The 72,089-nt window shown below is 36.8% G+C and overlaps 1 protein-coding gene across 1 annotated transcript; it reads left to right on the plus strand.

The window, feature by feature from the left end:
- Nucleotides 1–12,778: 12,778 nt before the first annotated feature.
- ZPLD1 (zona pellucida like domain containing 1) lies at nt 12,779–51,966 on the plus strand. The gene is made up of 10 exons (XM_030861083.3): nt 12,779–12,908; nt 28,622–28,842; nt 32,206–32,387; nt 33,798–33,870; nt 38,267–38,364; nt 41,034–41,114; nt 44,559–44,730; nt 45,789–45,897; nt 51,275–51,304; nt 51,717–51,966. Exons 1-10 carry the CDS (start codon nt 12,803–12,805, stop codon nt 51,890–51,892), a joined length of 1,248 nt encoding a protein of 415 aa, XP_030716943.2. The 5' UTR covers nt 12,779–12,802; the 3' UTR covers nt 51,893–51,966.
- Nucleotides 51,967–72,089: the final 20,123 nt, after the last annotated feature.

The following is a 72,089-nucleotide window of genomic DNA, read 5'->3' on the forward strand; positions in this document are numbered from 1 at the left end:
CCTGGGGTTAATAGTTGCTGATAGATGGAAAGCACTTATCTTCTAAGCTAACTGCAATTGCTTATTAGCCAGAGGTTTTGACTGGGACAATGGGTAGATTCTTATTAGTAATCATCATGCAACATAACCTTATTTACAGCCTATACAAGGACTTGATAAATTAGAGAAGAATTGTTATAGCCCACATGACTTTTCCAGACCATATAATCCACATTTCTAATGTTCTTTAGATTCATGTTACATGTTAACTCAGTTTTTTTCTCTGTAATCGCAGTCATGCAGCTCTTAATATTTGATTAAATTTTGTATTTATGGACTCAAGATATTTGAATGAATTTCATCTAGCTTTAAATATTTCTGATCTTGACAGAATCTTGCATTTTCTCACATTCTTTTGGTCTGGTGGGACCATAGAATTCTTACCAACGTAAAGTGCTCAGATTTTCTGTATTACAAGAGACTAAAGGGCTGTCACACCTTAAATGCAAAGAATAAACCTTTGCATTTATTTGTATTAACTTTTTGGTCCCTTTTTTTGGATCCCAGATTCAGGAATAAAAACAGGTATAAAATATACTTTTGGTGAATTGGGGAAAATTGAATATTGAATTGATATTGGATGCTATTATGAGTTAATTGTAATTTTCTTAAGTTTGGTAATGGTATTGTGGTTATGTAGAGATGATCCATTTTTTCTTATGAGATGTGTGCTGAAATATTAAGGGCCAAAATGTCTGAAACTTAATACCAAATGATTGAACAATCACCATCACGACAACAACAGATAGATGGATGGATGGAGAAAGAAAGTAAAACAAAACTATGAGAAAATAATATCTACATGGACCCTTCACATCTCAAGACTGTGTTTGAGTCCTTGGTGGCCTCAGCATCTGAGAATGTAACCTTGATAATATAGGTCTCATCTCCAAAGATACTAATCTATTCAATTGTGAGAAGAAAACCTGGCTGTGAACAGCTCATGGATAATGTATATCTCTGTACAAGGTTTTGTATTTAAAATTAGTTTGCACCTTGGATACATTCAAATGAAGATTTGTTCTTTCTCTTTAAGTGAACTCAAATTATGCAAGAGACTGATTTTTGTCCATGGCAGGGAACACTTAATCTTGCCATTTCAAGATAACTCTGGTTTAAAATTTAGTTGCTTTGGTGTTAACTATTCAGTCATAGTCAATATTCTCTTCATCCCCCTTCTCCTAACTCCTCATGTTCCATGTATGGAAAGGGATGGTAGGGAGATAGTATACTGCAGGTTTAAGAGCACAGATTCTGTAGCCAGATAATCTGGGTTCAGATGCCGTCTCTACCATCTCCTAGGTGAGTGGCCTAAAGTAAGCTATCTAACTATCCTGTGCTTCAATTTCTTCACCTGTAAAATGGGGACAATTATAATACTTATAAGTTTGCAGTGAGAATTTAAAGGTAATATTGGTAAATAATGTTTAATAACTATTAAATAATAGTTACCAATAGTAATTATATAAACAAATAAATGATAAAAAATGATAAAGAATCTGATGAACAAATTCTTGCCTAGGTGGCGCCTTAAAGTTATGGGAGAAGCTACAGAGTGAAAAATCAGCAGGTGTAGGATCCAGCATTACTAACTACTCATAGGATTTTAGGCAATCTAAGATCTCTTTGGGTTTTAGTAAATGCAGATGTTGGAGAAATGATCTCTAAGGAATTTTCCAGTTCTAATGCTTTGTGACGTTACAGGAGAGATGTAAGTTCTAAATAAATGGATACATATCAAAGTCCTTTGAATAGTATAAAATATTCGATAAATGAATGTTACAAAAATCATCCCATGAAGTACACTCACAATATGCTTTCAGGAACAGGATCCTGGGAGGAGAATGACCAGAAGCATTGCTGCTTGCTGGCATCATTTACCCTTTGGCCTCTGGCATTCAACCTGCTAGCCATGCACATTGATTATTTTACCCATTTCCGCCTTCCACACATGGGGGATCTCAATGCTAAGATCTCCTGTGGCCTTAGAGCTCTATCTCCATAGAGATAGAAGAGGAGCTTTTTGACAAATCACCTGCAGCCATGGAGATTGTAGAGCCATAGTCAGATTGATTTGCTTTTTCAAGACAAAATTAGAAATTCAAATATTATGTTACAGGCACTGTGTCTCCTGTGCCACAGTACACCTCACCTCTTTCCTTGCTATCTGCCTCTGTCTTGCTGGTTATTTCCGTCATAATGGAGCAAGGCTGACAATGTGGGCATGGTACCAGCTCCTATTGTCGTCTGATGCTCCAATGGGCTTTGGATATATGCACATGTTGAGGGAACATTTAAATAATGTTTGTGTGCTGCACAGTCATAGAAACAGCATTTCCACATCAGCTCCTTTGATCTCCTAAAAACCAGCTATCATAATACAAGCAGATGTTTGAATGGGTAGAAATAAATCCAGGTGGCTCCAGCCTACCCCATGGGGCCTCATACGACTCCATTGGCTCATTCAGGTTTGCCATTCTCCTGATCTTAGTGGGCACAGTTATCACATTTCAAGTAGGCCTGAGTTCCAACCACAAAATTAATACAAACAAACAAAAAAACCCTTTCTACTAGAATGGTAAGGGGTCAGTGTTAGAGTTGGGGAAAAAAAAAAGCAAGGAGAATCAGTTTCTTCAACTGAAAAAATCAAGAAGAGCAGTCTATGTCATGGATTATTAGCAGCTCTGGAGCAAAAGATGTGCTTGACTTTAGTTTAAACCTGGTGCCAGTGTCAAAATACAGATGGCAGCAAATTGTAAATACTTAGCAGGTTACCAAATCTGTTTGAAGCAACTTGGAAGTGGAAATAATTCAGGAGGGAGCCAGAATCAGAAAAGTCTCCACAAAGGAGACATATTCCTGGAGAAAAAGAGCATTTGAGCAGAGGAGAATGCATATGAGAAAAAGAAAACAGACAAAAGCATGACATGTTCTGGAAGTTGTGATAAGAGCATATGCTAGACCACATATTGTGTGAGGTGGGGGTGGATAAGGAAGGGGTAAAGTAAACCAATAGGGAATGTTTGGAGTCAGATTGAGGAATTGATGAGGAACTTAAATAAAGATGCCAGTAAAGTTGCAAATAACAGGAGTGAAGCCTTTGGTATCTATGTGAAGGGTAGGATCAGTAGAGTTGCAAGTAACTATTAAAACTCTAGTTACTGAGTGAAACATAGGACTAAAAATACAGGAGAAAAATGTGATTGGGTGAAAAGTTAAGGTTTGTGTGTACTGCATCAGTTACGCACATAGGACTTCTATATGGAATACTTAAGATGGAAATACAGGTCTGAATGTGAGGAGAGAGAGAAGAGCTGAAAATCTGATGACAAGAGAAGTATAGGGACTGGAACTTTAAATTTGTATGAACTTGGGAAGTTTCAAGGAGGAGCGTGATCAGTGTGGTAGGAAATGAGCAATCATAAATGAAGGAGATAGGGTTGTTTGTTTTTTTGATAGTGAGCTGCATGAGCTGCCTGTATATTTTGGAGATTAATCCTTTGTCAGTTGCTTCATTTACAAATATGTTCTCCCATTCTGAGGGTTGTCTTTTCGTCTTCAGTACAAAAATGGGCAGAAGACCTAAATAGACGTTTCTCCAAAGAAGATATACAGATTGCCAACAAACACATGACAGAATGCTCAGCATCACTAATCATTAGAGAAATGCAAATCAAAACTACAATGAGGTATCACCTCACACCAGTCAGAATGGCCATCATCAAAAAATCTACAAACAATAAATGCTGGAGAGGGTGTGTAGAAAAGGGAACCTTCTTGCACTGTTGGTGGGAATGTAAGTTGATACAGCCACTATAGAGAACAGTAGGGAGATTTCTTAATAAAACTAAAAATTGAACTACCATACGACCCAGCAATCCCATTACTGGGCATATATCCTGAGAAAACCATAATTCAAAAAGAGTCATGTACCACAATGTTCATTGCAGTTCTGTTTACAGTAGCCAGGACATGGAAGCAACCTAAGTGTCCATCGACAGATGAATGGATAAAGAAGATGTGGCACATATATACAATGGAATATTACTCAGCCATAAAAAGAAACGAAATTGAGTTATTTGTAGTGAGGTGGATGGACCTAGAGTCTGTCATACAGAGTGAAGTAAGTCAGAAAGAGAAAACCAGATACCGTATGCTAACACATATATATAGAATCTAAAAAAAAAAAAAAAAATGTTTCTGAAGAGCCTAGGGTTGGGACAGGAATAAAGACACAGACATAGAGAATGGACTTGAGGACACGGGGAGGGGGAATGGTAAGCTGGGACGAAGTGAGAGAGTGGTATGGACTTATATACACTACCTATATGCCTGTAGGCCACAGGGGCGAATCAGTCTATTAAGATGTTGGAGTAACTAAAGAAAAAAAAAGGAAAAATTATTAAAAAGTAGTAATTATTCTATACATTAACTACTTAAAAAAATACTTATTGCCCTGGCATTGGTGAGGGTATTTTGTCCATTTATCATCACGTGGTCCTAATTGGCCTTAGTAGGGAATTCTCATCTGTTTGGTCTTTAGGTAGCATCACTGCCCTTGCTGTGTCCACCATGGCTGTCATATCTCACACCTTCTCTGTGGACTTTAGTACAAACTCTAGGCTTCCAAACTCTTCAGTCTTCCAACTCTGGCTCTTAAAGTCCAGATGTTTGAGAACCAAAATCTTCTTGGTCTCTATAGTCAAAAACCATGGATCTTTATGCAATTTTCTCTACTTTGAGTTAAAATAAGGCTGTTTGGAAGTCAGAATTAGGCAATATTTTTCTTTTAATATAGATTCTATTCTCATCTTCCTAAAAGGATCAAGAGCTGTGGGACAACAGAAGTGATCAGGAGGAAACTCATTCAAAATATTGTTATATTACTCAGGAATCCCACATAGAGATGGGCAATTTAGGGAATTTTCAGGGTAATTTTGACTATATAAGCTAGCTATAGATCCTAACTGCACAATAGAATGCTATCCCTCTGAATGTGTTAGAAACATCCTCCTGTCAATACGTATTATAGTTTCCTGAGGCACTCTTTATTTTCTTTCATAGCACTTACCAAATATATAGTTAAGTATATTTTAATGTATGCCATTATTAATGACCTTTCTTCTCTCTAGTTTTTAAACTCTGTGAGGGTAAGGACTATGCTTGTTTTGCTCATCACTGGATTGATTCCGAGTGCCCTGAGTCTAATACTTAGAAATTGCTCATAAAAATTTGTGGAATGAATAAATAAATGAATGGATTAACCAAGGAATATCAAATAGTGGAGTACTAATAGAAAGGGGCTCTTGTGTTCTTAGGTAAGAGTTTACCAAAGTATGAAGTTATCTTTATTGTTATTGGTACCCATGCAAAAACCTTTGATTTTTTGGAGGTGGGTTGATATCCAGCCAGAATATATCAGCATGGTGTCTCTTTTGATTGGCTGATTCCTGTGCTATGCCAGCTCATATGTATTTTGTACGTCATCTCTATTGAGAAATATTTTCATTCTGAAATGATCACACTAATAGTCAATTGTTTAATTAATTAGAGGGAAATGGGCATTTAAGATAAATAAATTATCACTTTATTATTAATTTGTTATCACTGTACTTCATGAAAGGATGAAGGAAGTCAATATATCTTCAAAGATACTTCAGAAGTATAAAATGTACACATATCTTGAAAATGAACGTGGTAAATTATTTTAAAAAGCTTTTAGAGTGACTTAGTTCAATCTGTCAGTACCCCAAAAACTAAGGTGCTAGAATAAATATTCTAAACTAAACACTGTAGATCATTTAAATGCTGTAGATTACTTGAGAAAACCCTCAACAGAAAGACAGGTGAGAAATGTGGGGAAAGGGAAATAAATGAGCACTCACTTTGTGTCAGAAAAAATTGGAGTAGGTTTTACTCTTAGAAACAACCTATAGCATTCATATTTCCTCATAGTATACATCAATATCTTTAGAGTCATAAAATTTCTGAATGTTTTCTTGATGACTAAACCTGTTTCCTTCTCTGTCTGAGGCATTATTCTGAAAGTACACGGTGTGTTTTATTCTTTGTTTAGCAAGACAAGGACATTCTATGTTAAAGAATGTGTATGTACATAATAATGGATATTTCTGATGAAAGTTTTATATTTTCATTTTCGTTTTAGTGTATATTTGCCTCTAATGTCCCAGTGCAAACACAGAAATAAAGAACATAGAGCTTCAGTCCAGACACCCGATCAAAAAACAGATTTCTTCATTAAATAGTCATTGTCTCCAGCATGGTAAAACTGGTCATTTTGGAGGGTGAGCTAATACGTCCTTTTTCTAGAGGCAAGACCATGTAACACCGTGACACTTGACTGAGCAAGACAGCTGCCTACCTGTACGACTTCAGTGCCTTTTTGCCCCAGATCTTACCTGGGTCCTATTAGTTCCTTTGAAGGCTGAAGTAGGGCTTTATTCTTTTAACTTAAATTCTGATCACTATTAAAATACGTACATTTCTTCTCCTCCCCTTCCCTGGGAACTCTTCAAACTATTTGCAGTCATTTAAAGCTTAATGAACTGTTTCTGAACTCTTCTGAGAAGCAGGCTTGGGTGGGTCATACAGAAGCACCAGGAAAGAGGTTAAGCCCCCTGTAGGGGACAGCAAGTCTGTGCAGAGTAGCAGGTCAGTAAATGCACAGGAGGGCTGAGAATGAGAGGATTAGGGTGATCACTGATGCCGAAGAGCCCGTTCCATATTTTTGCGAATCTGTATGATTAAACAATTTGCTTTAGTTTACTAAAAAAATGCATGTCTTAGATTGACAATTAAATATTTGAAGAAATGATTTTTGGTTTGAATTTTCTATTTTTCTTCCCAACTAGAAGAGTATCATAGACAGTAGCCCATATGAAGGTAATAAAATTAAAGAAATATGAAATTTTGATGAATTGTTTCTGCAAAAGTTATTTCTCGAAAGTAGGTAAAAGCACTTTTGAACAGATTCACTTTTTCTCATGTCACAGGGGTGCTGTTTAATAAATTACTTTTCTTGGGTACTAAGAGCCAACTTTATTCATCTGAAAGGTTAATGTGTCTGTTCAAAGTGTCCAAGTTATTCCCAGAGAATAATTTATGCACTGAAAATCTGTTTTATTTGGGAAATGCCTAAAGAGAAAAAAAAAAAGTGCAGTACAAATTAAACACAGGTAGATGTGGTAGTTCATAAATGAAGTTGTTTTTCTTCCCCCGATCTTTATTTATATGGACTGATTTATATCCCTGACCATTTAAAATTTCAAAACTCCCTCTCCTCCGCCCCAGAATTTCCTATCATTCCTTTTACTTTTTCTCCATAGCACTAATTGTAAATATACTCTGTATTCCACTTATAGATTTCATTTTCTTCTGACTTCCTTCACTAGAATGTAAGTTCTATGCAAATAATTCTTTCTGATTGCATTACCTCAGCTCCCCTGGACACTACCAGGCACGTGTCAGCATTCAATAATATTTGATAAATGAATGTAGGAATAAATCAATATTGATTAAATTTACCAAGTAATCACCAAATTTCCATTTGAGGTACTGTTGTAAGGGTCATTTTCTGGAAGGCAATGCCATATAATAGTTGAGGGTAGTTTCTGGAGTCATTGTGCGTTGAATCTTTTTTTAAAATTTTTATTGGAGTATAGTTGCTTTACAATGTTGTGTTAGTTTCTGCTGTACTGCAAAGTGAATCAGCTATATGTATACTTATATCCCCTCTTTTTTGGATTTCCTTCCCATTTAGGTCACCACAAAGCATTGAGTAGAGTTCCCTGTGCTATACAGTAGGTTCTCATTAGTTATTTATTTTATACATAGTATTGTATATATGTCAATTCCACTCTCCCAATTCACCCGCCTTTCCCCCCTTGGTGTCCATACACTTGTTCTCTATGGCTGTGTCTCTACTTCTGCTTTGCAAATAGGTTCATCTGTAGCATTTTTCTAGATTCCACATATATGTATTAATGTACAGTATTTGTTTTTCTCTTTCTGACTTAATGCTGTATGACAGTCTCTAGATCCATCCATGTCTCTGCAAATGGCACAATTTTGTTCCTTCTGATGGCTGAGTAATATTCCATTGTATGTATGTACCACATCTTCTTTATCCATTCCTCTGTTGATGGACATTTAGGTTGCTTCCATGACCTGGCTATTGTACATGGTGCTGCAATGAACACTGGGGTGCATGTATCTCTTTGAATTATGGTTTTCTCTGGGTATATGCCCAGGAGTGGGATTTCTGGATCATATGATGTGTACATTGAATCTTGATTCTCATACTGGTCATCTGTTTAACCTTGGGCAAATTCCCTAACATTTCTGTGCCTCAGTTTTTTCATCTCAGAATAAGGAGAATAATTTACCTGTATCATGGTTAGAAAATATACTTAGAAAATATGGTTAGAAAGGTGCTTAAAAAAACATTCTGGTGCATAATCAGCCCTTAACAGTCACTGGCAGTATCATTAAATCAATTTGTGAAAATAATAATATTTTTATGCACTCTGAATAAGTGAAATAAAGTCATGACAAGTATGTAGATATTAAAAATATTTTGCCTCAGTCATCTGAAGCACTTAGCTCAAAGCATATTTTAAGAATTCATTATTAATATAATTTACTTTCTGAAAATTAACAAGACATTAATTTGGTTTATTTGACAAACTCCAATTAAGTCGAACAGAGTATTACAATAATTCCAAAGATCAAGCTTAGTTTTGAATTCTTCTCTGTCATTTACTAGGTCTGTGACCCTGGGCAAGTCAATTAAAAACCTTGACTTCAGTTTCCACATTAGTAACATGGGTGAAAATTAAATCTATGTTAGTAGTTGAATATTAAATGTAGCACAGAATCTGGCACTTAACAGATCTTAATAAAAGGAGGGTCAAAAAAAGATTATTAAATGTATAAAACCTAGAGAACAGTGTGACAGAACTATCTCAATTTATATAAAACTGAGTGAGAATTAAAAGTGAAATTATGTTTTTCTGACTCCAAGTTCAATCTTAAGCAAATAAATTAGAAATTCATATTTTAGAAGAAGTTATTTTAAAATGAGAACTTAGTATGAGAAATATTGACATTTGATAGCAAGTCACTCAGCATATGACTTCCTTTGTATCACTAAGTATAAAACACAGAGCCTCAATACCAGTTTAAGAGATGCAAGTGTCTCTTTAAAATCAACACTTCTGAATTCCTTAAAATTCAATGTTATACGTACAATCCTCTCCCTCCCCTATCGCAATCAATTTAAATTTATGGAGGTACTGAGTTAAGAAATATGTACAAAAGCCTTGTGATACATGTCTTCAAGGTCATTGTTATCTAAGAATGTGTTACTAATGTTTTGTAATATTGACCACGTCAGACAGTTTTGTACAACACTGTTAAGCACCGAAGTAGGGTCATTGGATGCTGCACTTAGTGATGGTGGAGAAGATGGGAAATGCTTCTGCTCAGGTTCTCTAATCAGAGTTTGCTGGAGCCACAATGGGACAGCAAGCATTTCAGGTCCCAGGGTAAACCAGACACTGGGTTCTACCTTGTGACATGAAGCTCAACTAAGATTTTTAAGCCAGATCAAGACTGGAGTACACATGTCTAGAATCGCACATGCCCAGGAGCTGGGGAGTCTGAGCAAACAAGACATTATGCTTTAATGAGTGTAAAGAATCTCAACACAGTCTCCAAACCCCAAGCACTCCCATTTCAGAAAAAAATTCTAGAAACTGTGGCAAGTAACATCTCCAAGCTTGCTACTACTGTGAGTTGATAGTCAAGTTTTCTATGTACAGAGCAAATGATGGAGATAGGATTGAGGATGGGGAGTGTACAAGAAAATAGTTCATTAACTCCCAAAGTCTTGAAAATGCCATGAGCACTGCCAATGTTATAGGGATCAGAATGTGGATACTGCCTATACAAAAGTTGTGGTGTCCTTCAAAATTCCCCTGCTTAATGTACCATAATATTAAAACACAGACCAATACAAATAATATTATAAATATAATAATGTGATGCAACTAATCAGGGCTGTTACTGGCCCATGGGACACCTTTGTATTGTGCAGTCTAGCTCCAGAGCATGTGGCTTAGTCAAAGGAGCACAGACCCTGTCACCATCCCTCTCCATGGGATTGAGAGTGCCTTATGTCCAGACTGTGCTATGTTCTTTACGTGTTTGTAGTTTATAAAGTCTTATGATCATCATCTTGGTTTTCAAATGCTAAATCTAGAGAACGCCTGAGGGGGAATTTGAATCTGTATCTGCTGATATCAAAATCAGTGGATTTTCTGTTAAAGCAAGCTGCCTTCTACCTCTACCTTCTTCTTGTCAAAAAATATTTATTAAGAGTTTTAATCTCTATGACAGAGCTCTAAGTCTTATTCAAAGTGTAGAGATATGTCTTTTGGACAACCTCAGATCTGATCTAATGTTGTAAAGCAAAGACTTTACTACTGCTATTAGTGGTCCATTTCAAGTAGCACGTGTTTCTTAACCATTTTTGCTAAACATAGATGTGTCCAGTTTAGTCTGTAGTAATAATTCTCACTGTTTCCACAATCAGGACCTCCTTTCCCTTTTTAAAAAATAATTTTCTTCCTCACAATGCCCATATTATTCAATACATCTATTAAACAAATTGCATTCACTATGTAAGAATTTGTTTATTTTTATATGAAAAGATCTAATAAAGGGTACACGATTTTAAAAGCTAAAGAAAACAACTGATGATAAATGGCAACCAAAATAATATGAAATTTATTTAATAACAGATGATATTTAGGTAGCTTGTGCAGCAAGCTCTTATCAGAAAGTTCTGGAGTTGAATTCTAGTCCCTCCACTTATTTTCCATGTCACTTTAGCATCCTGAGACTTATTTTTCCTTTTCTATACATGGAGTGGTGATTCCAGCATCATCCAGTGTTTATAAGGATTTGAATGAGAGACTATAGGTAAATGATCTGGCAACACACTGCCTTCTTTGTATACAGCATCCACTCAATAAGCATTATTTTTCTCCTGTGAGACAATATAAAAGCTAGAAAGCCTTTTTGAATAATAAAAATAACTCACTCTTGAAAATTCCTGACTCTGAATCCGTAGGGACGGGAGACTTCTTTAGATTGAGAGACAACAGTGTGAGTCTAGAGTCTCCAGTGCCTTCTAGGAGTTAATGGGACCCATCATGAGAAGGAAGCGGCGGGGCATTGCATTGCTGTGTGTGTGATGGGATGTACCATTCAGACACAAGCTGCTGTCTTTCCTAAAAGTCTTCCAAAGACTCCAAAAGAGCAAGGCTGTCTTCGTCTATTTGGAGTGTCCTGAGGAGCTAGACATTGAAGTCATAGGCATGGCCAAGAGACCCCAGGGTCTGGGTCAGCCATTTGTGTGAGTCTTCTGTTTCTGGAGTGTCCTAGCGGATCAGAGCTAACCAGACATGTGGCTGTTCTTCCTAAAGTGACTAGGTTTGTGCCTCAGTGGTATGTTATAGTGCGTAAGGAAGGAAGCTCCTGTTTAATTAATAGTTTTTGTGTCTATTTTGGGGAGTAAACTCATGCTTTCCTTTCCCACATCCTCACCAAAGTGACTTTGTTCACCATAAACATGTTCTACTAAAATGACAATTCAAAAGCAAGATGTATTTCCTTCCTTTTGCTAAAGACTTGATTGATCATCTAAGGGCAGATCTTTAAGGACAGCTAAAACATCTTTTTTTCCCCCAAGCCCAAAGCTTTAAAAATGCAATAAATTATTTGAATAAGCCATATGCAGTTTTATTTTCTTTTTGTTTTTTATACATAGACCAAAACCACCAACCCAAAAGATTTTTTTCCAGTGCACAAACTATGCTCTGAGAATAAGTTGGGCACTTCTGGAAGATATTTTAACTTTATCAGGACAATAAAAGGCCATAAAGGAAAAAAAATTAAATACCAGACTGACTGGAGTTTAAGTATTAAAGTCAATTTATATTTATTTGTTCAATACACACTGACAATTTCCATTACACTCTCCTAAGAATTCAAGGTTTTCATACTTCTGTATCAATTATCAACCACCAGTGAGCAGCCATTGGAGAAACCAGGATGTCATTCTACACGTAGTATTTTTCTGTTCTCCCTTTTGCTTTATTCCTGTGTTTCCTAGGAAAATGATATACAAACCATTGATTTTGAGAAGTAGTAGTATCCTGGAATTCCTTTGTTGAGAGGAAATTTTTCTTGACATTATTTGGTCATTGAGAGAATTGAGAATTCTCTGAAAATCAACTCTTGAATGTTAAATCCCTCTGACTATGGATATTGGTACTTTAAAGGGTAGCATTGCCTCCAAATCAGTCAGTCTGCCTAGCTATGCTGTTCTAATCTGCTAAATACTTGGTTTGAGTTCTTCCTATTTATAATAAAAATCTTTCTTTTGCAAATGTTATGATTTATATCTTAGTTCTTCTACTACAAAAGCCTAGCTTTGTCACGCTTGCAAACTGGAGTCAAAGAATAAAAATAATTTTGAAATATTGTAGCCAAAATCTCTGCCTCATTGTTGATAATTATTTCTGATAATCCTTAGGTCTTTAATGAGCTTTGCCTGCATGGATGTAGACAGCCTGCCTATCCAACAGTGAGTTGAGATCAGCCTCAGTCTTCCCAGCAAGTGAGAGTGAAGGCTGGTGATGTCCACGTGAAAAGTAACTCTTTTCTAGGTTTTGCAATGGAACGGATATGGTTGCTCTTGCTTCTAACAATTAGAGTGCTTCCAGGGTCTGCTCAGTTCAATGGCTACAATTGTGACACCAACCTCCACAGTAGATTTCCTGGTAAGTCTGAACCCAATCTTTTCTCTAATTGTATCTGGAAAGAGCGATTATGTTTGAATAGTAAATCATTTAAATACATATGGAAAATGAGGGGGATATCTGTCTATATTAAGTGGATGTTAACAAATGGCAAATGACAAAAGACATTTTTCTGAAGTTGTAACATAACCACATTAACATACAAAGTGTTCATTGTAGTTTATATTATTATAATCACTGCTCACAGATGTGAAAATATTGGCTAATGGTTGTTAAAATTGGGAGAGGCTAATGTCATTCAAAATTTGTCTAATTGAGGGATGTTTTTCTCATAAATTACTTCAGACTTTAAAAATTGCCCTTATATGCTGATAAATTTATTTAGGAAGAATACTCAGAAAATGACTGTGAAATATTATGCAATACTCAAAAAAATACTATTTCAATGAAATGTTGGTCACCACCAAAGTACGCACGCCAGCTTCAGAATGCATTTCATAGCAACCCATCAATATTATGACAGACATGAGATTTTGACCATATCGATGGACGTGTCCCACAGGTTCCTAAAATCTGCACTTTTTAGAGGTAATTTAAGGTTTCACTTAAGTAGTCATCTTTTTACATCAGCTAAAGTTATAGAACCACAGTTCAATAGTTACAAAATAAGAACTAGATGATCTGAAACTACTTTTCTACTTATGTATTGCAAACTGAAATACCTTCTGCAATGTTTTACATGCTCCTGTGTTTGGAGCATGCCAGAGTAACAACGCACCTGCATAGAGCAATCAGTAGGTAGTTAGGTAGTTGATGTGAAGTTTCTAATTTATTTGAGGAGAGGTAATCTGGCTTGCTCCTGAATAAAGACAAGAGTATGTAGGAATGGCTTCATGAGCCCAGACCTAGTATGAAAGTACTTGACAGGTTTAGTAAAATAAGGAGGTCAGGATGGGGAATGTCCAAAGACAAGTTTACGAAGATAAGTTAAGGCATGGTTCTTAATGATTTTGAATACCACAAATGATAGGATTTTTCTTTTTTTACTATGGAAAATTGCAAACATATGCAAAAGTAGAGATTAGTAAAAAAGCACTCATAGTAATCATACAGCTTCATCAGTTGTCAACATTTATAAATTTTGTTTATCTCTCCATCTCACTACCTCCATCTCTGAAATATTTAAAAATAAATTCATTATTCATGTTTCATTATATATATAAGTGAAAAGAACTTTAAAAAGTCATTACACTTGTATATCTAATAAACTTAACAATAATTACTCAATATCATCTTATACTCAGCCAATTTGCCTCTAAATCCACATGGTGCATTTGTTGACGTGTTTCTTAAGTCTGTCTTAATTTATAGAAGTCCCTTGCTTTTCTAAAATGCCATTTATCTCTTTAAATAATTTGGTGATTTGTTTCTTGGAATTCCAACACTCTGGATCTGGTTGACTGTAACTCTTATGTGTCATTTAACATGCTTCTCTTTTCCTGTATAACCTGTCAACTAATGAGAGCTAGAGGTTTGAATAAATTCAGGTTCAGTTGTTTTGGCAAGGATACTTTTTGTATTATTTGTGTAATAAAAGTGTTTTGTCTTCATTTTGTAAGCAATGAAGAGCCATTGCATCTTTTTAAACATACCTTTTTAAGAATTTGATGTGGTCACATTTTGTTTCAGAAAGCAGACGTTGGGGAAAGTATGAAGGACAGAATCAAGTTAGAAGAGACTAGAGGCAGAGAGAAATGTCACAAAGGCAGTGACAATGGAAGCAGTAGAAGGAGACAGTTATTAAGAGATGCAGTATTTTGTGGTGGACTCCCCAGAACTTGAGAACTGATTTGACTTGGGAAGTGAGAGAAAGAGAAGGCTAGAGGCTGTTTTGAACTTAGATAACTGGATGTCGATACTGTTAACTGAAGCCAAAAGTATAGGGCATTTGCATGTTTTAGAAAGGAAGTTTGGGTTCGAAAATAATGACTTTGAAGTGCTCTTAGAGAGTAGAGTGGCAGCGTCTACTCAGAAGTAGGAAATATGGACCTGGGTCCGAGGAGAGAGGTTGAAACCAAGAATAGCTGTGTGAGAGTTGAATCCCTGTGCAGTGAGTGAGCAATGAATGAGGGGTAGGAAAAGGAAAGTTGTGGAAATAGACTACTATTTAAATAACCTGGTGGTGAAAGAAAGGGAGGAGTAAACTGAGCCAGCAGTTTAAATGAGAAAGGAGATTTTTGGATTAGAGGACTAGAGACACCTGAGTCTACATGAGCAAAGGGAAAGTATTCAGAGACTAGGAATACTAACAAAGAAATAATTGATGTAATGAGGAAAGAAAATATGGAAGAGATCAAAGGTACAGGTGGAGGAGTTACCTTGGAAAAGTGGCAGCTGTTTGTTTGATTTAGGAGAGAAGAGAAATAAAAGAGGCAGAGAAGTTGAGAGATGCTAATTATGTTCATCTTCGTGGTTGAAGTGGAAGGCAGAGGCCCTCAGAGAGTGAGGGGCAGAGGCCTGGCTGGGACCTGGGAAGGGTAGTCAAGTCTTACCCTGTTATGGATAAAAGAGAAGGCCAGAATGTGAGAAGATTGCTCGGCAGAGAGGAACTAGCTGATGATGTATTATACTTGTAAAGGTAAATAAAACCTGTAAATAAGCCAAGGAGTGACTAGGACAGCAAAAGGAAGTATTTTTCATATGGTAAAATTTAAAAATTATGTTAAAACTTCCATTTACAGTGGTGCCCACTGACCATCAGCGTCAAAATCACCTGAGATAGTCGTTCAGTGTGGACTTCACTGCTTTCCCCCAGATATGTAGTATCAGAATCTCTGAATATGGTGCTGGGAATTTGTATTTTAAATCCTGCAGATGACTCTCATATGCATTATGACTGAGAACAGCTGACGGTATTCTATTACTTTCTTGAATCCATTATTCCAGTTAAAAGCACAGTCATGTTTGGGGAAATATAACTAAAAACAAAATCTTCTCCCAACCCAAAAATTCTTTCCACAAAGATAGTAGAAATGAGAACACATTTATCATTGAATAAGCATTAAACCAGAATGTGATGCTCAACACAGGCAATTCATTAAAAGTTTGCAAAGACAGAAAGGAATCTCACTCTTTTACATAGTCAAGCAGAGGCAACCCATTGCATACATGTTTTCAAAATAAATAATAATTAGTTCTCAAGTAAGAGGACTTGACAGCACCATTTGTCATGTATAGTTCGTCCTGAATTTATCTGGTAATTGAGGTGACCATCTGTGTTAGTGTAGTAGCTTTCTCCAGAGGGAAGATAAAATTCTCATATCTTTATGAAAGGAGGTACTTTTGTGATTTGGAGCAAGGCTCCCACGGAAGTGAGGCTCCCACCGTCCCCAGACTGTGAGATAAGGATACTATTTTCCTTGATGTTTACATTTCTAAGAGATGGTTCCCAAGTCCTTGAGAAAGACGTCCCTGCATCATAAAGCTGACAAAAGTCCTATCTAATTTTCAAAAGGATTTATATACATTTCAAGGAGAAGAGAAAGTACTTACAAGTTTTCTGATATAAATGGTCTCTTCCTTTATTTTCAACAGGGAGAATTAAACCTCTTATTTTTAATTTGTATTTGTCCTTACGCATGTTAGCACTTTTAGTACTTTTGGGCTTAGACAAAAAATATCCAAACTTTCCAAATTTATACACACACACACACATTGTTGCAATTTAAAATTTATATTAAAAAAACCCCTAAAATTCAGATAAATCAAAAGTTCCATGAGAGGCTTTAAGTTTATATGGGTAGTCTTTTCAAGTAAGCCCATTTTTGCAGGTTGTGTGCAAAAGACCAGAGTGAGCAAATAAAGCCTGAAGGTTAATTGCTCACTCCCCTCTTGACCTGTGGCTTCTCTTCCACATCAGGATCACCCTTGATGTCATTAGGAGCTCCACAAGCTGCTCAGATACTAAGCAATGGGCTAGAATGAGAATGAGTCTGGCAAAGGAGAGGAGCTATCTAAATGCAAAGTAATGTTAATAATGATGAGAGTAATCATCTCACCCTATCTGACCTTTGCTGTTTCATGACATTAGAACTATTTTCTTTAATTTCCATGCCATTTTTCCTTAAGCCAAGGGAACCACCATGGCCTAATTCATTTTAAATTTAAAGGGATACCATTTAATTTTAAAGGTAGTTAACTCTTGCCTATCTAAGCTAGTAGCAGGGAATAGACTCATGCCCAACTGACATTATAATTATGCTGTTCCAAGAATAAAATGCAATCCATAGTTGACTTTTAGAGTACCAAAGAATTATTTGGTCAAAGTGAAACATACAGATAAATGCATTTGGCCTCTGCAACTAATGGATACCTTCTGGAACCAGCCCCTCTTTTAGAAGACGGTATATGTAAGGGTCGGCCTAAACTTTCAAGCCTCTAAAGAAGTCTTTAATGATAAAGGCACAATCAAGGAGAGATTAGGTTAATGACACCAGAAACTTTGTGGCCTGACATTGTTTTATGGTGAACTAACCAGTCATGGGAAACTGAACGTAAGTCTATGTTTTATGACTTGTCATTTTGTATTCTGTTTGAAATAGTGCTAAGAAGGAATAAATTCCATGTATAGAATGCTAGGCACATTATGTAATTCTCTCTTTTATTTCTTACAATAAACCTACAAAACTTTTTAATTTTTACTTTATGATATGGAGAGTGAGGATTAGAATTTTTCTAATACTGCAAAGCTAGCAATTGTCAGAGATATAACACTAGAGCTCTTTCCATCAAACCATGATGCCTTAAAGTGAATCTTGAATACTAAGTTTAAAAAATGATTTATACCAAAAACCAAAAATCCAATTACAAGTGGGCAAATGAATAGACATTTTTCCAAAGAAGACATACAGATGGACAGTAGGCATATGAAAATGTGCTCACTAATCCTCAAGGAAATACAAATTAAAACCACAATGAGATATCACCTTACACCTGTCAGAATAGCTATCATCAAAAAGACAACAGATAAATACTGGTGAGAATGTGGGAAAAGGGAACCCTTGTGCACTGCTGGTAGAAATGTAAATTGGTGCAGCAATTATGGAAAACAGTTTAAAGATTCCTCAAAAAATAAAAATGAACTACCGTATGATCCAGCAATTCCATTTCTGGGTATATATCTAAAGGAAACAAAATCATTATGTCAAGGAGACATCTGTACCCTATGTTCACTGCAGCATTATTTACAGTAGCTGAGACATGGAAACAACCAAAGTGTTTATCAACAGATGAATGGATAAAGTTGTGAGATACACACACACACACACACACACACACACACACACACAAACACACACACACAATGGAATACTATTCAACTATAAAAAAGAAGGAAATCCTGCCATTTGTGACAACGTGGATGGACTGCAAATGTTATTATGCTAAGTGAAATGTCATACAGAGAAAGACAAATACTATACGATCTCATTTATATGTGGAATCTAAAAAACAAAAGCAAAACTCATAGAAAATGAGAAGAGATTTGTGCTTACCAGATGGCAGGGGTGGGGGCATGGGAGAATGGATCAAAGTGGTCAAAAGGTACAAACTTCACACTATAAGATAAATAAATACTGGGGATGTAATGTACAACATGATGATTATAGTTAACACTGATGTATGCTATATTTAAAATATATTAAAAGTTGCTAAGAGAGTAAATCCTCAAAGTTCTCATGACAAGGAAAAAAGCATTTTTTTCCTTTTTTTTGTATCTATATGAATGATGGATATTAATTAAACTTATTTGGTAATCATTTCACACTAAGTGTAAGTCAAGTCATTATGCTGTCACCTTAAACTTATATAATGCCGTATGTCAATTGTATCTCAATAAAACTAAAATTTTAAAATTATGTGTAAATGGAGAATCACAATGGAAACTGCTACATTAAAGAATTTGAAAAATCATATGGTAGGAAAATTTGTTTAGCTTTTTCAGGACCAGCTTGACTAAGGAAATTTTTTCTCTGATAATATTTATTAATATTTCAATGAGTACCAGTGTTCCCCAGGAAATAAAATAGAGAATCACCTATTTCAGTGATAGACTTCATGGGCAGGTCAAGTAAAATGAGCTGCCTGATTTTGTGTTAGGCTTTGCTTAACCATTGCACTGTTCTGTGCCCAAAGACAAAGTAAGAGTGGATTATGGAATAATTATCCCAGGGAATACGTTCTGTCTCTGTAGGTAAGAAAGGCCAATTCTGCTGCCTTCCTACATAGTAGCAGTGTTTTGGTCTCCAAGCTGTGAAGAGGATACCTGCTTTCGCTTTGCAGCTGTGACTGCAATTACTACACCAGATGAGGCAGAAGAACTGATCGAGACAGCGATTGCAGATCACATCCTGATTATCACATTCAGTGATAAAGTGCAGTGGAGAGAAGAGGAATTAGTCAGCAAGTTCAGTGACTGAACAATTCAGAGTTCTGAATTGTTCTTCTTTATTTTAATAACAAAGTTCCTTATTGCATGGATTCTTCATTTCCTCTACTTGTATAAGTAAAACCTATATGCTTTTTTCTGCTTGAAAAAGATGACCAAACTCTTCTAGTTCTAGCAGGTGTGAATAGAAGCCTGCAAAGTTTATCGAGGACTGCGTATGCATTTCTTTCAGCCCTGCAGACAACAGCTTGCATTTGCTAATGAGAAACAGAAGGGGAAAACTGAGGTGGTGAGGAACCTGTTCAATACAGAGGGGAAACCTGAATTCCTAATCCACTTTAAATTCTTCATCAGCTGCTGGTATTTTGGGTAGATGAAATATCAATACCCCTTTTAAACTTCTTGCTCAGTATTGTATAAAAACTTGAGGAGAATTAACTTGAAAAATTGTGTTAAAACAACAAATATAACATGTTTTCTAAGCAATTTTAAGTTTATGTAGTGCCAAATATTGCTACTCTCATTTTACAGAGATAGAAGTAAAAATGATATATAAATTACTTGTATAATCTGCTAAGATTATATAGTCTTGGAATATCTCTTGGAGTCCAGGAAATAAATTAGAGTTGACCTTCCATATCCATGGGTTCCACATCTGTGGATTCAACCAACCTCAATGAAAATATTCAGAAAAAAAATTCCAGAAAGTTCCAAAAAGCACAACTTGAATTTGCTGCATGCCAGCAAACATTTATATAGCATTTACATTGTATTTACAGCTATTTACATAACATTTACATCATATTAGGTATTATAAGTAATCTAAAGATGATTTAAAATATATAGGAAGATGTGCATAGGTTATATGCAAATACTGCATATGCCATTTTATGTAAGGGATTTCAGCATCCATGGATTTCTTTTAAATTTTGGTATCCAAGGGTGGTCCTGGAATCAATCCCCCGTGGATACTGAGGGATGAGTGTCCTTTATTTCCAGGTGAGATTTCTGTGGTACTACAAAGCAGCGCAGTCTTCAGCATACAGGAAAGACTCCTCCTATTATACTGAATAGGTTTTGGTTCATACAATCAGTTTTAAACCAATGCTACCTTTAAGTATGTATAAACCAGCCCATGGATCCAGGTGCAATCATATTCATGGGAATACCTGCATCTGAGCTGCACAGAGCCGTCAGTTGCTCACAATAGACTCACGCAGCCTCACTCTTCTCTTTCAATTGTTTCGAGGAGTGCCCAGGGCCTAGTTGCCATTTGAGGTAACTGTCCTGCTCCTCTGGTTATTAAACTGCTATGGTTTGTAGCATGGGGTAGAGGTGGGGAAGGAGAAGACTGACCCTCTTCCCAATTTTATTTCACACATTGCCACCTGAGCACTAAAGTAGAGTCATTTGGGTTCAGTCTCACAAAGCCTTTCACAACCCTCTTTCATTGTAATTCAAACCAGTTAGTTCCTCAAAAAGGAAGGGACTCAGACACACACCCATGCCCTTTACAATTTGTTTCTCTCTCTTCCCTGTCCCTTTTTCATCCAAACCTCTCCCTCTTGTAAGCCTATAAATCATACAGTTTGGTGGGAGTGCTTAATCCCACCTGATAGAACCCACCTAAGGATTACTTCCTGCCCAATCAAAATGTATAGTTATGACTAAGTAACTCAGTTGGTTAAGAGACTTGTGTAGGGGAGGAAAGATAATTTTCCCTCTACCCTTCTAGGTTCTTAGCTGAAGCCCCCTATAATAAAAGACAGATTAATAGAAAAAAACAAATAGAAGTTTAATAACATGTAAACCTCCTATATTCATGGGTGATACCCAGGAAAACGGAGTAACTCCCTGAAATGGCCCAAGCCACTACCTTAAATACCATCTCAAGCTAAAGACAAAAGAGATGGTGGTGGTGGGGAAGCCAGTTATGGGAGGTCATCAGGTAAATCACAGTAAACAGGAGTATGGTTGTTATGCAGATTTAGGTCTGTAGCCTCCTTTGTAAGAGTTTCTGGAGGTTTAGTTCCCCTCTTCCTTCCTGGTACAGAGAAGGAGATGCACTTACAAATGGAGATTTCCCTTATAAATGTAAATGTCTCTTTCAGAAGAGTAACTTCCATTTGTTTTCAGGGATTCTTCTATGTCTGCCATTTCTGTTTTCTTTTTTTAAAAAAATATTTATTTATTTATTTTGTTGCACTGGGTCTTAGTTGTGGCATGTGGGCTGCTTAATTGTGACATGCAAACTCTTAGTTGCAGAATGCATGTGGGATCTATTTCCCTGACTAGGGATTGAACCTGGGCCCCCTGCATTGGGAGTGCAGCCTTAACCTCTGCGCCACCAGGGAAATCTCTGCTGTTTCTTAAAAATAATCAATTTAAGGTAACCCTTATGCCAAAGAGGCATATTTTGGGGTGGCATATTCTGCTCCCCTTCACTTGCAACATTGGCATCACCTGGGAGCTTGTGAGAAATGTAAAGACACGCCCCATCCCAGATCTACTGAATCAGAATCTGCATTTTAATAAGATTCTGTATAATGCATATTCATATGAAGTGCTGATTGGAGTGTGGTACTCATGATGTCTTGCCAGCTTTATGTTGTTACATACCAGAGTGTTTATGCCAACCCCAACTGGCTGTCACGCACTTGCTTGCTGTTAATGACAGTAGGGATTAGCAAATCCATTGCTGTTAAGGGGAAATGATTTAAAAAATTTATTATTAATAATAAAGCAAGATAATTAATTGCCAGACTAATGCACTTAAAAAAGCTAAATACCTAAACAAATAGCAAAAATCTATTAATTTCATATTATTTAGTGTGTTGAATTAGAAAATATCTGACATAGAGAATTTTGATGTTCCTCTAAAAGTCTGAAAACAGGAATCATCTCAGGCAGTTGGCAGAGTACAGATAGGAAATATGAGTTCTGGATGAACAGTCAAGATGAACCTATATCATTGAGCACATATTTTCTTTGTGAATCTTGAAAGTTGATATTAAAAAGTTAGGGGCTTACTAACTTTTTAGGAAGTGGTTGCCGCGGTGGTTGGGAGTCCGCCTGCTGATGCAGGGGACGCGGGTTCGTGCCCCGGTCCGGGAGGATCCCACGTGCCCGCGCGTGAGCCGTGGCCGCTGGGCCTGTGTGTCCGGAGCCTGTGCTCTGCAATGGGAAAGGCCACGGCAGTGAGAGGCCCGCGTACCGAAAAAAAAAAAAAAAAAAAGTTAGAAATCATACATGCTGTTTGTGAAAGAGTTTAATTAAACATTTTAATAAACACTTGCTGAATGTTTGTTAGGCACTCTGGGAAAACCCAGAGCTTTCAATGAGTTCATAATCTAGTGGGAAAGCAAATATCCACTCCCAGGTATAATGTAGGTGATATTGTAGACTCATAGTTAACGTGATGTGGGGTAGAGCGGAAGAGAATGACTATATATCATTGGAAAAATGAAGTCTTACAAAAGGAAGCCTTAGAAATTGTTTTGCTTTTCTCAGCCCATTTCTATTACCTGAGTGCTCTCAATGGGTATTTCATCTATTATTATTGTTTATAATTGATGTACTGAGTATTGGTGATTATCAAATTTATACTTCTTACTCTTTTCTATCCTCTAAATATTAGACTCTTATTTCCAACTACCTGCTGTATATTTCTGCTTGAATGTCCCATATGTACCTCAGCCTCTCAAAAACTGAGCTCATCATCTTTTTCCTTCCTGTATTCCTTATCCCAGGGAATAATCCACCCAGTCACTAATGCTAGAAACTTGACCATAAGTTTGACATCCCCTTCTCTTCATGCCATCATCTAATCAATTTCTTATAAAATTTAGCCAGTTGGAACTGTTTCATTTCTTCTCAACAGTCCCTTCCAAACAGCTGTGCCCTACCAAGACATGGTTGTATATAACGTGGTATTCAAACCTCTATCATGTCATTATCAACTGCATTGCAATTGTCTGGTTTTTTCTCTGTGTCCTTTACCCAACCATGAGTTCCTTGAAGTGAAGGAGTCCTGTTAATGTCTTTATCCTCAGAGTTTAGCACAGAGACTAACGTACTGTATATAAACAAATGCTTTTTTTGGATACTTTGTTAACATGAAGTGGCATGTAGTTTAGATCTTGAAAATAAATAGGACCAAATAGCCTCTAGCTTGTGTAAAACTGATGGCACTGATTTTGTGTGTTCAACTCCTGTGCACCCCACCCTTTTTTTACAATCTACACTGACACCCAGAATTGCTTTTCATACAGATTTTTACATTTTCAGGTCAATAGTGAAGGAACATTTTGAGCCACTGCACTGCAGTGCTGAGTTCAGTTCAATTCTGGAGTGTTTGTGTTGCAGAATATATGTGTGCAAATTATTTGAATACTTGCATTGATCTGTGCCCTTATTAATCCAGGTAACAATTAGAACACGTTAAATATTCTGACACTACTGAAAGAAAATGTAGGTCTCAAACTTAATAGTATTGATATGAGATAAAAATCATTCCATGTATCAAAAATTAGGAATCATTAGCCTCATCTGGATGCAATTGGATGTAAGCTAGTTGAGTATGGAATTGTTGAGAAAAAGAAAATAGATATATTTGTTAAATATGTGAATCATATGCTGAGAATATATTGTCATTAATTATGTCTAAAGAGAAAAGTATATTAGGTGTTCTAGGAATGGAACTTTCTTGGAGATAAATAGGTAGAGTGATGTTTTTATTCACATATACAGAATTGGATCCATTTCCTTTTTACTCCATTTATATGGTAACCATATTCTATGAACCCCATATCAGGCTATGTTTTTGTACATGGTGAGATAGATGGTGACAGGATATTTAGTGTGACAGGATATTTAAATTTGCATAATTTTAGAAAATCTGAGACAAACTCATTGCCTGATTGGTAGGTAAGAGGAGTGCAGAACATCTCTTTATTTTTATCTGAATTCAATTGAATACTGCATTTTTAAATTTTCTATGAATAACTTAGCTTGGTTAAATATCAGGGGAAAAATCACCCTTTTGGCAGCATACCGGCACATAAACTCTGTATGCAAGCCTACCATTTTAGACATACTTAGTATCTTTAGACAGAAAACACTAGAAACCAAACATCTAAAGATGTTTATTCCTTGATTATTTTTTGTCATTAGCTTGTATTCATTGGATTGTTTAATACTGCAGTGTTGTTCAAAGGGATATTACAATTCAGGCCAGGGATTGAACAATAAAAAGCCTAAAAAAAATTAGTTGTTGAGAGCAACTGTTATTCAGTAACTGAAAAAAATTTCTCTACTTTTCGCAGAAATTGCTCTTTGGCAACTTGAAGTAGCATTTTTGTTTCCCTCAAAGCCTCACAAATGGAAAAGTTGTGCTGAATAGATGTCTTTAGTATCTACAACCAGGGAAAAATGTGTTCCTTGGAAGGGACAGTGAAAAGTCTTTAGAAAGCTAGTTTAGGATGGATTTGAACAGATCCTTTCTTACACTGTAAAGTCTTTAGTTTGTTATCATTTCTCCAAGTGGGATCAGCTTGTAGCAAATTCAGTTCCACTGCAGGGGTTACAAGTCTCCAGTTATAAAGCAGAAAACGGAAGAGAGCACTATGTCTGGACAAAGCAATCACTGCCATTGTTAAGCTAGCATAGGCATCAATTAATTCTCAAACAAAGGTGAGGAAGCTAAAATCTTCAGTTGGTTTAAGTTAAGGGAGTGATACCTCTTTTGTAACATATTTAATGATATGTATTAACTTCCATACATTTAGGGTATGCCAAGTAATGCAATGATACTCATTCTCTATTTCCCCAAGCATAAAGAGTTCTTAGTGCACGGTCTAGTAGTTGAGAATTTGATTTCACATTTAAGTAGATATTTTGCTACCTTACAGAGACCATTTTGTATGTGAAGGTTTCCTGTGATCTTGCCTATGTGCTTGCTACTTGGCCTCATTGCCTACCATTTCCTCCTTGCTTTTTAAATTCAAATGAACTGTCCAGCTCCTAACCAGCCTAAGCATATTTATTTCACACTTCTGTCATCATTCATGCTGTCCCCTTTGTGCTGTAAGTTTCCCACTCCTTTTTGTAGCTAACTCCTACCGATACTTCAAAACTCAGTTCAATGCCATCTTCTCCAGGAAGCTGTTCCTAATCAACTGGTCTGGGTAAGGTTCTCTTTCAATGCCACCCCATGGTTCTCTGTCCAATCTTTCTTAAATGTGGGCCACATCTACCTCCTCTTATGGACTGTGATCTACCTAAGAAAAAGGACCACTACTTTGTACATCCTTAGTGCAGTCTATTGCCCCATACTTTATGTGATTAATTAATTAATTACTCACTGGAGTACATCAATGAATATCATAGCTTCCTGCTTTCTGGGACTTTCAATTTGTTGAGAAGACAATTATACAAATACATATATGATTCCAAGTCAATACGACAACATAAGACAGAGTAGCATAATTTAGATTTGGGATCAGGAAAGTCTTTGGGAAAAAGACAATGAAATTCAAGACCTGAGGGATGAGTAGGAGTTCCTCAGACAAAGATTGGGAATAGGAGAAGCATCCTACGGAGGGGAAAAAACTGATTGAAGGTCATGTGTAACCTATATTAGGCTTTTTAAAATACAGTATTTTATTGAGGAATAACATAAAATAAAATGCAGCAATTTTAAGGGTGTGGCTTGAAATTTTAACATATGTATACACTCATGTTATCACCACTCAGATTGATAGAGAACAATTTTATCACCCTCCAAATTTTCCTTGTTTCCCCTATTCTAGACAGTTTTCCTTCAGAGGTAACCACTATTCTGGCCTCTATGATTCAGTGTGATACATTTAAAGAACTGAACAGAGTTCAGTGAAACAGATGTAGGGAGTAAGGAGGATAGTAGAGAGGAGATGAGAATGCAGAGGTAGGCAGGTGGTGGATCACAGAGAGTCTTGAGGACCTGGTTCAAGATTTGGACTTTTGGCCTGAGTGAAATGAATAGCTGTTGAAGATCTTTGCAAAGAGGTAACATGATTGGATTCACGTTTTAACAGCTGTACTAATCAGAGGGCATTAAGAGTTGAAATAAACGAACCAGTTAGGAGGTGAATGTAATATTCTAGGGAAAATATAATTATGGCATAGACCAAGGAATAGCATAAAGATGGAGAAAAATCACCAGATTTAAGATGTAATTTGAAGTTTGAATGTTTGAAACATTCAAACGTTTGTTAAAATGAACTCATTATTTTAATAAGAGCATCATTTAAAAATTATAGTTGCATTTGAACAGCTAATGTTGTTGAAAGCTAATAGAGATATTCTCCCAATTTTAAGTCATATTTATTATTTTCTGTGTTGGCAAAGTATGCTTCATCTGTGGGTTATCATTTTATTTTCCACCTACAAGGGGAATATTGCTTGGGGTTTTCTGTACCAAGCAGCCTAATATTTGCCTTTTGGCCATGAAAAAGATTTTCCATCTTTCTATCTTTTGCTATGAAAAAAATTTTTCTTTTTTGTATTGAGTTTAAAATCATAATCAAATATAGGAATTTCCACTTTGATTGATTCATATCCTCAAAATATGACTCACTTTACCAACAAAAAGCCAGTATGCAGAATAAACACTCCAAAGAAATATGCTGTTGAACACTTTTACCCATAGATTAGAACTGATATATTTAAGCAAATTAACTTTATGCCAAAAAGTCATGAATGACATTTACATATTACTTAGATCATTTACCAAAAAAATATTTTATTATGCTTGTTTTTCCTTTTTTGAACAATCAAGGTGATTTCTCCAAACAGCCTAATCCATTTTTATTTGTTTGTTTTCACACTTTGAAAACCAGATGTATGTTTCAGATTCTTTATCTCAGTGGTAAAAAATAAGAGTGGTTAAAAAGTAGTAAGCTTACTGTATTAATTTCCTAAGTCTGCTGTAACAATGTGGCATAAACAGAGTGACTTCAAACAACAGAAATTTATTTTCTCGCAATTCCGGAGGCTGGAAGTTAAAAATCAAGGTATCAGTAGGACTAAACTCCATCTGAGACTCTGGACAGAATCCTTCTTGGCCTCTTCCCAGCTTCTGGTGGTTTGCTGGCAGTCTTTGCTATTCCTTGGCTTGTAGGTGTGTCACCCCAATTCTCTGTCTTCACATGGCATTCTTCCTGTGTCTCTGTCTCTTCACATGATACTTCTTTTAGAAGAACACCAGTAATATTGGAGTAGAGACCCACCCTACTCCAGTATGACCTCATCTAAACTAATTACCACATTCTGAGGTACTGGGGGTTAAGATTCAATGTATCTTTTTTTTTTTTCTGGAGGGAGGGAAACAATTCAATCTGTAACAGTTACCAAAACCAATAAAACTGAAAGCTTCTGACACTGGGGAATTGCCTAGCAACAGCCAAATTCTCCATTTTCTACATATATTTTCCTCATTACATGCAGAAAAATAACTAAATAGAGACATGAAAATCTTGTGTGTGGAGTGTGTGTGTGTGTGTGTTTGTGTGTGTGTGCCTGCTCACCTCTATAGACCTGGAATGGATCCCATCACTGATAACTCATGGAATCATGGAAAACTGCAAATTGTGTATTTACATTTTCATGCCTAGTTAATTGCTTTTATTCAGGCATAGTTATTGGCAAATTTTTCTTAGGGTAGACTGCATGTCTGACTGTAATATCAACAGATAAGTTTTCATTCTCTTCCTCTCTAGCATAATTTAATAAAATAAAATGGAATCTGGATAGATGGCTTTTGTTTATACATCCTGGATAAGATGGGTTACAAAACACCAAAGTGCTCAACAATTTGGCTTAGGATGGATTTTAACTGCTTCTTCCTTACACTTGAGAAAATGCATCATTTGTAGTGAGGCTCACTGCTCTAGACAGGTGATCTAAATAATTCAGTTCCTCTCTTCTGAATTTCCTCCGTGGCCTGATTTTTTCCACTCAATTCTCCAATCATTTTACACTACCCAATAAACATTTAATGCACATCCACTGTGTACCGGGCACAAGGAAACAGAGATACACTATAATCTCTACACTCAAAGATCTCTCCTGAAATAACTAAATCAAAGACTATTTTTCCTAATACTTTCACGTTGAATTATGGTGTATTCAAGTATAGGAATGAGTTAAACAGACCATGGGGATGAAAATACCTCAGGGGATGGTAAAGTTATTCTTGGACCCCATGCTGTGCTTTCGTGATTTGTTTGTTTTTTTATATTTTTTATTTCAGCTGAAAGAGACATCAATGTCTACTGTGGGGTCCAGGCCATTACAATGAAGATTAATTTTTGCACAGTACTTTTCTCCGGTTATTCTGAAACAGACCTGGCACTGAACGGAAGGCATGGGGATTCCCACTGCAGGGGGTTCATCAATAACAACACCTTTCCTGCAGTGGTCATTTTCATCATCCATCTCAGCACCTTGGAGGGCTGTGGAAACAATTTAGTGGTAAGATTAGTGTGAAATTGTGTGCTAGGTTTGGGGATCATAACTAAAAAATCTCCCAATTTCATGAAATAATCAGAAGCCCAATCTGTCTTTCGAGAAAAAATTCCAATAAAACTGAACAAATAGCTTTCCTTTGCCTGTTTGAGGCTTCTGCTCCCAATCATACAATTTTATTTTCCAATAGTGGTTCTGTTTATTGTAGCTGGTGGTTGAGGGGGCTGAGATTAACTGTGCTACTCTAACCAACATTATTTTGTGTGAGTGATGCTGAGGAATATGTCTCTACAGTTATTATCTAATTATCTAATTATCTAATGATAATTAGCTATGTTCCTCATGCGTTTCATGGAAGTATCTTTTATGTTCCAGTGAGTTTGGCGATGGATCACTTGGCCTATTGCTTCTTAGTGACCTCATTCAGGAAGAAAGATGAAATATAGAATGAGAAACTTAGAATCTTCTAGGTTATCATGTTTACCACTGAATGATCCACACCACTGTTTTGTAAAAGAGGGCTGTTAGCATTTCCAGTGTGAAATTCTTCATCCTGTGGAACTGTCCTTTGAATTTCAAAATGTTATCATACACAGTCTTACCCATGAAATCCCAGGAGCACGCTCTCTCCAGTCATTGTGAAAATCAAAACACCACTTCAAATATTTCCACCTTGAGTGAGAACCACTAGTCTACACTATTCATTTATTTATGCATGCATTGAACACCAAAAATAGAATTGAAAGAGGCATTCACTCTCCTGGGAATTAAAATTAATTGAAGTAAAAATATTGTGATTTGGGGGGTGTTACACTAAAATTCATTTAGCACTATTTTTTCTTTTGCTTGTTTAAATATAGTCTTATTGGTTAATCCTAGCAAAGACAAAAAGAAGATTCAATGAGCGTGACCACTTAGCCCAGTGAAGAAGGAGAGATCAGTTTTTCCTCTTGATAAATTATTGTTTGGGATTAAGGGGAAAAGCTTGATTATTCTAAGGGCAGGGCTTTTAAGACGTGGTGGGAGATAGGAGACAGGAAAAAGAGATTTCTTTGAATCTCCTTTATCTTTTCCCGGAGGGCAGTTAGAATATTGTGCCCATGACCATTTCCAAGTCTACAGCTTGAGTATTGTTGACTCTTTTTATTGAAAACGTTTATTCATCTCTCTGGGTTGTGTGCAGAGAGGTTATGAAGTGGGCCTAAGGGAGAGTGAGGGAGAGGGATTCAGGTTGATTATTACACATCCAAGGTTCCGTGTGGAGGGAGGGGGCCCCTGTGGAGAGCAGCAGCCCTGCCCCTCCTCCCACGGTCGCCCAAGGCCTCTCCTTCAAGGAGCTCTCTACTCTTGACTTCAGTCTTACCCTGCTGCTGGGAAAACAATTTGGGAGAAATGCCAGACAAAGCCTGTGTGTGTGTGTGTGTGTGTGTGTGTGTGTGTGTGTGTGTGCGCGCGCGCGCGCGCGTGTGTGTGTGCGTGTGTGTGTGTGTGTGTGTGTGTACGTGTTCGTGTGTGTACCTTCATTTTTTTTTTAGAGCTGAATTACTCTGGTATAAAAATTGAGATATATATCATGTGTATATATATATAAATATATGTATATAATTTTTTTTCGCAGACAGAATTTGCACGTTTAGCTAGCCAGTCAGGCAAGCGATGTGTAGAGAGGAAGAATCACTTAGTTTTTTATTTTTGTCTTAGATGTCACCACCTTTGGAGTTTGCTCCAAGGATAGTCCTGTATGGGAAAAATTAAGTAGACTACTAAATCATCTGGATTAGAATCAAAATGTTTTCATTCATAATGATTTTGGTTCTCTTCATGAGTCAGCTAGATAATTGCTTCAGCTTTGCCCATGTGCTCCTAGGTTCATGTATAAAGGGTATTCTATTGTTGAAAATTAAATGTTACTGGTCTCCATAATATCTGCTAAAAATATTAATTGAGCATCATATTGTATTTGACATGGTGGGAGAAGCTCGATTGTATTATGAAGGTCAAGAACATTATTGATTATTCCTGAAATGCTGGTTCTTAAATTTTAGTGGGATTGGAGAAATGAAAGCTAATCAGTCCCAGGAAAATATACACATGGACAATATTTTTATATAAATTCTAGGAGTTCATGATCCCTCCGCAACCCAGCTAAGAACTATTGTCCTGGAAGGGGATGAGAATCTCCATGTACCACAGAGGAAGACCCTGAGAAGATCGACCCTAAGAAAATTTGTGACCTTAATTCATTTGTTCAGAATTTATCTTGAGGACCCCAAGATGCTGGTGTCACTGAGCTATGCTGAAGGGACAAAGGCAAACAAGACCAGGAGGGTCTCCTGCCCACAAAGAGCTCTGATTATGGATGGGGGTGTGCTGAGTCAGACTGCTCATGCACTGTGACTGCATGAATAGAAGCTGTGGGGTGTATCAGGAGAAGTTTCCAGGGAAGATGACATCCAGGGGAGGAATGGGATATGTCATGGTGAGGAGGGGAGAGTGGAGGCAGGAGGAGTATGCCCAAAGGCCAGAGCAACAAGGGCCTTGGGGCTGGGACATTATTAACCAAGAGTGGGAGCCTGGAGATGTGAAGCTAACATGGAAAACAAGATCAGATTAACAGGGGTCTTTTAGGCCATGCCACGGAATTTGGACTTTACCCATGAGTGTTTTCAAATTACTTGCTGTAGCACAACGAGTGACATATAGTCTCTCTACTTTCTTATTTATGAAATATGAGTATAGTGTCTTTGGTTATATGAAGTTTTATTTAGTTAAAAGACACATATGAGTCAGACAGAGAAAGACAAATATCATATGATATCGCTTATATGTGGAATCTAAAAAAATGCTACAAATGAGCTTATTTACAAAATAGAGTCACAGATGTAGAAAACAAACTTATGGTTACCAGGGGAGAACGGGGGAGATAAATTGGGAGATTGGGGTTGACATATACACACTGCTATATATGAAATAGATAACTAATAAAAACCTACTGTATAGCACAGGGAACTCTACTCAATACTCTGTAATGACCTACATGGGAATAGAATCTAAAAAAGAGTGGATATATGTATATGTATAACTGATTCACTTTGCTGTACACCTGAAACTAACACAACATTGTAAATCAGCTCTACTCCAATAAAAACTAATTAAAAAAGAATAAAATCACCCTCTTTATGAGAGGAAGAAGAAAAAGACGTATGATCACTTATAAGTAGCATTATATGTGTATAATTTCAAAACCATGCCATGTTATAGTTGCAACAGACCCTAGAAATGATTTGTCTAATGTTTTATTTTGCATATGAAATGCCTAGATTTACATGTAACTATTTAATAACTGAGCTTGATCTACCATTCTAACAGGTATCCACAATTCCTGGAGTCAGTGCTTATGGAAATGCAACTTCAGTACAAATAGGAAATATTTCAGGATATATTGATACTCCAGACCCACCAACAATCATCAGTTACCTACCTGGACTTCTTTACAAATTTAGTTGTAGTTATCCATTGGAATACCTGGTTAATAATACCCAGCTTGCTTCGTAAGTCGCATTTTATTCTTGCTTTCTCATATTGTCTTTTGGTTTGAGTCATTTTTACCCTTGAGGGACTTATAAAGATGGTAGGATTTGTTGAGAATAGCTAAACTCAATGTCTTGGAAACCATATAAGGTCTTATCTATCTACTTACCTACCTATGTACCTCTCTATCCATCTGTAAGTGTTATTGTTATGATGCATATCAACAGCTCAGTTTTAATTCCCCCCCCAATTAAAATTGGCTCAAACTAATCAGATGTCTGCCTGGGGTTCTCCTAGCTCCCCTTAGAACTGCCCAAGAACCCAAGAACCCTGGGTGCTTATGCACCAGAAGGGCCTGTCCTGTTTCCAGTGTGTGGAACATTCGGTCACTGCATTTTTGGGTCCTGTTTAGCTTCATTCTCTGCCGTATCTCTCACTGGTGGACTCTGCTGCCCAGAATCTGAGGTCTCCATGCCTCCTGCTGAGGTGTCACCTGCACAGTTGCTGATGCTTCCCAGGAAAGGTGGTGTCACCCAGAACCAAAGAGCTTCAGACATGGACTGCGGTCATTGCCTTTTGTTTATAGTCATGTATTCATTCATTACTCCCAAAGCACATACTCCAAGACAGTTATACATCCACGTTACAATATAACCATATGGATTTGTGAAATATTTTTGACAAGATGGGGTGATTGAATAAGAACTTTCCCTCTCCAGTTCTAGGGTTTTCTATCACAAAAGTAGTTATTGTTTAATCTCAGTCACAGGGAATGTGGAGGCCACATTTTGCTTCAGGTAAAATATATTCATAGATGATTTAATGGCACAATGATGACAAACAACTTGGTCAAAAGCAAGATTTTGATGTGGAAAACAAGAAAAGAAAGGCCTTGAGTCAAAAGGATACAGGTGCAGAGGGAAGGAGGTCATAGTCTTTCACTCTGCTCCCCTCAACTTTCCCACTGAATACATTCCTGAACTTCAATGCACATGGAAACATATTCATTTATTCAATAAATATTATACACGTACTACGTGCCATGCAATGTTCCAGCAGTAAACAAAGTAAAACAAAGTCCCTGATCTCATGAAACTTCTATTGAAGTGGAATTGATGAAAATGTATTTGCATCAGATTCAATTTTCTTTGGAATGAGGTTTTTCTGCAAAAGTTTCATGTAAGTAATAAAAAATGTAAAAAGGTTTCCTTTATAAATAAAAAGATCATAAAGAACAGTTTGTCTTTACTTAGTCCCTCTTGCTGTTTGATTATTTATCTGTTCAGTAATTTAAACAGTATGCACACTACAGACCTAGTTAAAAGTATGTCAGGATTACTCAAGAGTTTTTTGCCTTAAATCTAACATTAAGGTATAACTGAAACTTTTAAAATCTCATTAATGCCTTCCTTTTCCTCAATCTGTTTTAGGTCCTCAGCTGCTATTTCTGTGAGGGAGAACAATGGTACATTTGTCAGCACTTTGAACCTGCTCCTTTATAACGTAAGTTGATGGGCGAAGGATGTTATCTTCTCTTTCACTGTTCTGAGGAGCCATTTATGAGAATGGCTTTTATATAAAAATCTACCAAAAGCCACATTAACCTTGTTATACTTTGGTAACATTTATTCATCTTTACCACCATTTTCATATATCTTAGTGATAAAAGTATACTAAAAACTCCATTATTTTCTAGAAGTTGGTGTATGATTTAAACTTTATTTTATAAATGTGATTCTGCATAGTTATTCCAAGTGTCTATCTACATTTATACATATATATTTATTTATGTGTGTATGTGTGTGTGTGTAGCCATAGTCAGGGTCAAGATTTTGGAAATAATATATTTGTGATAAAAAGATAGGAAAAGTCCAAATGATACTTGACTTGAAGGCACGATGCTTGGTGATGAATGTGTTAATATTTTCAATGTGGGTTTTGGCTGTTGTCAGTTCTGTCACATCTGAAATAATTTGGGTTGACTGCACAGTATTGTATAAACTTTTGTCATTTAAATATCGACAGTGGCAGCAAAAATGTGAAAAATACATGAATTTCTATTTATAACTCTAACATTAATCTCACAATGGTATTTTCATGTTGATTAAAAATTTTTACTCATACATGTTAAATGCCTGATTTAAATATCAATTTTCAATCTATCAACCAACATTTTTGTAAATTATGAATCTGATTTTTACATTATTATTCATGTCATCATGGCACTGAGTTATAATTCATGCAACTGATTTAAAAGTCATTGCATTATACTTTGAATATAATGTGCTATAAATATTGTAGTAGGACATTTTCCAAAGGCATTTAAAAAAATCATGTTTATAAGTTTGTAGTCTGACACCACAGAGTTCTAAACAACAAATTAAAATGTGTTGGAATGGAGATTGCCTTTCTGTCATTTCTGAACTTTCTTCTGCAAGGAGAAGCTGCCAAGATACTTGGTTTTACGATACTCAGCAAATATGGGCCAGTATTCATTCCCAGTATGGCCAGATATTTATTATTGTTGTGAGCAATACTTTTAAATTGGAACCTTTCTGTTAATTTATACGTGTAAGGTCCCTCAGGTGGAATTGCGATGAATGGTTTGGATCCAATCTTATTTGTTATAATTGAGTGAAACAAAGATGGGAATTCCTGATCCTAAAAAAGTGAAAAACATACATGACATTTAAGGATACCACTGTTTTCTGTGAAATTAAACTATTCTCTCAGCAGAAAAGCAGAAAATCAAAATTTAGAAGTGTGGATTTGAGGAGAGCTTTGCTATTAAGCTCTTTCCTTTATCATTAGAGATAGTATTATAGTCCTGTTGCTAACTAGACCTAATCCTTCAAAGAGTTTCTAGAATCTTAATGCCAAATAAAAGTCTGTAATTTGATGATAACCTTAAGATTTTAATTCTATGGTACAAAGGTAATTGATATCAGAATATAAATGAAATACATAGTGCCAAAATCCTGTTTTTTTTGTTTTTTTTTTTTTGCGGTACGTGGGCCTCTCACTGTTGTGGCCTCTCCCGTTGCAGAGCACAGGCTCCGGACGCGCAGGCTCAGTGGCCATGGCTCATGGACCCAGCTGCTCCGCGGCATGTGGGATCCTCCCGGACTAGGGCACAAACCCGTGACCCCTGCATCGGCAGGCGGACTCTCAACCACTGTGCCACCAGGGAAGCCCAATCCTTCTCATTTTTAACCAATTTGCAATGAAAGTATTACTAATGGTTGAATTAATACATTAAAATTTAAAAGTTATTTACTAACCAGTTATTTAATAAAATTCAACCACTTCCCTACAAATCAGTGTTTTAAAAATTAACAGACTTAATTTTTTTAGAGCAGTTTTAGATTTACAGAAAAGTTGACCTAAAATGTACAGAGAGAGGTTCCCTGGTGGCGCAGTGGTTGAGAGTCTACCTGCCAATGCAGGGAACACAGGTTCGGGCCCTGGTCTGGGAGGATCCCACATGCCGCGGAGCAACTGGGCCCGTGAGCCACAATTACCGAGCCTGCGCGTCTGGAGCTTGTGCTGCGCAACAAGACAGGCCACGACAATGAGAGCCCCGCGCACTGCGATGAAGAGTGGCCCCTGCTTGCCACAACTAGAGAAAACCCTCGCACAGAAATGAAGACCCAACACAGCCAAAAAAAAAAAGTACAGAGAGTTCCTATAGACCTCCAGTGCCTGCATACAACTTCCTCTGTTATCTGCACCTTGTATTATGGGTCATAGGGCATATTTGTTACAATTGATGAACCAATACTGACATATTATTATAAGTAAGGTCCATAGTTTACATTTAGGTTAATACTTCACATTATATATTCTATGGGTTTTGACAAATGTATATGACATGCATCCATTATTACTGTATCATACAGGAGAGCTTCACTGCCCCAAACTAGTTTCTTAACATGGCACCATTGTAGTATTTTGCCATCTTACAGGACATTAAAAAACTAGTAATTTATACTGAAAAAAATTTTGTATACTTTGACGAATTGATCCCAAACCATATTTATTATTTGTTTGGAACACTAACATTTAGCTACCCAAATGTAATTTTATTGCAGCATTTCAAACTAAGTATTATTTTACAACCATTAGGGGCCATATTTTCCTGTTTTACCTGCAAAGTTTGTGATTTCTAACCCTTAGGAATGATGAAAATTATATTACATACCTACTGCTCTTATTCTATAGTTAGTTACTTGGGTAGGAAAAAGTGCAGTTGTTTATTTCTATGTGTTCTGGGATTCAGTGAATGTACTTAGGAAAATTTTACTTATAATAAATAATGACATTTATTGACTGTGTGATTTTAATATATGGAGTTTACTTCAAGTTGAACTATGACCTTATTTTTACATGGTATAAATAGATCAGTTTTCTCCTCTGTGGAAACTGAAAGTGAAGATGACCTTGTGAATTTGAATTGTACCTAATTAATAATGTCTTCTGAGCAGGTAAAGAAACAGAGTAAATCTAAAACTGGGTTATGGTAATTATGAATTATTTTTAAAGTTGAGGAAAAAATATAAAATAAATATAATTGATTTTAGGGACAATATTGTACTAACAGGAGTAAAGGCAACTAAACAAAATAAAATCAAAAGATTACCTTTTAGAAGAATAAATTTGATGTCATGATTAAACCACAGCTGAGTCATATCACTTGCAAATGACTTTGTAGTATAATACTTGTAAAAAAAAAGTAAGCATTCTTCTGGGCAATATTGATGCAAATACAAGATGAAAGAGCTGTATAGTTAATGAAATGTGGATAACTTGGAGAAGTTGGAAAAGGGAGCCAGAAAGATAATGAAATAAAAATACTACCTATCAGAAATGGTTAGAGGAGCTATTATCATTTATCACAGAAATATAGAAAATAAGTACAGCATATAATCCCTCATTTATCAGGCTTTATTTGAGAATGAAATATTCCACATGAATGCAACTTTTTCAAAAGTGAAGCATCCAAATTATTATTGTTTTAATTTTAAAAATTCAATGAAATAGCATTATCTTCAGAGTTACTGAATTTGGGGGAAACAATTTGCCTCCATGCTAAATGATATGACAGCTTAGATTTTGAGAAGTTTTTTCTTTATTCCACATTTTTTTTCTGTTTTTCTTTACTATCAAATTAAAGCTGTCACTTCTCAATTTCTAATTTGCTGCTTTCGTCTACTGTAGATTGGGAAGTGATACAAATAAACTCTCCAGAATTGGTCTAAACTAAGGGTAAAAGGTAGAAATGAAGTCCTAAGACACCCTTCTATAAGTCCTTACCATGTAATCTAGTACAGGAATTCCAGGCCAAGCATTTTGGCAACTCAGAGACCATACTGGTGTCTTTTTAGGTTTTTTTATTAAATTTTGGTAATTTCAAATTGCCAGATAAGTGACTTTGGGTAAATGAGACACATTATTTAAAGTGTAAAGACTTACATCTCCAATGGCAAAGGGCTTAAACTGAAGCAAATATAATTTAAATAAACTGAATATTAGCCACTAATATAATTTAAATAACTGGAATATGAATTTAAGTAAACTGAATATTGATAGCTGAATATTAGACAAACTAAATACTAACCTCTGACTAGTAACCATTGCTTATAATTTAAATACACTGAACATTAATCATCATAAATGGTAAACTATGGACACAAAAAGATTTATGCATGAATTTGTTACTTGGATATGGTTTAAGAACAGTTCTGCCAAAAACTAGAGGATTAACTAGGTCCTTTTTGGAGTTGGTTCTGTAAATTGATGTTGATTTGCCCCCTTTTCTTTTATAGGACATTATTGTCTTAAGTAAATGTGCTGTTGGGAAGGCAATGATGGATTAATTGCTTATTTTTTTCATCATTAGGATTCAACCTACAGTCAGCAGTTAATTATCCCGAGTATAGGATTACCTTTGAAAACCAAAGTATTTGCAGCTGTACAAGCCACTAATCTGGACGGCAGGTATTTTCAAACCCTTATCTTTTGTTGGTTAAAACATTTTGGCTGCCTAAAGCCTCATGAATCATAAAGTTAGCTCATTCACTTTAAAAAAAATATTGCCATTGCCATTCCATTTAGAAATGCTAAACAATGGCTCTTAAAGAAGTAGTTAGGGGGGACTTCCCTGGTGGTGCAGTGGTTGGGAATCCGCCTGCCAGTGCAGGGGACACAGGTTCGAGCCCTAATCCGGGAAGATCCCATGTGCCACGGAGCAACTAAGCCCGTGCGCCACAACTACAGAGCCTGTGCTCTAGAGCCCCTGAGCCACAACTACTGAAGCCCACACGCCTAGAGCCCGTGCTCTGCAACAAGAGAAGCCACCACAGTGAGAAGCCCGCGCACAGCAAGGAAGAGTAGCCCCCGCTCGCCGCAAATAGAGAAAGCCCGTGCACAGCAATGAAGACCCAACGCAGCTAAAATAAATAAATTAATTAAAAGAAAAACAATGTAGTTAGGGGCATAGGCCTGAGGCCACTCCCCTAGGGATTTTAATACGTCTCCTGCCCTAACCAGGTACAGACATTTCACTCTCGCCATCCATGGCTACGCATCTTTGCCAAACATAGCAAGGCTTATGCCATTGCCTCTGACCAGACTCTGTCTCCACCACCACCCTCTTGCCTCACACACACCCTTCCATTTTATTTCTGCCAGCTAAAATCCTACCCAGTGTTCCTGGCCCTGATCTAGTGCCATCTCTGTCTGATATCTATCCTTATCACTCCAAACAAGAGAGCAGTCAGAATGGGGTGAGATTAATCAAGGGAAAAGACACGTATTTAAAGGAAAAGAAGAATAACAGTGGAACCACTGTTCTCCCAGTTTCCAAAATGGGAAACTCGACCCTATATTAAGGTGACATAACCTCACCTTAAATGTCCAAAAAACTTCTCAGGAATCCACCCCATTTTATTCTTCAGTTTTCCTTCCCAAGTACCTCGCCTATTATGTCTATTATTCTTCCACCCATGCAGCCACCCTCTGGTCCAGCTGTCAGCATCTCAAACCACCTCCTGCACTCTCTAGCACATTCACCCCAAAACATCCCAGCCAGACTGGGGATTGTGACCTTCCTTCATCCTGCTGCTCCTCCCTCAAAAATGTCAGCACCTAAGGCTCCTGTCCAGATTTTCCAGTGTCTCCGTGCTGCTCGCATCTCAGCCCTCCCACCTGACGCTCCGCATGAACCCAGGACCTTCCTAGTCCCTTCTGGTCTTTCACACCTTTGTTCACATTACTCTTCCCACCTGAATGCCCACCCACCCACAATCGCCACACCTTCTGAAGCCATAGACCTCAGATTCTCCAAGAGAGGGATGATTTCAAATATTCTGCCTCCTGTCAAACTGTATATCAAATCATGTATTCCAATTTTTTGTTTAGAAGGTAATGCCTATATTTTTTGGTTTGCCTATATGTAAAAATACATATATTTTACATATTTGCCTAAATTAAAAAAAAAAGAAATGCTAACAAGTAGAAATAACATATTACAAGGGTGCTTCCCTGGTGGAGCAGTGGTTAAGAATCCGCCTGCCGGGGCAGGGGTCGCGGGTTCGAGCCTTGGTCCAGGAAGATCCCACATGCCGTGAAGCAAATGGGCCCGTGCTCCACAACTACTGATCCTGAGCTGTGGAGCCCGTGTGCCACAACTACTGAAGCCCGTGTACCACAACTACTGAAGCCCGTGCGCCTAGATCCCGTGCTCCTCAGCAAGAGAAGCCACCACAATAAGAAGCCCGCACACTGCAACAAAGAGGAGCCCCCAATCCCCGGAACTAAAGAAAGCCCGTGTGCAGCAATGAAGACCCAACGCAGCCAAAAATAAATAAATAAATACATAAATTTATCTAAAAAAACCCCAAATTACAAGGATTAAAGGGTGACACCCACTTTATGTCATTAATTGGAAAATAGCGATTCTTCCCATAAAGAAGGAGGGGTAGTGACTGGACGAGGGCATGGGGAGAGCTTTTGGGATACCAGAATGTTCTGTGTTTTTCATCTGAAAGATGATTAATCAGATGCAGTCATTTTGTGAACACTTATGATTCATGTATTTTCTATGTGTGTTACTATTCAATAAAAGTTTATTAAAAAACAAAAGAACTCTCCCCATAAGAATCTGGGCCAAAATTATATAAAACGATCTTCAGAAACATCTCTGCAAAATAACAAAATCAATCAAGTTTCATTTGACACTTAGAGGATTCAGAATGATCAAAATTGAAAGGAAATTCAAAAGTAAAGATGCATTTCTGCCCTAATAAAAAAATTGTAGCATGTAAATAGTTTATTTTGGGTTTCTCATATATTATTATTTAAACATTGCATCCTGAAGAGATTAGTACACTCTAGAAATCTGGTTCTACTTTACCTTCTCCCTTTTTGTCTTCTTGGCATTTTTATTCTTGGTTGTATGTGATTCTTGATGTGTGACAGCAATTTGTTGCAGACTTTTAAATACTTTGAGTTTAGGAGAAAATTTTAACAAAACAAGAAGTCTCTGCAAATAATATAAAACTATGTTCCCTGGGATAAGATGTTTGTCAATATCTACTTCTCTTGGATTAGTAACTAATATCCAAAAGGAGATTCTGACTCTAGATTATTCTTACCTCTTCCTGCAGATGGAATGTCTTAATGGATTATTGCTACACGACCCCATCAGGGAACCCAAATGATGATATTCGATATGATCTCTTCCTTAGGTAAGTGTCTAAGTCTTGTATTGATAGCAATAACCCTACTATAGATAATTAAAAGAGAAAAGCTAAGTCAGATAAACAAATTATAGGGTACTTTTATAGCTTTTAAATTTAAAGTTTTACATTTTGAACTTTTAGTCCTTATATAGTTGGAACTATAAAAGTGGAGAACAATTTTCAACATGAAATGCTGATAAGGCTGTTGTTGAATGACAGTTACAAGTAAGTTTACTCCATCAAAGATGTTTTATTAATGTTTAGGTCATGTGGGAATATTTCACTGTCTTAGGAAAAGCATGGCTAGGGTACTATTGACAATATGAGAAAGGCGGTGAGAGGGTACTGTTTTTCCAAAACTAGACTGTCTCATGGTATGTCAAAAGGAGAATAAAATTAAAGTAATGGGCTAGATAATTTAGACCCCAAACTGCTTTTCTTAATTTATCAGTATTTAATATGAAAGTGTAATACAGCCTACCACTCCTTTTTTATCAGAGCCAATAACTTCAACTTCATTCCCCAATAGACAGTGATAGAGTGAATGTAATCTACATTTGGGGAAAGGGGACATTGACCATAAAAACATTCAATCATCTCAGTTCCTTTTCAGCATTTTTATCTGACAGGGGAACAGACTTGAAAGCCAAGCAGTGGCTTCTCATCATGCTTATAAAATGCAGTTGGCTCTGATCACTGCCACTTATTGACACATGATGGGAGTAATATGATGGGAAACCAGAAGAATAAGTTTTACTGGCTAATCAACGTTAAGATGATACTCAGAGGGTATGATCAAACTGACACTCATATTCTATTGCTGGAAGTGTTAATTTGGTTAACATTTTTGGGAAAAAATATCAGTATGTATCAAAAAACCTTAAAAGATTTCATATCCTTTGATTCTACTTTTGTGAAATGGGAAGCATATTCTAAAATATTTATGACTTTCTTGTCTATCAGTGCTATTTAAAATAGTAAAACATGAGAATCAACTGCATGTTCAGCAGTAGGGAAATGGGTAGGTGAATTATGGAGAACCAGTAAGTTGAAAGCTCACACAGACATAATAATCATATAAAATTATTTATAAAATTGAAAAAAATAGTTGGTTCTATTTTATCTCTTCCCCTTCTGTCTTCTTGATATTTCTATCTTTAGAAATATGTGGTTCTTTAAAATTTAAATGTATTAAAATATGAAATGAAAGAATTAGCATACACGATTGTACAGTTGACTTCATTTATGTAGTACATGATAGAAAAGACTATAAGGAAATACATCAAAAGGTTCACCTTTGTTATTTATGCACAGTGAGATTGTGGATCATTTTGTTTTGACATTTTTCTTATTTTCCAAAATTTCTATAATGATTACGTATTGATAATCTAGAATAAGATCATCAGACTTCTGGTATGACTATGGCTTCAGCTTAATTCTTTCAGTTTTCTTCTTGGAAACTATAGAGACTGAAATGGATAACTAAAAAAAGTCCCCTAAGTGCCATTTTCAGTGAGATAAGGAGGAAAAGAAAACCTAGAAACTCCAAAATATGTGTTAGTGTTGATAAAAGCAGTTAAGATCAAGACAAAACAGAGCAGGAAAAGGCTGGCAGGAAGCAGAGTGGGAAGAAGTGGCAGGAGAAGCAAGGAAGAAAAGTGATTGCTGAGGGGTCCCACTGCCATAGATCCCAGAAAAGTCAGGAGAAATGCATACCCACAAGAACAGAGAATCACAAGCTAACTGAATCAAGAAAAAAGGGATAAACAAAAAATCCATAAAATGCCAAAGAAAGGGGGAAATCAACATCGAAATGAGGAGGGTATGGCTCTACCAGATATTACAGTTAATAGAAGCTCTGAAGTTATTAAAGGGGTATGATATTATGTGAGGCTAGACACATAGACAAAAATTTAGAATAGTAAGTTGAAAACCAGATCCAAAATATGGGAATTTACTATATGACAGAGCTTGGTAACATGCAAATCAGTGGGATTGACAGAGATTTTTAAAAATAGTGCTGGATAGTAGATAATCTTAAGGAAAAAAATAGCATAGGATCTGTACTTCGCTCACCATGATAAACTTTAAATAGATTAATTTAAATGTAAAAACTACAGCTTTAAAAGTGATGGAAGAAAGCATGCAGAATATCTTTAGAAATTTGGAGTAAGGAAAATCCTGTTTAGCCCACATACTAGAAGCCATAAAATAAAATATTTTAAATTATGTAAAAATAAAATTTCTGTGTGCAAACACACACACATACACACACCCACACCCACCCACCCACCCACACACACACACACACACACACACTGGGAGGAATGTACAAAGCCAAACAACAAAGTTAAGACAATTTACAACTTATGTAACAAAGAAGGAACCACTCTTCCTAAAAACCAAGAATTTATAGGCATCTTAAGGAAAAGGCCAACAGTACAATAAAAATTTGAGCAAAGAACATAAACAATTTTCAGATAAAGAAACACAAATGGCTCTAATATATATGAAAAATGCACACATCCATTCACACTAAGAAAAAAGGTGAATTGATATTATATGGTGATAGTTTATTGTTCCTACCAAACAGGGAATACTCCAGAATTTCATACATATAGTTTGTTGATGTAGCTCTGAGGGAAATAAGTATTTTTTATACATTACTGGGGCAGTACAAAATGCAATAATATTTATAGAGGGCGATGTGGCAAAATCTGCTGAATGATCCTACAGATATATAGATAACCCAGCACATGTTCAAAATGATGTGTTAAGACTATTCATTATTACTTTGTAAAAATGCAAAAGATTCAAAAATAATGCAAGAGTACGTAAATAGGACACAGGTTAAATAAACTCTGACATGTGCATGATGAAATAGTGTACAACTGTGGAAAAAGATGAAGGAGGCTCTCTAAATATTGATATGGAAAGATCTCTAAGATTCATTGTTAAATTTAAAAAAGGCAAGGTACAAAATAATATAGAGAGTGTGCTATCATTTGTTTAAGAAGGGGGGAACATTGAGAATATATTGCTTCTGCTTCTATTTGCATATGCCCTGTGAGGCTGCAGTAACATGTGAGGTCACCACGGGCAGATTTGTGTGTGGACATGGGAGAGCATGGACAAGGGCAGAGATGTGGGGAGAGACTTTTTACTATATATATTTTATAGTGTTTGGATTTTTGAACCATATGAAAGTATAATTCCTCTAAAATTTGATAATAATATTATAATCAGAAACTGGTCTGCTTAAATATTGTGATCTAGGTCACTTACATATCTGTTGAGTTAGTTTATTCTCCTATTAAGTATCGATAACATGGCATAATTTTGTTAGCTCTTAATGTAATAGGGTACTCTTAATACTGCAGAAATTAATTTACAAGTCACGGTAGGTTGGTACTTTCCAATAATATCGTTTTCACATTCTCTAACGTGTAGCTGTGACAAAGATCCTCAAACCACCGTCATTGAAAACGGCAGGAGCCAGCAGGGCCGCTTTTCCTTTGAAGTGTTCCGATTCGTGAAACACAAGAATCAGAAAATGTCCACTGTCTTCCTGCACTGTGTTACCAAGCTCTGCAGAGCTGATGACTGCCCCTTCCTTATGCCAGTATGTTTTTAGCAACTTTATTCTGAACTGTTGAATTGATCTAAGCTGAAGTTATCAAGTGTTAGGAACTAATTTCTACATAGAAAGTAGATATGCATCAGGTCAAATAGTTTGAAGTATAATTTTTTCATTCATCCAGGAAAGATCTATTGAATGCCGCCTTGTGCCAAGCTTTATGCTGGTAATACAGAGATGCATGAATGAGTTCTGAATTCAGTTAGCTTATCCTTTAGGATCATGAGATAATCATGGCATAAAATATGACAAAATGTTATGGTGCAAAGGTAGGCATATATATGGGCTGTAGTAAAAGGCATTATTCATCATTGTGAGAGAGATGAAACAGGAGAGGCTGGGAGGCTCAGTGGAAGAGATATGACTTTGAAGACAGATGAACCCCAAAGAGGCAAAATCAAGAGTGTAAGAGACATTCCATGCCAAAGGATGGTCAAAGTCACAGACACATGAAACAGAGTAACTAGGGAACTTCCAGTCTTTCAGTAGGGCTATGGAGTAGAGTAGAATATCTAGACAGTAGGCCCCCTAGTGTTACAGCAATATTAACCTGAGAAAAATGCAGTCATGTTTTTTGATTTGAGATAGCTTTAATGTGTTTATATGTGTGCTCTAATTCATGCATTTCTTCACAATCATTAGTTGCTTTAGTCCTAAGTAGCTGTATCAGTTGGGGTTAAATGGAGATTCCACATTTCCTTGGCTCTGTGCTGACCAGCATTTCAGGGAAAGATTTATTAAAGCCTTGAGAGAAATAAAAGTAGAAAAGTTTGATAAACACAGCTCTTTTTCAGGGGAGCCATTGAGCTATGTAAATTAATGAGGCAATGCACGATTACAATGGGAGGAAATAAGAAATGCAGCCCAGGCCAGGATAAGAAATACTGTAGCAGTTATATGCAAAGTAATTAAATAAATGCACAGAAGTAAATGAATAAAATTAAACATGTGGTATCTCTTCTAAGAGAATCTGCTTTCCAAATGGCCATAAAGAAACAATTTTGTGCTGGTGTGGAATTTCATTTGTTTTCTTAACTCCTTAGGTTTGCGACCACAGAGAAAGGCGAGATGCGGGGAGGAGGACCACCTGGAGCCCCCAGAGCACTTCTGGAAATGCTGTCCTTTCTGCAGGGCCCATCATTACTCGGAGTGGTAAGAGTGCTCCTCCTTTTGTGTGTAGTAATAGACGGTTCCAAAATGGCTTGTTCCTTGGCTTCTAAGGAGAACTCAAAGTGATTCTTAAAGAGCACTAATTAACTGTGAGACAAGATAAACTGCTAGACAACTTTAATTTCATGGTAGTTTCCTGTTTATTCAACTTACTAAGGGAAATATTCTTTACCACATTTCCCTTCACACACACACACACACACACAAGTATATGGTGCTGGACATGTTTCATTTGCCCATCCGGATCCACCCTGCCCTTCCCAGCCTCTCTCTGACCTTGAATACTGGTCTCTGTGAACTGCATCCCCTAGCTGCCTTGCCAAGTAGTTTCTGGTTGGACTTGGCCAATAGGTGGCACTGTCAGAGGTTGGGTGTGAAGTCCACACAGCTCCCACCAGACAACTCTCTCCATTCAACTACTCTCAAGAGTTCTGGAAACTCTCCCTTTAACCTATAGCCTAGGTAACTTGACTTTCTCTTGTCAATTCCCTCCATCTTTATAAATAGTCCTATTAGATCTCCTTAAATTGCTAGTTTGAATACCATTTGCTCCCTCCCAGGATCCTGAATTGTAGTAGTATGTAAATACACCCACCAGTGCACTCATTTGTGCTCATGACTCTAATGGACACAATTGTTTATACAATACATTTTCATGTATACAAATATTTGTACATGCATGTCCGTACACATACATATACACATACACACACACTCTCCAAAGGGATACTGCTTTACAAGCGTGAACCTGGAGATATCCAGAATCAGTTGGATAAAACAGACATGCATTGTAAACAACACACACTGAAGTCTGAAAAACTGGTTCTAGTTCCAGCTTTTGTCCTAATAAACTGTGGAACTTGGGATTTTCCTCCACTTCTCTGGGCAAACATTTCTTTCTTTATTTTTAAAATAAAGGGTTTGAAAAAGTAGCCTTTCAGATTCTTTCTAACTCTATGGTTCTAAATTTGTCTAAAAAGGGAAAGCAGAATTCTGATTTGGACTATATGCTAATAATTTTTCTCTATTTTATAATAGCCGTAGGCTATTATTATGTTTCAATTAGATTATCTTTACCTTTTCTCCCACACCTCCTGTCCCACAATGAAAAGAAAGTTTTGTCTGAAAGAGGTGATTAAGCAAAAGTCATTTTGACCTAAAAAATACAGACAATTGCTTTAATTATTCACTCCTTTGTGTTTGTGTACACATATTAGAATTTTTTAAAAAAGCCTAAGAGGCCCTTTAAATAATACAGAAATTTATTAAATATAAAATTTCAAACTTAGTCTGTACTCCCTGAGGGTTTGGTATGTTTTGAATGGTTTGAAAATGACTACTTTGTGGTTTGTCAGAGGCCCAATCCTTATCTCTATCTAGCTGTTGGAAATAGCTCATAGAATTACACTGCATGGAAACTCAGCTCTTGCTGCCAATAATTAGGAATGCTTTGGGGTAGGCACAATAAAAAATATTCTTATTTCTATGGAGCGTATCTGGAGTCAGTTTGCCATAAGAAAAGAACCTTGAAAGTGACATTTCTCTGTCCACGTTGAGTAGATGACTTTTCCTCCTTTTTAACTTCTTTGCTTCCTTCTTACCTGGATGAAATCAAATTTAAATATTACAAATTTTAAATAATTTACTAGTGTAATATAATTTTAAAACAGACCAAAATTATTAAGATCTCCAAATCCCAGTAAAGATTACCAAGGAGCAGTTTCTAATCCTACTGTAGCTTACCAGCTATCCAGGTTTATAGGTTTCTTTCACATCACATCTAGTCATCCGAAATATATATGTTAAAACCTCAAAGAGCTAATGCCTTTGATAACAATACCTCTGATGTCATGCCTGGATTTCTTCCTTTCCAATTTCGACTTGTTGTCCACCTCAAAGATGACATTTATTTCCCAATGCACTAAGGTTCTCTCCTAGTCACCTTGGTCTCTCCACCAGTAAAGCCCCCAAAGGATAATGGTTAACCTTCCTTCATTTCTCTCACTCTCTGTGGATTTTTGTTTTGTAACTTTGATAAATAGCAGTAGAATGGTCCTTATTTTTGGATATCATGGTGGCCTCACTGCCTAGAGGACCATGTATTACAATGATTTCATAATACTACTATAATATCCTTAAAAATTTAAAATTTTAAATTCCATACAAATACAACTCAGAAATCAAGATATAGTCATTCACAGGCAAATTCTATGTAAATTTAATGTCCAGCTTAATGACCAGGGCTACCTTCTTCTCTTAGTTTTACTTTATTTTTTACCTTAATTCAGCTAGAATTTATCTCTGCAGATCCTATGGCTGATTTTCACAGACAAGTCCAGTTTCAGGCTTGATTTGCTCTCTTCAAAGCTCTCTGATACTTGGAATTTTTGCTCTGTTTACTCACTGAACCACGCCTTCCCCTAGACATCTGGCTTGGATCAAGTTTAATAAGTTGTTAAACCTCAGAACTTCTGTCTTGTTTTGTTTTACTTTAATGAAGTCAAACCCGTTGTGGTTATTTTTACCCAACATTGTTAATCCTTTTTTTAGTTGACTTAGGAAAATATTCATATCCTCAGAATTCAAAATCCTCAAAATTCATGAAATGTTCTTATTTTAAGCTATGAAATGCTAAAACTATTCGGTAGGGAAATGCTTATCATGGGGTACAATCCTGGAAATTTAAAGGTATAATCACTAGAAAATAGTAGTACCTAATTTTTTTTTTTTTTTTTACAAAAATTCATATGGAGAAGTTCAAGCCAAACTCTTGTCCAACTAGTGTCATTGAGTTTCATTGAATAATTCATTCTAGCATATTTATTTAGCCCCTACAGGGACAGCCACTCTGCTAGGAACTGGGAATAAAATAGAGAACAGGCCACAGTCTTTGCCCTTGGGGAATCTTAGAATTCAACTATAGAGATAGACTATTAAAGAACATGACCCAGTGGAGAGTAAAAAGTTTTGAGATTCTCAACCTGAAATATGTGGTTCATTTTACCACATAGGTAAATTGAAGACTTAAAAAAATAGTTTGTGCTTAGAAAGCAAAAATATTCATTCTGCATATATCTTTGCACTTATGTTCACCTTTTCCATTTATTTCAGCTACTTATCTGAGAGAAAAGCAGAGAATGACAATTTATCTTCCACTTCTGGCTTTTAAACAGCTGTGGTATTGCTACTGTCACTTTCCTCCTGTGGGTCCTCAGCTAGCTATATGTTTTTTGAAGAGCTCACCAAGTTTAGAATTCCAATCTGTTCGAATTCCATAAGGTTTCTTTTAGTGTACATGTGTATAAGACCAAGTCGGTGTGAGAGAAAAACAAGTGTGTGGTGACAAAAAGCTCCTGAAAAATCACTACCTCCTTTTCTAGACAGTTCTTTGATTTTCTTTTAATTGCAATGATCCTAACTGCAGGATACCAGAAACAGAAGATAACAGATAAATTTATTCTGTTTATTCAGTATCGAGTACAATTCCAAACAATATTCAAATATTACACACTCTGATTTCAGCCATCTACCAAAGGTAGGATGCTTTCAGTTTTTCAGAGTCCTGGAGCCTGCAGCTGATGTGGCTCATTTGGCATCTTTGTCCCCACACAGAGATTTTGTCCACAGCCAAGTCCTTGTAGATGACAGCTGGGATGTTGTTCTTACAATAGTGCTTTGGTAATGTAAGAGAGGAGTGGATATTCTGACTTCTTTTGTTAACCTGAAATTGCAGAAAATAGTGGGGGCGTACAATCATAGAACTTTTGCTTAATTGGGATACATAGGAGGAAACTTTCTATTCTTTAATAGAAACCTTTTTTTTAAGAGCAAATAAATGTAATTCCTAAACAAAGAATAACTTTTAAAAAGGAATTTTATAGCATTATATATTCTCTTCCATGTTCCAGTGAGGCAGCTTGTTTTGGGAAAGGGGCACACAGATCTTTTGGTTGAATTAGTCACAGTGCATACATCCCATCTATTTCCATGAGAAGCTATTGTCCTTGTAGGATCATATTGGTTGGAGGTTAGGATTTTCCTAAGGATGTCTTATAATGAAAATTTGTATTTTTTTTTTCTTTTTGTCCTATAGCAATGCACTGCACCATTCTAAAGAATCCTATGAATGAGTGCTCTATTTATTTTGGACATTATACTTCAGGATCAAACAGCAGAACCATCATTTCTGCCAAGACCCATATGTCTGAAAAGAAATGGCATCAGATGTTTTATAAATATCTCACCAGGTTCTCCCATCAATTATTTCAAATACTAATCCTGGAGTTTTATAGTTTGAGATATTTATCTCTTTTACTAAAAATATTTCCACACTTGCTAGTTTATATTATTTTAGAAAAGGGACTCTGAAACTGAGCTTTTATTTAAGCCTGTGTTTACTTTATCATGGAGGCTGTGACAGATGGAAGTTTCTTCATCTGTAAAATGGGAGTAGCAATAATATCTAAACCATATGGCAATTATGAGAATTAAATGTGATAACATATGAGACAGCACTTTGTAAACTGTATGAAATTACACACATATTAATTGTAATAGTATTTATACTCCAGAATCAAACAGCCAACTGCACACATTTTATGGTTCAAATAACAAACACTCACAGGAACATATACACCCATGTATTTAAACACAAATATCCACTCATTGTGTATGCTCAAGGGTTAATTGCTATGTGATTACAAAATGGGTAACAAAAACTGGGAAACCAAGTGAATGTGTTCATTGCATCTATTATGTTTGTCAGGGAAAAGTGAAAAATCAATGGCTTCAGTCTTTTACTTAACAGATGCAAATAAAACTGCAACTCAAGTTCAGGAGTGATTTTTCTTTTCATTTAGTTATTAAGTACGAATTTATTTTCTTGGAACTTGATGTTTTTTGCAGATTATAATGGGCAAATTGGCATCACTTAAAATAGAGTGGCACTAAATAATGAATGTTTCTCTATAACAGAATAATAAGTGGCAGGTTATAGGGCTCTAAAAAATGTAATAGCTGTTAACAATTACTGCCCCCACTAACCTGACTGGAGAGATAATGATGAAGCAAAGTCAGCAGGAAAGAATACAGCACAGTATGTTTTACGACTTTATTTGTATGCCCAGGGCAGTAGCAGGGTGTGGGCTTGGAGGAATAGATAGATGATGAAATCTTGGACACTGGAACAGGAAATGAGAAAGCAGACGGTTTAGCGGGACTTTCGTTATTGCCTTTCCGAGGGAGCTTGTGGGTGAAGGTGAGGGGATATATAGGTAAAAAGTAATTATAGAATTATAACAGACATAGATAAATATTTGGAGACACAATATTGCTTTTCTTTTTCTTTTCTTCCCCCCAGATGAGACTCCAACCAACAATTCACAGCTTGGTAAGATAATTAACATATATTGAAAATTAAAGTATAATTTTTTTAAATGTTAAGTATTTTTTGGTGATCAGTTACAAAACTGTAATCAGCTAAAAATAATGAGCTCTGGTTTAACAAGCTTGTTATATTTTAAATAACAGTTCACTGAGGATTTCTGAACTCATATGCAACCTGTTGGTCAATTTTTAGAGCATTTTATAGATGACTTTTTTTGGCTGCCTGGGGGATACCAGGCCTCTAAACCATATAATCCTTTGGGTATTGAATTGAATTATAGTCAACTAAATTGTAGCATAATTGTCTCATGCCATTATTCTATAAGATACTGATGACAGATGCTTTGCAGGTTTAAATTGGGATAAGGTGAGTTAAATCTGATACTGGACCTTCCCATTGTGTTTATTACTTGCAGGTTCTCCAAACGAACCTCATTTCCAGCTGAACGCCATCACCAGTGCACTGATATCAGGAATGGTCATTCTGGGAGTCATGAGCTTTTCCCTCCTCCTGTGCTTACTGGCCCTTCTACACAGGAAGGCACCCACCAGTTTGGTATTGAACGGCATACGAAACCCAGTCTTTGACTGACTGTCACAGTCCCCTGCTCTCGGGAGAAGGCTTCACTGGCTCTACAGTGACTGCAGTCAGTGTTCTATCTGAATTGAATGCCAGCCAGCATTTGATATTTGTAGGTTTGATAGACTTCAGTGTAGCTTGTTAGCATGACAATAGTGAGAGAATTTTGATAATATTGCTCTTGTCACTTACGTTTGTGGTCAGGCCTGTTTGTATGGCACCCGTGGGTATACTGAAAATAAGCAAACAACATTCAGGACTTAGATCTTACAGGCTCCGTCATTATTTCATTTCATTTCAACTTTCTTTTGATTATTGGTTTTATAGATAAAAGGTGACCATAGGAAAAAAAATAAATTTGTTGCAATTTTATCCCCTAAGCATTAAAATCCACTGTGATGGCAATTAGATTTGCATATGTGGTCCTGAAATGAAAGTTGCTTTTTGTTTTATTCCAGATAATTGCAGCTTGGGGATAGGTTTTAATTGGACCAGCCAATTTGGACACCTGAGATTTAATTTCTCATTCTATGACCTCCTATGTTTTTGGCTGATTTCCGTGTCTGAAAACATTCATTTGAAAAACAAAAATACAACTCTTGGGTATTGTATCCTAACCTGGAGGGAGCATCCATTTGTGTAGCAAACACTAAAATTAGTCGTTAACCTCTAAAGGATACTGACACTAGGTCGTTATTCATTTGATAGAAGAATCTGTGATCCGTTTTCTCCTGGTTCAAGTGAGAACATCAACACGTGTTCCCTCTGCTCCCAAGTAAACCACTCAGCTGCTACTGCAGCTGTGCTTCCAGACTGCAAAGATTATTCTTAATTCAGGAACCATTACATGGGAAAACAAACAGTAGTTGTGGGAGAGGACATCGTCCCCACACACAAGCATAGCGTTCCTATGTGGGTTTTTAAAAACCTAAGTTCCATTTTTTTCCCCTAGAACAAAGAGGAAACAGGTTAAATGTTTTTGCAGAATTTTGTTGGAGTCTCCATGAAAAAAATGTCGCTTTTCTTACAAATTTCTGATGTAGACAAAACATGTAGTCTGGAGGAGGCCTACTTTTGCAGGTGTCTCCTTTAAGGCATCATGATTGCCATGGAAGAAACAGTATTTTCCTCTAATAGTAAACTGCAAGAAGCATTTTATTTTTTATCAGTTTTGCAAAAAATTTTAAAAAGCCAAGTTTTAAGCTTATATTCTTACCAAAAAATCAAGCTTCCCTTTGTTCAATCTATCTACACAATGGAACAAATAAAACAATTCAATGACAAACACCAGTACCTAGCATGTGCAGCTACTAGAAGTGCTGTTTATAACTGTAGAAATTGCTGTGGAGACTAATTGTTATTCAACATTTGTGACCTATTATTCAGGACTTAATTTTAGTATACTACATGCAAATCACTATGCAAGCTTAGATTTGTTTCAAATGAAGTGTCTATGCTCTGCTGTTAATAATTAAATCAATCATCAAATCAAAAAAATACCTTTTCTCCAATTTGCCTGAATAGTTCAGAAGAAAGTATTTATATTACTCTAATTAGCTATATAATTGCCTCAACTTTCTCTTTCAAGGTATAGACACAGTCAGAGGGAAATAGGTTTTGAAAAGTCTCCTGATAACTTCTTCAATATAACGGAGTCACAAACACTTAAAAAGCCGATCTCCTCTTCCTCATGTTACTTCAAAATAACTTTGAAGTGACCATTCTGAACTTTATCAGTGTTAGCAATTTATTTACAGATTTAAAGGGGGAAATCTTACAGAAAAAAATATGGACCATGCTACTTATGTGACCCTCCATGTACACGGATAGTATTGAAATATTCTGGTAAATCTATTTCAGATACTTTAAGTGAATTGCCGTTGATCCAAGGATTAAATCCTGTGAATAGTACATTATATCATTGAAACTGGTTTGTCAGTTTGATTTTTGTGCTTTGGGGATAGTTACTGTTTCAGCTATTAACCCGTTAAATTCTATACACCATTTTCTAAAACTGAATAATGCACATATCAGTTTGCAAGTAACTTAAATCTCATATTATTTTTTGCCACCTTTATAACATAAGTGGGATGTCCACAGCTATAATGAGACAAACCAGGTTTGCTTTAAATAGCTTTGTTCTTATAAACCTGCAGTTATATGTAGTATTTAGTTATACTGAATATTCCAGTTACTATAGCGTGAAAACCTTACAAAATATGTGCAAATATTCCTTCAGTTTTAATACCTCAAACTGTTTTTGCATTTCAGGGGTAAGGTCTGATGACATGTAAAAGATGATTGTTCAATAAAATAATTGTAAGTGGTATCTTTAAAACTGATTTTTTTTTAATTTATTTTGTTTTTAAGATATATCTCCATCCTACTCTCACCATTCTATTCCACTTTCACAAACATTAAGAAAGGTTAAACTTAAAATAAGCTGCCTAATGCAGGGAAGGGCAGTAGCTCTGGGCTAGATGAAGCCTGCCCTCTCCACACTGAACTTCCGCAGCCCTGTGTTGGGAGCATATTCATGAGACCAGCTGAGGGTAAAGAAGTACTTTACCTTGTGTCTGAGCTCTGACTAAAACTGAGCCTACGATTTTTAAAACTTTGAGGGGAAAGTAAAAACTGGAAAGACAGGAGCTCAGCTTCTGCCCAGAGTTGCATAGTCTCTCATGACAGTTCCGTCAGGGTCTGGCTGCCACCCCTTGTTTTGGAATATGACAAAGAGTTGAGGAGAAATCCTTTTCCTCACTCAGGGAGAATCCAGTCTTACAGAACTGAGTACTAGTCTGGGTCCTCAAGTATTGGCACTTAGCTTTGGGAGCATCACAGACATGATGGTCCATGAAGGGGCATTGTTAGCTGTGGAAAATGTAAGGCAGTGAACTTCTAGAAGTGAGAAAAGAGCAGGAGAAGAAGTATATGGGAGACATTTGTGAACACACACAAGGTGTAGTTTGAAGGATTCTCAGAGCACTTGGCAGGAGAGAACTGTAACAGGATGGAGAGCCTTCTGTCAAGATGATAGAGGCTATTAGGCTAGCACACACACATTTGCTTTCATTTTATATTTATAAGGAAAACAGGAAGCTGACCATAGATCAATTGCTTTTGAAAATGAAGTTCCTCAATTATTTACGAGTGGGGAGACATTTAATACAAAACAATCCAAATTTGTAATTTAGAAAAGTATATACTTGGGTAGTAAACAAAATAAGTACCAGGACTGGCTGGTGTATTAGGGTTCCCCAGAGAAAAAGAACTAATAGGATGTATGCATATAAAGAGATTTATTTTAAGGAATTAGCTATCATTATTATGGAGGCTGACAAATCCCCAGATCTGCAGTGGGCGCTTAAGCTGGAGACACAGGAGAGCTGGTGATGTGTTTCCAGACTGAAAGCCAGCAGGCGCAAGCCCCAGTAGAGCTCTTATTTCAGTTCTAGTCCAAAGGAAGGACTAAACCAGTGTCCCAGTTGGAAAGGCAGTCAGGCAGGAGGAATTACTTGTAGTCATGGGAGAGTTAGACTTTTTGTTCTATTCTGATTTTCAACTGAATAAATAGGGTCCACTCACATTAGAGAGGGCAACCTGCTTTACTCATGTATTCAAATGTTAGGTCTCATCCAGAAACATCCTACAGACACACCCAGAATAATGTTTGACCAAATGTGTGGGCAACCTGTGGCCCAGTCAGGTTGACACGAAATGAACCATCACAGCTGGTAAACTTGCAAACACACCATTATTATGTGTCACACTACTAAAATATAAAACGTCCTAATGAACCCAGCCATATTAAGGGAATGAATAAATAAAAATATTACAAAATTTGATAATCTCCTCTTGAAATTACTTTGAAATATTTAATGTCTGGAGGTAAGGGCTTGTGAGCAGAGGGTCCTCTTTCATATTAGCTAAAAATATGGATCAAACAGAGAAAAGACAGGGCTATGAGTGGGTGGGAAGTGATGCGCTTGGAAATTATGCTGAATTATCTCTCCTTAACATGAGAAACAGGGCAGAAGGAGGCCTGGCATCAAAGTACTGATTGGACCTACATCCTGCAGGGTTGGGATTGAGGGGGCGGGTGGCCAAGGAGTGGAGTGAGTGATGTCATCAGCAATGACAACAGGCCAGAAGCAGTGAAAAGCATAAAACAGCAAAGCAGAGATAATAGGGGGCAAATGCAACAAGGAAAGTGTTGAACCCTGGGAGGAGAGGCAGCTTCTCAGAGGGCATGAGTTCATTGGTAGAAGACAAAAACAAATCTCTGGTAGCTGTTACCCATGTTTCTCATGATGGTGACTTGTCTCCTCCAGAGACTCAAAGGAAGTGGAAACTGGATAAATATAAGTTATACTTTCATGTTTGTGAGAATATCTTGCCTGATCTTTACAAATTTGAATAATACAGGAGAACTAAAATTGCCTTGATTAATACCACTTTTTGCTGAGATAGCAAGGAGAGAATTGGTTTGGGTACTAGAAACAATATTTGGAAATCTCTGTTCAATAAACTTCATTTAAAAAATGCTTTGTATTCTTGGCGAAGTGAAATTGAGAACTCAGATTGTTATCTGCATAGTTCAAACCTCCAATTCCCTTTTACCTCAAGTATCTGGATATTTTTTGTTTTACTTAAATTGCCAACATAATTATCTCAATTTTCCCTTTCATTTTCTATGTTGAAAAGAGAAGTTACATCATTATATGGAGGTTTAGTCAAAGGGAACTTGGATCAAATGTTGAGGTTAGTTTTCATCAGGAGCATAGCTGTGTTAGCAATGCCCAAAGCACAATCTATTACTGAATAATCCTGCTCATTTGGCTAATCAACTAACACTGGAAGATCCTGGGAGAGTTTGGGTTTGACAATTTCACGCAACTCTGACTCAAAGTTATACAGGTCGTGAAGCCATTTCTCCCTTTGCGTGTAGTTTTCTAACTTTAGAAATTATTTACCACTTGGGAATTGGAACTGATTTTATTTTAAAAGCTATTGTTTTGCTAACATATATTTTGTTGTTCATAAAATGAGATGGCAGAATGCCCACTGAGAGAGAATTGAACCCAGTGATTTCTCTTAAATTCTATAAAGATCAATCACAATTAGTTTTTGCATCACCCTCACTCTCAAAACGCAATATGGAACACAGGTGATTCATTATCTCATTAAAAGATTTATCAAAACTTTAATGCTTTCTTTCCAGTTTGTCAATGGATCCATAATGAGAATTTCTCTTATTTCACACTTCACCATCCCTGGTCTGTAGCCCTTGTCTTGTGGTCCAAAATGGAGAAAGGTCCAAAAATAGAGGCAAAGGACATACACACATCGTCAATAGTTTAAGGAAATTTCCTGGAAGCTGCCACAGGAAACTTTCTCTCATTATTTAACTTGCCAGACTTAGTCACTACCAGCACAGGTGTCTCAGAAATGTACTGTGGGTGTCCATGTGCCCAGCTATCATCAGAGGATCTGACTTAAACCTATGTTACTCAAGTCATGTCATCATTTACTCACAGCTTTAAAACATGAGATACATTGATTTATGTACAAGGATGTTTATCACTATTATTTTTAATAAAAAATATTAGATGCCACTTAAATGTTTCCAAATACAGAATTCTTGATGTATTATGGTCCTTTGCTGTGCTATAATGATATGTAAACACTAAAATCAGTTATAAAAAGACTTTACCCAAATGGAAAATGCTTATGCTATAACATGAAAAGAAAAAGCAGAATACAGAACTGTATATATAATATGAGCTCACACAGAAAAAAGACACGAAGGAAACTGATAGAAAAGTTTACTATGGTCAGTTAGGAAAAATAATTGGTTTTGATATTAATCTTCTTATACTACTAATCTCTAGAATGTTTTTTTTCTTTTCCTTTTTTTTTTTTTTTTTGAGAAAGTATCCAGATAATTTAAATGAGAAAGTAATTTTAGTGGTCTGGTAATTTGGAAGTTGAGGAAAGTGTTTTGTCTGTATTATTGACAAAATTGCATCAATTCTCAACTTTACTTCATCTACTGAAAAAAAAATTCTTTGCACTTAATCTAATGAGCATGTAGGAAGAAAACAAAAATCTAAACCTTTCTGAGAGACAGTGGAATGCAACTGCTTTATTTATTCCAAAGCAATTCTAACATTTTATTCAACATGCAAATGGTGTGCAATGCACTTAAGATTATACAATGGCAGACACTAAGCAGATTTGGGGAATTCTGGATTCTATTGACAGAAATGAATGAGCTATCTGACTCACTGTTTTTCATTTGTGCATTTGTTTTTCCCATATCACTAGCATTCGTCATGGTCACACAGCCAGGCTCACATTCAAACCGAGTTTATGCTCTGGGAAATGCTGAAAAGCATTATCATCTTCATTATTGTCATCAGTGAAAATTATGTTCGTCCATGCTCTCTGGAGTTGATGGCTGGGGTGTTTGAAAACAACATCCAGGCATTTTCCCTCTCACCCTGAGTAAAAAAAATACATACCAGTGTTATTTTTTTTTTATTTTACTAATAATCTGTTTTTCCTTTGCCTTTTAGAGTTGACAAAAGCTGCACGTAATGAATGCTATTTGTACATAACAAGTACAATGTCACTGCCTGGCATATGAAACAGATACAGAAATTCTCCAGATTAGCCCCCTTAGTTGAACACTACTCATATTTTGAAGTAAACAAATAACCATTTCCTGTGCATTTTCGCCTCACCCCATCACCACATCAGAACAGTGATAATTGCTTTGGAGACTTTTGGTATTCCCTCCATGCCCTACTCAGTATCCCTTGGAAAGGGTGGCCAGGACTCCACTGTAAATACAGCTATAAGGTCCGAATTCCTGCAGGTTTGAGGAGAAAGGTTGTAGCAGCTTTCCCGCGCTAATTTATGAACTCTTTTGAGTTAAATTTTTTCCTCAAAAAGGGATCTTTCCTCAAAATGGCAACCAGGGTAAGTAACTTTGTACATACCCAGAGGGTTTGAAATAATGCCTTGAAGACTGTGTGGTTTTTCCTAAATTGTCAGCTGTAGAGTTCAAAAGGATCACATTTTGCCTCAGTTTAAAACCAACACTTTTCTTTCTTTAAATGGGATTAAGAGAATCACGGAGCCCTGGGGGCGTGGGGTGGGGCCGCCCTGGCGCGGGTCATGCTGGGTCCAGCGCCCGGGTTGCTGGGAAGGGGGCGGAGCACGGCTGCTCTGGAGCGTCTAGAGGGAGAAGTAGCCGCTGCGGTGGCTGCGTTCCTCGCAAGACCGACACGTTCACGGACGCCAAGGAGTCAAGCACCGTGTTCGAGCTGAAGCGCATCGTCGAGGACACCCTCAGGCGGCCGCTGGACTAGCAGCGAGCGGCTGTACAAGGACGACAAGCTTCCGGACGACGGTAAGACATTGGGCGAGTGTGGCTTCACCAGCCAGACATCGGGGCCTCAGGCCCCAGCTACTGTGGGACTAGCCTTCTGAGCAGATGAAGCATTTGAGGCCCTACGCGTCGAGCCCTTCTCCAACCCACCCGAGCTGCCGCATGTGATGAAGCCGCAGGACTCAGGAAGCAGCCCCAATGAACAAGATGTGCAGTGAGAGACTCTCTCCCCACTGCCCCTCCCCCCCTTAAAAGATATTTGGGTGTCCAAAAAAGAAAAAAAAGAGAGGTGATTCTCTTAATCCCATCTGAAGAAAGAAAAATGTGTTATCTTTCGCTCTTCAGTTTAAATGACTTCCCCCAATATCTGAACTCTGTGCTAACTCTAAATGGAAGCCAAGAAGCAAAGAATAATGTGCTGTTTTAAATGTAAATGGAAGATAAGATGTTGAGGCTAAATTTTAAAACCACACCAAGATATATGCATTCTCCTCTCACATTTAAATAATGCTCACATTAAATAATTGTTCCAAAGGAACTGTCAAATGAAACAGTTACAGCTTTCCCTAACTGAGCTCTGACAACGAGAAGTCTAAGGCTCACAGTGAAGTTATGAAAATAATTTTTTAAAAAACTCATTTGTAAAACATGAGCAAAACCTTATTTCTATCTGATATTGGCAGAAAAATGAACAAGTTCTACAGTATTGATTAGGTGACGCTTTCTAGATTATATTGATTATGCAGGGCTAGCCCGGGGAATCTAAACCATGTAGGACGAAATTGAGTTTTGAGGACCTGTGCATAAATTGCAAAGGTATAGGCATTATTGTTTTTAACTTTTATCTTAGATATCATCTTTATTTGTGCTTTCTATGCTCTGGGAAAATGTGGAACTGACTATGAAATGCAGAAGCTCTGCAAATCAGTACATAGAGCTTCCTGGGGGCCTTGAAGTCAAGGAATTGAGCACATTGTTTGTAAAACAGATTGCTCATTCCTGAGAGCTGATATATTATGGCCGCCATTGGTTTGGAGTAAGGAGAAATAAATTGGAAACTTACAATAACTCTAGAACCCTAGTCCTGGATGTATGATCCCCTGACCCTCACCATCAGTCTTACCCAGTAACTTGTTAGAAATGCAATTTCTCAGAACCCAGTCCAGATCTACTCAATCAGAAACTCTGGGGGTGGCGCCCCCTATTTTCTGTTTAGCAAGCCCTCCAGTTGATTCTGCTGCATGCTAAAGTTTGAGAACCACTGCTCTGGAATAAGACTGAAGGCAATTCCAGAAAGCTGAAAAGAGATCACCACAGATATATGGAATTATCTGTATATCCCCAAAGAGAAAGAAGGAGCCATACTACCTAGTGTCTAGAGCTGGAAATACACCTCTATTATGAAATCCTCTATTATGTATAGCACTTTGACCCAAATGGTTACACTTATCCATCATTTATGATCACCAGGGATGATTCAGCTGACCTGGCTGGGCAGTGGTGTACTTTCTCCCTCATTTCTCCTTGTTTACTATCTATGTTTAGTATTTTATATGCTTAGTGAAGGGATGAACGTTCCAGATCGAGAAAGATGGTTCTTTGGTCAAAGACATGAACGTCCCTGAATTCCTCTGTACCATATTCCTTAAGGACAGAGAATGCTCCAGGACATGGAAGATTTCTGTGGTCTAGATTGTGTAGATTTGGTCTCTAGAAATATTCTATATAGAAAAAAACCCTGTGCTTTGGAATCAAAAAGACTTGATTTGAATCAGTTGTCACTTGTCAGCTGTATGACCTTGAGGAAGTCATTTAGCTTCTTTGAACTTCAGCTTCCTTATCTATGAAGTGAAGATTCTCATACAAACTTTTCGGGTTAATTTGAGGACTAGGGATAATCTATGGAAAGGCCTGGCACTTGGTAGATATTAGAGCTTCCACTTATCCTCATTTCCTCACTGTTGCACCTGTTCTTGGCCGTTACTGTGATTTCTGACTTAATTTTGTTTCTACATAGTGTGGTGGGAGGTTAAGAGCATGGACTGTGGGTCAGCATACCTGGGTTTGAATCCCAGCTCTGAAATATATTTTGTGTTTTCCTCATATGTTCAATGTGAAAAATACTACTACTTACCTTCACAAGTTGTTCTAAGGAATAAATGAGTATAAGGTGCTTCTCAAATGACTGACAGAGAGTAAGCATGCCATTAATGTTAGCTATTACTGTTAACCTCATTCCTCAGCCCTGTTGTAACTTCACTTTTCTTCCTTATCCTACTTGTGCCCTAAAAATAGTACTTTAGTGGAAAAAAATCATCTATTCACCCATTCATTCAGAAAATATGTTTGAAGATCTACTATGTGAAAGGACTTGAGCATGGGTAGATCTCTGCCTCAGGTTTTTGAAGACAGATTTCATTTACCACTTCTACTCCAAGTTAGTTTCCTAATCTGTAAAACAGGGATAATAATAATTCTTTCTGTATCCATGTTAGAGTGTTGTAAATAAAATGAGATAGTAAATGAGATTCCAAAAAGTGAAATGAGAAGCCTCAAGACCTTACACATATAATCAAACCATAAACACCTCCTCAAATAGCATAGAGTTAAGGTAGAGGAGTACGACTACTGCTCCTCCTTTCCAAACACATCCCCCAGCTTCCTATATGTATTTTCTTTAGCAGCCTTCATGCTCTTAGTACGATGAGATGAGTGAGAAGAACAAACTATTTAACAAGTATGAAATAAGTAAGTAGAAGGACCAAGTTCAGAAGGTTTTCCTCTTTTTCAAAAACTTAAAGCTCTAGACACTACTGTAAATGTGTTGTATATTACCAAATTTATTTGGGAAAGAATGTTTATCTACCACCAAGATTACACTCTGAAAACAAGAACTCGATTTTTGAGCACTGAATGACATTAGAGGTTCAGGCTGCTGAACTGCAGGTTACTACAGATCCATTTTGGAGCCAAGGAACCTGGCAGTAATAGGGACCCCTTCTCCATCAGGGTCATGATGATAGGGTCTTAAGTTTGTCTTGCTACTTCTCAGACTCATTGCCTCTGGATCTCTGGGAACTCACTGGACATCTGTGTGTCCATCAGGCTGCACTCTTTCCTGTTATTTGTCACCTCTCATGACTGGACTTCAGTTCTAATCCCTGACTTGTTCTTCACTTTGCTGACAGCCTGCACAGCGCTTTTCTCTGCCTCTACTCCTATCAGTTGCTACCAGGTCCTGTCCTGCTATAAACTAGAATTATGAGCTGCAGTGCTCCTGACCAAAGGTGTCACCAGTATTGGAAGATTCCTCTTTGGGGTCTCTTCTCCCCATGGAATTTTACACCAGCCCAGATCACGTCTAAGTCTGACCCAGGTTTGATTTTTAATTTTAGTTGGTTGACCTCCTTCAGGGGAGCCAGTGCATGTGGATTCTTAACCATGCTTCCTTCTCTTACGCTGTAGTCTGCTGAGCAGTCTCAGAATCTTACAGCTGGGATCATGTGGGTCAAGACGGGGAATCTATTGAGGAGAAAAAGAGTCATTTCAAACTTCCCTAGACAGCAATTTAAGTGACCCAGTCCATTCAAATCATAAAATTTCTAAGAAGGCAAGCAAAAATATTGTTAATTAAATGTTTAAACTTTATTATAACTAGCATATTAATTTTAAGTAGTTTTGATTTATAGTATAGCACAATTTTATTTATGTACAGCATGTAGCCTTTATAGAGTAGAGTGCCCTCTTGTATAATCAGTGTGTATAGGATATTTATGCTTATTTTATTGGACTCTGAGCAGAATTTTAGTATTAAATATATGGAAGAATTTTATGCTTTTTTTAAAATGATATCATTGGCCTAAGCTAGCCTTACTTTTATGCCAAGTCTCTTTCCAAGAACACAGCTCTCAATTTCAACATTATTTTTCTATGGGAAAAATACATAAATACACTGTCTTTCATGAACATTTGCTTGTCTGTAATTTCAGTAAACCTAATGCACAGAGACCTAGGTTTTCTTCTTTCTGTTGGAACTTTTTTTCCTTTGGTATAATGATTTCCTTTCAAGTCATGTGATTATGCTATGTGGTGGTTGAGCCTTTTACTATGAGAGAAGCATTCATTTCCTTGAGTCACAAAATTCTCAGGAAACTAAGGTTCTTAAAAATGCATGTAAGTGTGTGGGGGTAGGAGTGGGGGGGCTGTACATATAAATGTAATACAACCAATAAAAGAATCCTTAATTAGAAAACAATTTCAATTTAAAAGAAGTCTATTGAAATAGAAAATAAAAGTTGATTTAACCCATATCTGTCTTTTATTGTTAGTACTTATTCTCGCAGTGTATTTTACTTCACAGCCTTGTTCAGAGATCTAGATTTTATATGGCCAGTGAGGCCTGAAAACCCTCTCCCTGGTCATCTGGAACAAGATGGAATCTGACAGATGCAGCTGCAGTGCATAATATCCTCAACAACACTGGACATCTGGTGGTCAATAACAAAGTAAGTTGTACCCAGGGTCTCAGGTAATATGCAAAGCAGTAAAAATTGGTTTTATGTTAGAAAGAATGTTGAACAAGAAGCTGGGAGACTGACATTCACTTTGGCAAATCATAATCTCTCTAAACTTCCATTAGATTCCGTATTGTTGTGCTTTATTAATTTCCTATAAGAAATGTAACTGGCATTTTTTCTGCTTCATGCATCAAACTAATATATTATTAACATTTTAATAAAAATAGTATAATTACATGTGGAAACATATGCATTGCAACTTTAAGTTGTCTGTGCTTGGAGAGAGTAACTGTTAAGCCTAACCGTGAAGACTTAGGTTAAGCCAGCAATAAATATAATTTGATATTTTAAAACTCCCATCTTCAGACTTTATGGAATAAAATATACATGCTAGAATAATAAGATCTCATAAACAGAAAATACCTAATCATCTTTTGTTTGTAATTGAAAGCTTTTAATTTTATGCCAGTTGTCGTCATTGTATACTGTAAGATGCAAATCCTCACAACCATCTTCTTCTACTATTGAAAAGTCATATAAATTTAGAAACTATTTCATTTCATCCATGCTATGTTCATTTCAATCCGGAGTAAGCAAACATTTCACATGCACACAGTGAATCTCTTATAGTCCCATTTTAAGGTTGTCAAGTATTCTGATTTCAATCCTATTTGATCAATTTAAATTGCAATTTAAATGGTTAGATTCTACCATTAGATTTTAATTACCTTCAGTGCTATCAGAGTGAGTTCCAACCCTTTGTGGCAGATTCATTTCCTGCTCAACCAAAATGACAATACTCTTTAAATAGGCTTTTCCCTGCTGCTAGTGCTTGCTTTCTGTGGAAAGAAAGCGTTTTAACGCATACTGTTGTTTATTTCCTCTCTTACTCCAGGACAAATTTATGTATAAAATAAGTAACACAACATACAAAGGAAAGACAAGATGAGAAACATGATAATATTTACTTTGTGAAAAAAGATGCTCATCATTTCTTTAATATATGTAACTGAGTGGATTTGTCATTTTAACTAGGAACTGTAAACGCTCATAATAATATGACTCTCCACCTTTAAACCTTCCTTTGCCTAGGTCATTTCAAATACAGCCTCTCTCTAGAGAATGTAATTGTGTAATTAGATGAAATACATAGAGAAGAATAAATCCTCACTGGCCTGTGATTTCAAGCACAGCATAGAATAAAATCATAGAGAATCCATCTGAAGTGTACACATATACACTTATATAAAAATCACATTGTAAAAGATGTAGCAGTAGAAAGTTTCATTCTTATTCTTGATGCTATCACCAGGTACTTCTGGACAAGTCATTAATTGCTTCATGCCATCAAGGTCCACATAGTGGATTAAAGCAGTAACCTTCTAAGTTGTCCCACTGGCCAGAAAGATTTAGGTTAGGCTCCAGAAGAAACCCCACAATAGTTTATACAGGAGTGCTGAAAGTCGAGCATGTTGGAAATTACTTTGTGACTGTGTATAATAACTTTGGGAATACAGATACTGTCATATGTGAATAGGTGGTTAAAGGAAAATGGTTTTCTTTCCTTGACACTTGAGGATTTTCCATGTGACAATGTCCAGGAGTGAAGGTGACTTTATTATGATGCTACAGCATTTGGCAGAAAGCTTCCCATTTTTTGTACACCCTTTTAATTAAAATCTAGTGTGGCAAGAGATTGCCAGTTTCTTTAAATGGGATCTGTTGCCATTATAATCAATTCTGACAAGGCTCCCAGCTCATTTTTAAAAGAAAGTACTGTTTATTCTTGAATCAAATAATGAATAGCCTAAAAAAAGTCAAATTAAGTTCTTTATAAGATCTGCATATCTTACATAGGACATGCGGATATAAACAAAGAGTTTGCTTCTATGCCTGTCACTGACCAGTATTATGGAAGTTACTACAAGCTAAAGTGGTTGACAGCTTTGGATTCAGACAAATCTTGGCTCTGCCACTTGCCAGCTATGTGATGGACAAACTTCTTAATATTCCCTAAACCTCAGCTTTCTCATATGTGAAATGGGGTGACCACGTATAGCTGTGAGAATTAAATGAGATCATCTAATATAAATTTTTAGCACAGGATCCAAGACTTAGGATGTCCTCAATACGTTGTTGGTGGTGATGGTGGTGAATAGCTCTCAACTCAGACCGAAGTCCTTTGATAGTTTTCCCATTGTCCGTATTCGGGCTGTAGTCAGATCTTTCATTTCAACCTCTATCTCGTATCTGTGCTTTATTTTTAGTCCTACCTTTCTGCCCTATATCAGGCTGTATTCAAACGAGAATGTATGCGAGAGTGAAAGAACTTTGTAAATTCTAACACACTAAAGAATTATTGGTTATTTTTAATATTTTACTGAAACTTACCAGAACTATAGTGATTTATTAACTGGTATAATAATTCACTACACATACTAATCCATTCTTAACAGTACTGCTGTAGGTACATTTTAAGGCATTTCTTTTTTTTTTTTTTTTTTTTTTTTTTTTTGCTGTATGCGGGCCTCTCACCGCTGTGGCCTCTCCCCTTGCGGAGCACAGGCTCCGGACGCGCAGGCCCAGCGGCCATGGCTCACGGGCCCAGCCGCTCCGCGGCACGTGGGATCCTCCCGGACCAGGGCACGAACCCGTGTCCCCCGCATCGGCAGGCGGACCCCCAACCACTGCGCCACCAGGGAAGCCCAAGGCATTTCTTTTTAGATCACTCCATTCCTCAAATACTTTCTATACCCATAGGCGGTGATGGACGACAGTCTACCAAAGTGGGTCATTGTCTCTCTTTATAACCTTGTCTTCAGACATTTCCCCTAAAATGCTACTAATACTCTGCTCTCCAGCACTTCAGAAGATGTCCTCCTCTAAATTTGTTCTAACATTGCCTTATGTGAACAGTTAACTTTTATTAAGTTATTTTTAAAGATTTACATTTATTGAGGTATAATTGAGATATAACATTATATTCATTGATGAATACTTAGGTTGTTTCCATATCTTGGCTATTGTAAATAATGCTTCAGTGAACATGGGGGTGCATATATCTTTTTGAGTTAGTGTTTTCATTTTCTTTCAATAAATACCCAGAAGTGGAATAGCTGGATCATATGGTAATTACATTTAAAATTTTTTAAGGAACCTCCATGCTGTTTTCCATAGTGGCTGCACCAATTTACATTCCATTATATACATACTAGTTAATTCTTTAATTGGATAAATATTGGTTAAAAAATGTTTGCATGCTTTCTCTCTGTACTGAATGGTCTGTTACTCTTTTGAGTACTTAAATTCCTATCCTCCGAGGCTCTACTTAAAATTTGTTTTTTTTTTTATTTAGCTTTCTTGGATCTCCCAGGTGGGAATCAACCTCTCCCTAACCTGTTCTCCATTTTCTAGACTGTATTCATGTTCACCCTTTTATCTTAGTTTGCCATTTACAACTTAGTCTGAGAAGTCTGGAGGGCAAGGACTGGGTTGCTCTTTTCCCTCAACACTCCACAATGCATTGTGGAGCATCTTTGACAAGGAAGGTGCTAAATTAGGAGAAAAAGTATTGTCTTTTTCTCTATAGATGTATTTGCTAATACTAAGTTGTAGTAAAGGAATAGAGGAACAAAAGATAGAGCAGCAGCCGAATTTAAAAAAAATCCCCCAGCCCCCCCAGCAGGGAGAGAGATTGGCTTTGATGTTTCCTTCTCTTTTTCCATGTACTCCTCTTAGGCTGTACATTCTTTTGATATTTATTTTAACTGGAATTCGCTAGGATAAAAATGGTGGGTAAAGGTCATGGATGAAAGATGGAGGGAGAACAAAGTTTCTCCCAAAACCAAAGTTCCACTGTGGACTGAATCTTTGTTCTGAAGTGTTTTACTAAGACCTTTGACCATCCTCACCATCATATAGCAACAACAAAAAGCACCTCTATAACTCTGAATTTTTTTTGCCATTTGATGATGACTTGTATTAGCGTGACCTGGTCAGTTTGGTATTCAGAGTAAGGTGAAAATTCATCACAGAACAACACAGCATTTTATCAATGGCCATTCTCCTCATTTTGTGCATCCTATCTCTACCCCAATATTTTGTGGTTCTCTTTAGCCCCAAATTGCGTTTTTGTGTGAGACGTTTGTGAGGAGATTGAAAAATGCAGTTAGAAAATACTTTATTGGCCTCCAACACCACCAACGTGCAGGATCATCAGTGTTTACCACATCTACCAATTAGGCAACATTGAGAGGATCGCTTCAGGCTTCTCAAATCTTCTTTGATCCTTCATGTAAATCACTGTGAACTCTGCAGAAGATGTAATGGGAAGGGTCATTTGGGGACCACAGTATTGATAGCTGTGGGCAAGATACTGTTATAAGTTTTCATTGTACCTTTCATAGAGTAATTATCTGGATAAATAGCATTGTTCCTTTAAGGATTTTAAAATCCAGCCAGAGCCATTCATCTTTCTAAATACATGAATGAAATTGGTCATCAGCTACAGTTGCATCTCACCTTATGGACAATAAAAACTAGTCATCTTTTATTGTGAGGAATGTATGATCTTAATCACCCCTGTTTTAAATCCCAGCTTAAATATAAGACTAGATGGACTGAAGGAAAAAGAAAATACATTCATCCTCAAATTAGCAATTATGCTGGGCAAAACAAATAAGTTTGTTGTTGGCAGACTGCCTGACTGACAAACTAAATCAGAGTGGAGAAGGCATTGCCTTTTTTTCCCATTTGTCAAAATGTTGTTCTGAGTTCCGTGGTTCCTGAAATGGCCCTATGATGATGACTTTCATTCTCCTGATATCACAAGAGTCTTGCTTTGCATCAGATTGGGGACAGAGATGTACTGAGTGCTTTTGTTTCTGTGACCAACTCCTCTCCTTTCATTTAAAGGTGCATTAAACACAGTTTACAGGGATATTCACATCACACAGGTTTTCCTTTTAAAGTTTTCCACTTGATAAAACAGAGCAACCATATCATAGCTACATTGCTATTTGTACTGAATCCACTGTTTCAGAAAGATACTGCCTGCAAAATTGCTGCTAGCTATAAAATGAATGAAATTTATCAATCCTGCACTACAAGGTACATGCCAGATGTAGCCATGCTTTTCTGGAAACTATGCCCACCAACAGGAGCTACATGAGAAGTTGGCCCTGAGCTCTTTCAGCCTCATAAACAGGACTCTAATTAGAATGCTGATAAATGCTTCAGCAACTAGCATACAGAGTAAGCATTCTGCGGTTTAATTTATACAGTTCTTCTAACATTCTCTGGTAGGGAATGATAAACCATACTGCTGATACCAGGCTTTCATGAAAGCAATAATAACATTAGCCAAACTCCACTTATAAAATAATCTCATTAAACCTCAATCGTGAATATCCCTGAAAATGCTGAACAGGAATAGCATGGTTAAATGCAATTTATAGATACTCATCTCATATAAACTTTTAGTTTTCAGTTTTAGATTACTTAACCTCATACCTTTACTAAAATGCTTTCTATAACCTGAAATATGGACTGATGTGGGCTTTACCGTCACTCCCTTCTGCCTGTTGTTGCTGAGTTACACCAGGCTTTTGCATATTCAGGAATAAGCCCATTTTGGACCAGATACAACAGGTTGATTTTATTTATTTATTTGCATTATATATATATATTATTGAAGTATAGTTGATGTACAATATTATATGTTACAGGTGTACAATATAGTGAGTCAGTTTTTAAAGGTTATACTCCATTCATAGTTGGTATAAAATATTGGCTAAATCCCCTGTGTTGTACAATATATCCTTGTAGCTTATTTTATACCTAATAGTTTGTACCTCTTAATAGCCTACCCCCTCTTAACTGCCCTTCCCCTGTTCCCTCTCCCCTCTGGTAACCACTAGTTTGTTCTCTATATCTGTGAGTCTGCTTCTCTTGAGTTGTATTCACTAGTTTGCTATATTTTTTTAGATTCCACATATAAGTGATACCATACAGTATTTGTCTTTCTCTGACCTATTTCATTTATTGAAACTTACTTGTGTTATGCTCTTTCAGGTTGCAAGGAGCAGAAAGATGTGAAGTTTTCTTTTCATGATACGAGTTTTTGGTCTGGATTCACATAGAGGAGTCAAGGAAGTGTTGAACAGCCTCAGAAGATACATAATCAGGCCTCATGGAGAACTGGAACTCAGTAAGAATTCAAGCTGCTCTAGTGGTCCAACAATAATTCTAGTAATGAATTATGCCCATCCCAGTTTTATACTTTCTGCAGTTCTTTCTCTACTTCTGTTACTGCTATCAGTTGGCATCAGGGTACCTTCTTCCATTTACTGACGGTTCCTCCTGTCTCATGGCTCCTGTTTATTGCAAACTCTCCATGTGTCTTTCCTTCTGTGCTACTATACCTTCTGTGTCTCTCTTATTTTTATTCAAGTTTCTCAGGAGAAGGGATCTAATCAGGACAGATAATTATGGTTCAGCATGGAGTACGTACAATGAATAGATGTTTAACTCTAGGACACATCACAGGCTGTGTAAGTCATTGTAAGGTTGAGTGCCTTTGGTTTAGGGGTCCTTCAGCTATAACAAAGATGTTGGGGTGACATGGTCCAAAGCATGGTGACGTATATGCATTGGAATTGAGCATCTTTGGTTATGGAGAAGACACTTGAGCTCTTTTTTAGCTTTTGAAAAAACTTAGGTAATTAATAAAGAAATTGTCAACCAAATTGTTCACCAAAAATACAGCATATAATTGTTAAATTTAGAACTTCGTTTGCATGAGATTGAGAAAAGCTTCAAAGAAAAAAAAAAGCTAATTTGGCTGTCCTGCCACTCTACAGGAAGTCAGGTATAAGTACCCTAGAATTTTATAACTTAATAATTATAAGGGAATATAAGATGGTCTTACCCAAACCTCTTATTTTGCAGTTGAAGAATAGGCTAAGTGAATGGTCCAAGATCACACAGCTGATTAGTGTCTAGCTGCTGCATTATGAGGGACAGAAAACATTTCTCCTCTAGATTCTGTTTTAGAACACTGTGAGCAACACTTCTGCATGCTTGCAGGAGAATCCTATTAGTTTCGAGTGATTACTTCACCACTTAAAACCCTTAAACAAGGGCCACAGAATTCATTTGAGTTACTGACAGATTGCTGAAATAGCTATTTTTCTCCAGATTAAAAATGCTTAAATTCATGTATTCCTCCATGTTGTTTATACACACTAAAGAAACTTTAAATTATAATGCCATTTTACATTTTTCAAAGGATGTGATCTTACTGTGAATCACAGCATCAATACAATTTATAATTACTCTTTCTTTTTGGTTTATTTCACGGGACATATTGAAGCTTTGCAAAGATACATGCAAGGCCTTAGGCCAGGAATCAGTAGCATTGGAGGATTTCACATACTCTGATTACCCTTTGTTATAGACATTGTTATTTATGTGCTCGCAATTACCATTCTGTAATTTTACCTTCCATGGAAAATATATCACATTAAGCCGGCCTTTTAAAGCACAAGAAATTAAATCAAGCTGAGAAATCCTGGGGTATAAATTATGTTCATTTAGGCACTTTCAGGTGCCCAGCTTAAATGATAGATGTCTTCTTCTCTCAGGTTCACGCTTTTCTCATCCCCATGACAGGCAGCTCGGCTTTCTATTAAATTCCTGGTCCTTGAGAAAACAAAGCCAGCCTTTCTGCTTCGTTTGGAGGGTGCAGTCCTAGACTGAAAATAAAATCATTTTCCATATCACTAACACCCCAAGCTGAGCAGAGTATGGCTTTGAGGGTAGAAAAGCAGAAGTGGAATCTCATTGTGAAGGAAAGAAAACAAATACACCTGTTGGAAAATAAAACAAAAACTCTCACCCATCAAATGACCATTTTAGCCAGCAACAGAGTTTAAAGTGCTTCATAGAGCCATCCTAAGCTGGCAATAGTGAATTACTGGATTCAAATATATTGTTGGTACACAGTCTCAGAACAATCCTCAGGTCTCAGCTTTGCTCCACTTATGCTCATAGTTTCAATAAGTTATGGCCAACAACCACCTAATATGTTTTGACTGTCAAACTTTTATGCAGTTGGTAATGGTCCTTCTAGAATGGTTTCTGTAGCCAGTGAAGCTTTCACCCATAAACCATAGACTCAGGAAGGAAACAGGGAGTGACCAAGGCATTTTGTGTTTGCATTTGTGTTCATTTGTATACAGACCCATAATTCCTAATGGTGCATCCTTTCATTCTCTAAATGTCACTCTTAAATAAT

This window comes from Globicephala melas, chromosome 4, assembly GCF_963455315.2.
Source record: "Globicephala melas chromosome 4, mGloMel1.2, whole genome shotgun sequence".
NCBI classification, from domain to species: domain Eukaryota; kingdom Metazoa; phylum Chordata; class Mammalia; order Artiodactyla; family Delphinidae; genus Globicephala; species Globicephala melas.

What these genes read in the sequence shown, in the direction of transcription:
- ZPLD1 (XM_030861083.3), top strand. Translation starts at nt 12,803, where the DNA reads ATGGAACGGATATGGTTGCTCTTGCTTCTAACAATTAGAGTGCTTCCA. An exon ending in AATAATACCCAGCTTGCTTC is followed by an intron (nt 32,388 to 33,797) that starts GTAAGTCGCATT and finishes AATCTGTTTTAG; the next exon opens with GTCCTCAGCTGCTATTTCTG. An exon ending in GCCCATCATTACTCGGAGTG is followed by an intron (nt 45,898 to 51,274) that starts GTAAGAGTGCTC and finishes TCTTCCCCCCAG; the next exon opens with ATGAGACTCCAACCAACAAT.